Below are 66,020 nucleotides of genomic sequence, written 5' to 3' on the forward strand. Positions count from 1 at the left end.
GGGCACAATAAATACTGAATGAGTAAATAATGTATAAAGGAATATGAAAATAAACAAATGTAAAGCAAAGAAATATTTGCTTTTCTCTCTTTTCTCTGATTCAGGCTCTGAAAATTCTAGCTAGATCTCTTTGAGAAACCACAATTGGTTTTTTTTTTTTTCTTTTTTTTCTTCATAATAATATTTTTATTATATTATGTTATTCACCATACAGTACATCCCTGGTTTTTGATGTAAAGTTTGATGACTCATTAGTTGCATAAACACCCAGTGCACCATGTAGTACATGCCCTCCTTACTACCCATCACCAGCCTATTCCATTCCCCCACCTTCCTCCCCTCTGAAGCCCTCAGTTTGGTTTTCAGAGTCCATAGCCTCTCATGCTTCATTCCACCCCTGATTACCTCCCCTTTCTTTATCCCTCTCTTCTCCTACCGATCTTCCTAGTTCTTATGTTCCATAGATGAGAGACACCATATGATAATTGTCTTTCTCTGCTTGACTTATTTCACTTAGCATTATCTCCTCCAGTGCTGTCCATGTTGCAGTAAATGTTGAGAAATTCTTTTTGATAGCTGAGTAATATTCCATTGTATATATGGACCACATTTTCTTAATCCAGTCATCTGTTGAAGGGCATCTCGGCTCCTTCCATGATTTAGCTATTGTGGACAATGCTGCTATAAACACAATTTGTTTTAACGTCTTCTTACACTGTATCATGAGAAAGAAATTGAAACTGGGAATCTTAGTGAAGGGGCAGACAGCTTGCCTTGACACTCTCCCTGCTCTCAGCAAGATTTTGTCATCTTATGAATGTGAGCTGTTCAAGCCATTTTTCTGTATTAATTAGTTTACTTCTTGGTAACACTCCATTATGAAAAGCTGTTTTAAAAAATATATATGGCCCCATCTACAAACAAAACAACTTCAGGATAAATATATTCCATTTGTTTATATTTGATAATATATCCCTCATTCATTAATCAATTGAAATTTCTTGACCTAAGAAATGTATCAGACACTTGATGGTTGTTGGGCTTTGAGTGATGAATAGAGCAGAAGCAGAGTTATCTTCAGAGAGCTTCAGACCCACTGAGAGACACCCAGAGGACAGCAGAAAATGACAAGACCATGCTGTAAATGGGAAGGTAGTGGCAGCCCAGGGTGCTGAGAAAGCATATTTGAGGGACACACAACAAAGACCAGGAGGGTCATGGATGAAAACACATCAATAACGGGACACAAAGAAGAAAGGGAATCATCAGAGTGAATAGGCATGTGTTGGGCTGAGAGGATTCTTAGGAGAGGATGCATAACAAAGGCCAGTGGGGAAAAAGACTATGCAGAAAACCTAATCATTTCAATCGCATTGTGCTATTGGCTCATCTATTCATTCAATAATTAATTATTGAGCCCCTACTGTGTGTTGGGTTATAAGCTGGACACTGAGCTTCTAAACACTAATTAGTAAGATATTGATGGGGTTTTGGAATATAGGTGAGGTTCAGTGGGGTGGAGTCCAGAGATGGTGACCAAGAAATAATTCATGAGATGTCTTTGGTGAAAAATGGTCCTTTATTAAAGCATAGGGACACGACCCATGGGAAGAAAGAGCTGCTATCCCTGGGTTGTGAGGGATGGCTGATTATATAGTATGGGGTTGGATGTAAGGGGAAAAAGGGAGGTTTCCAAAAAACTTTCAAAGGTTAAAGAAGACTCAAGGGAAACCTGAGGGCTTGCCATTGTGAAGTTAAGGTTGTTTACCCCTCTAATAAGGCATTAACACTAAGATAGTTGGGAGCTCCCTGGAACACATCACACTTTGCCTGTTTCAAGTATCTGTCAATGGGCTGCAGATTATAAAGACATTTAATTGTATTTACATTCTCTTCCAGAAGCTAGACCATTGATAGAAATGCTTTGTTCTTAAAATTTTTTTTTTATAATTTTTATTTTGTTATATTAGTCACCATACAGTACATCCCCAGTTTTTGATGCAATGTTCCATGATTCATTATTTGCGTATAACACCCAGTTCACGATGCAATATGTGCCCTCCTTAATAACCATCACCAGCCTATCCCAATCCCCCACCCTACTCGCATCTGAAGCCCTCAGTTTGTTTCCCAGAGTCCACAGTCTCTCATGGTTCATTCCCCCTTCTGTTTACCCCCCTTCATTCTTTCCTTCCTTTTCCTACCGATCTATTTCTTATGTTCCATAAATGACTGAAACCATATGATAATTGTCTTTCTCTGCTTGACTTATTTCACTTAGCATAATCTCCTCCAGTCCTGTCCAAGTTGCTGCAAATGTTGTGTAGTTGTTCTTTCTGATGGCTGAGTAATATTCCATTGTATATATGGACCACATCTTCTTAATTCATTCGTCTGTGGAAGGGCATCTTGGCTCCTTCCACAATCGAGCTATTGTGGGTAATGCTGCTATGAACATTGGGGTGCGTATGGCCCTTCGCTTCACTACATCTGTATCTTTGGGGTAAATCCCCAGTAGTGCAATTGCTGAATCATAGGGTAGCTCAATTTTTAACTTTTTAAGGGACCTCCACACTGTTTTCCAAAGTGACTGTACAAACTTGCATTCCCACCAACACTGTAACAGGTATCCCCTTTCTCCACATCCTCTCCAACATTTGTTGTTTCCTGCCTTGTCAATTTTTGCTATTCTAACTGGTGTTAGGTGGTATCTCAAAGTGGTTTTGATTTGAATTTCCCTGATGGCTAATGATTTTGAACATTTTTTCATGTGTGTTAGCCATTTGTATGTCTTCATTGGAAAAGTGTCTGTTCATATATTCTGCCCATTTTTTAGTTGATTATTTGTTTCATGTGTATTGAGTTTGAGAAGTACTTTGTAGATCTTGGATAATAGTCTTTTATCTGTTGTCATTTGCAAATATCTTCTCCCATTCCGTGTTCTTGTAAATTGCTAAGACATTTGAAACCTGAGGAAAACTCAAGTGTTGCAGGATTGTGAGCTCTGTAAGTTAACTATTTGTTTTTCCTTTAGGGCAGCCAGGAGTGCATGAGGAATGTCACATATATCCCAAGGGAGGGGGGGTGTGGGGTGTCAGCTTCTGCTTTGTCCTCAGCTTGCCTTCTGTCTCCTTATCAATATGAAACTGGAAAGTTAGTGACAGGGAAGATCAAGAAGAGTCTCCTAATTGTGTTAGAGCTGAATGCCAAGTACCATGGGGAACACATTGAACGGGTCTTCCATAACTGTTCATGGCCTGTAACTCATTTCTCTTGGCTCTGATTTATACTCCATTGTCTGATGTTGCAGCTGATCTATCCTAACCTACTGAAGGATGTCTTGGCTGCTTCCAATTGTTTGGATAATTATGAATAAAGCTGCTTTTAAACAACCGTGTGCATGTTTGTATGTGGACATAAGCTTTTGATTCCTTTGGGTAAAGGCCAAGGAGTGGGATTGCTGCATTGTACAGTAAGAATATGGTTAGGTTGGTAAGAAACTGACAAACTTTCTTCCCAAATGGCTGCACAATTTGCTTTCTCACCAACAATAAATGAGAGTTCCCATTCTCCACATCCTCACCAGCATTAATTCTTGATGGTGTCCTATATTTTGGCCATCCTAATAGATGCGTTGTAATAATACCACCTTTGAGTCATTGGTTTATCCAAAATGTGTAGATTAATTAATTCAAGAAGGCTCATGGTCCAAACCTCATAATTAAAATATGACAGGTTCAGAATATATGTATGTTTGACCTGACATAAACATATTGACTCACATCCATCAGTGCAACCTCTAAGATCAAAAAAGTGTGCTTCGGTCAACTCATGTTAAATTCTACATACAACACTGTTTTAACTAAAGTAAGATTTTATTCCAAAGGCAATGGGCCATTACCCACTGTTTCTGAGGGTGAACAATGGGATCAGAATTATCTGTTAGAATGCTGTCTCCTTCATTCTTCAGGTCTAAGGACTCACATTTTACAAGTAGACCCTTTACAGTTAGAGAAAAATGTGACTGCCAGATTTCTGGGTGGGAAGGAGTGACGTAGCAGACACGTGCTCCCACATGATAAGGTAGCAAAGATGCAAAACAGAGAAAAGTCTCTGAAGAGACTGGACTAAGGGAAGAAGAAGTAGAAGCAATGGGATTAAAAATGGCGGGTAAACTCAGCCGAGGTCAGCAGCAACAACTACATTTACCGTGAGAATTGTCATTTCTGGGTACAGGATGGAACTGAGGATCCAAGTTTTACACACACTGACAGCTACTGCGGGGACATAAAGGAATCCGCAGAGCTTTGGTCAGAGATCTAGGGAATCTCAAGGACACATCCATTTTTCCCTTGATTCATTTGTGAAACCACATAGCATAACCAGGAGAGAAACAGACTTTTTAAAACAATACTTTTAAAAGACAATATCATCTTCTTCCTTTACCAGACTGTTTGAGAGGTTTATCACATTGTATTATTGGTAGTTTGTTCCTCTTTAGTAAGAATAGTATTGCACAGTACGGCTCTACCACATCTTGTATACTTCTTCACTAGCTGATGGACCTTTGAATTGTGTCCATGTAAGGGCCAGAGTGAATGATGCTGCTGTGAACATTCATGGACCAGCCTTTGTGTGGACACAGATTATCATTTCTCTTGGGTGATTACCTAAGAGTGGAATTGCTGAGTTATATGTTACGTGTATGTTAGCATTTTAAGAAACTGCCAAAGTGTTTTCAAAAGTGGTGGTGCTATGTTACATTCCCACCAGCAATGAGTGAGAGTTCCCATTTCCCCACAAACTCACCAACACTTGGCATTGTCAGTCTTTTTAATTTAAGATAGAATGTTCAAAATATTCTCTTATGACTCATATTTTATGTAGGGTGCATAGAAAAAGTATTCTATTCATTGTTAATAAAACCCTTATTACTTTCTTTTTGTTTGTTTGTTTTTCTTATTGAGTTGGCTAGAACCTTCAGTATAATAATGAATAACGTTAATTTATTTATTTTTTTCAAGATTTTATTTATTTATTTGAGAGAGTGAGAGGGTGAGAGAGAGAGAAAGAGATGAGCAGGGGCAGAGGGAGAGGGAGAGGAAGCCTCCTGGCCTGAGGCCTGAAGTGGGGCTAGATCCCAGGACACTAGGATTATGACCTGAGCAGAAGACAGATGCTTAACTGATAGAGCCACCCAGGCGCCCCAAATAATGTTAATTTAAATTGATGATACTAAGTGTCACTTCTTCCGCCTGATTCCAAAGGAATAACTTTATTTTACAATTCAAGATGTTGTTTGTTCGAAAATACATAATTATAGGTAAAATTTTGGATATTGTTACAATTATGGTTTTTTTTTTAATTCCAGTTAGCATAGAGTGTAATATTAGTTTCAAGTGTAGAATTTATGTTTTTCTGTTTATTTATTTGTTTATTTGTGTGTGTTTCAAATTTTTATTTAAATTCCAGTTAGTAAACATGCAGTGTAATGTTAATTTCAGGTGTAGAATTTAGTGACCCAACACTGACATTCAACACCCAGTGCTTTGTCTAACATCAATGTAGTTACGATTAGGTGGTAACAAATCACCCTTTGATGTAATCATGTATTTCGTGTTTTTACACATGCTAGGGATTACCTCTAAGCATTGATATACTTTTTTGATGAGCAGCATTTTATTAATTTTATTTGTAATTATTCTCCAGTTGCTATTACAATTTATTTTCACTTACTTTTTATTGAAATTGTTTCTAAATTGCCATAAATTTGAGATTGAAAATTACCCTTTTATTATTTTTTCCTACTTTAAATGAATTGTCATTAAATTAGTTGCTCTGATTTGTTCAGATAATTTGACACTTTTTGAGAATAAATCTGTGGCATAAGAGGGGATGAATTCTTTTAAATAATTCATATTCACACAAAAGCTGATGAGTGTAGTTTTTTATATACCCATAGTTTGCTACTTATTTTTTTGTATCGAATCCTCTCTACATTGTATATGCACGCGCATTCAGATTTGTGAATGTTTCCATGTTGCAAATTCTATAGATATTGAATGATTTTAAGAATTGATAATGGCTCTTGCCTTAAATTCTGTTGTTTAATACACGTATAATGATCACAGAAAATATTAAATATATATAAATATAAATATATATCACTGCTTCAAATATTACTGCATTTGGGGCTCCTGGTTGGCTCAACTGATTCAGCATTTGTCTTCAGCTCAGGTCATAATCCCAGAGTCCAGGGATCCAAGCCCAGTCCTGCTCCCTGCTCTCTGGGGAGCCTGCTTCTCCCTTTCCCTCTGCCTACTGCTCCCCCTGCTTGTGCTCTCTCTGTCTCTCTGGCAAACCAGTAAGTAAGTAAGTAAATAAATAAATAAATAAATCTATCTTTAAAAAATAAAAAGGAAATACTACTGCATTTTGAATGCTCCATGCTTTTTATGCTTTAATTTTTTTGTTTTTAATTTTTTCATACCCTAGGAGTTAGGTACATCATTTATAAAAGGCACCTAAAAATAGATGATGTATAGTCAACAAAATGCATATTTCAAAATATTCAAAGCAACTCTACTCATAATATCCTTGAATACGAAAGCCCGAATATCTAGCAACAAGAGAATGGATCGATTGTCCCATATCCATGCAGTGAGATACCCCACATCAATGAAAATAATCAGGAAATAGATAAAACATAAAGAATGAATCTCACGAACATACCGATGAGAAGAACAGACATGTGAGAGTATAATCTGCATGACTGATTTTCTACAGATTCAAACACTAGGGATATTTCATCATTTTTATAGACGAGGATAGTGATTACTTTCCGAAGGAGGTGACTTTAAGAAAGTAGGAAGAGGACTTCAGGAGTGCTGGTGATTTGTGACTTTTACTCTGATTGCCGATTACATGATATTGCTCGTTTTATTGATGTACCCTTCCTACGCATGAAGATGATCTCTCTTCTAGTACCAAAGTTGGTCATTTTAAGCACATGCCCTTTCAGTCTTTAGACTGAGAAGTGCTTTATGATGTTTCTTCAAAAGATGAATTCAAATCTTGCAACAGATTTGCTTCTTTATTAGTAGCTGCTGAGAAGGTATTTTGTCCAATTTCTCTTTGCTATAAAACCGCTACTTAATGTTTTCTCCCTCATCATGTTTCCTGCTATCCATGCTTCTTTGCACAGTGCCCCCAGAATGCCTGTAGCTCCTGCATCGCATGGGTATAATCTAAAACTCCTGCAGGGGCACCTGCGGTTCAGTCCCTTAAACCCCTGCCTCCAGCTCAGGTCATAATCCGTGGGATCTGGGATCAAGCCCAGTGTCTGGCTCCCTGCTCAAGGGAGAGTCTGCTAGTCCCCCACTCCCTCTGCACCCCTCCCTGTGGGTGCTCTCTGGGTGCTCTCTCTCTCAAATAATAAATACAATCATAAATAAATAAATAAAACTATTTCAGTATTGTAACTCTCTTCCTTCTCATCAAATCCCACTATCCAGTGCCTTCTCTGTCATAATTGTTGTGTTTCTTAAGAATTCTTATTTTACATGCTATGAAGCATGACCAAAGGCCTTCCATTAAAGTTGAAAAGTTTTAAGGTTTTCACTAGAAAATCTTTCTTCAGAAGACTCTTTATTTAGTTACAAGAGGGCTTCTTTTAGGTATTGTGCTGCAATGCATTTTGTGATTAATAAACTTTGTTTTTTTAGAGTGGGTTTACTTTTACCATAAAATAGAACAGAAGCTACAGAGATCCCATAAACCCCCTGTCCCCCTCGCTGGGACAACCTCTCCCTCCAGAGTGCTCCCTGCGTCACAATCAAATGAACCTACAGGGACACATCATGGTCACCTAAAACTCAGTTTACATCAGGGCTCACCCTTGGTGTTGTACCTTCTGTGGATTCTGACATGTATGAGAACACTCTCCAACATCCAGGGACATACAGAACAGATTCCGGACCCTAAAATCCTCTGTGCTCCACCTCTTCCTCCCTCCCCTCCCTAATCTTTGGCATCCACGGACATTTCATTTTGCTGGGTCCATAGTTTTGCCATTTCTAAAATGTCATATGTATAGATGGCCCTCAACGTACAATGGTTTGACTTGTACTTTTCCAACTTTACAATGGTGGAAAAGTGATACAGATGCTGTAGGAAGCGTACTTTGAATTTTGAATTCGGGTCTCTCCCAGGCTACTGATAAGCAGTACAATCCTCTCTTGTGATGCTGGGCAGGGGCGGCGAGGTGAGGCTTCCAGTCAGACAAGCGATCACAAGCGTCAATGGTCAACACACTTACAACCGACTGTACCCATATAGCAATTCTGTTTTTTCACCTGCATTAAAGTATTTAATAAATTACATGAGATATTTAATGCTTTATTACAAAATTGTTCAGTGACCTGCCCAAAGTAAACTAAATAATGTGTGTGTTCTGAGCACAGTTAAGGTAAGCTAGGCTAAGCTATGAGGTTTGGTGGGTTGGGAGTATTTTATGCATTTTGACTTCAGATATTTTCAACTTATGTTGGGTTTATTAGGACATAACTCCCCTGTGCGTCGAGGAAGACCTGTAGTTGAAATCACGCAAAAGGGAGCCCTTCACATTGGTGTCTTTCACTCGGAAATATGCATCTAAGTTTCCTGCATATATTTTCTTACCTTAGAAGCTCAATCTTTTTAGTGCTGAATAATAGTCCATTCTCCAGATGTACAATAGTTTATTTATTTATTCACCTACTGGAAAATATCTTGGTTGCTTCCAACAATTGTTGATTATTATTAAAGCTTCCATAAACATCCATGTGCAACAAAAACGCATTAGTGTTTTCATTTACTTTGTGGTTCAATCACATCTTATTTCTCTTTTGCCAGTTTTCTCTCTCTCTCTCTCTCTCTCTTTCTGTTTGTGCCATTGTAGTACGAAAAGTCTTTGGTTGTAGATCCTATGACTAACCATTGGTTATCAATTTTAGGCAGGAAGGGGTGAGCAACACATACAATTTAATTTTAATATATAGTTCCTTATGGAAATGATACTAAACTCTGGCCAATAGGTGGGATGCCATGAAGCATGTTTCAGCTTTCTGGATTGTAGATTCTCACTCTGCCGTTACTAATTCTTATTAATGATTTTAATCTGACATCAGGAGAAAAGACTTCCCAGGAGCCATATTTTTTTTTTTTTTTTTAGGATTTTATTTATTTATTTATTTATTTGACCGAGAGAGACAACCAGTGAGAGAGGGGGAGTGGGAGAGGAAGAAGCAGGCTCCCAGCAGAGGAGCCTGATGTGGGGCTTGATAATGCCGGAATCATGCCCTGAGCCGAAGGCAGACCCTTAATGACTGCACCCCCAAGGCAGCCCCCCAGGAGCCATAATAAAGCAGGTTTCACTTGGGGCACCAGGGTGGCTCAGTCAGTTAAGAGATTGCCTTTGGCTCAGGTTGTGATACCAGGGTCCTGGGATGGAGCCCTGCATCAGGCTCCCTGCTCAGTTGGGCATCTGCTATTCCCTCTCCCTCTGCCCCAGCACCACCCCTGACTCGTGCTGCTTCTGCTCGCTCAGGCACGTTCTGTCTCTCTCAAATAAATACATAAAATCTTTTTAAAAAATTAATAAATGAAACAGAATCAACTCGAAATATTTATTTGTTTGCCAAGCAGGTTTCTGTATGAACTAAAGGATATAGATAGATGATAGATAGATAGATAGATAGATAGATAGATAGATAGATAGATAGATAGATATTCTCTCAGAAATTTAAATTAATTCATTCAATTTCATATTATAGGGTTGTTTTGTTTTGTATTGTACAACTTCTGAACTACCAAAGAATATCTGTCATTGAGTGGTCTGGCCTCTAAATCCAATGTTTAATAAAAGTGTGATTAAAATATTTTTTTAATAATTCACTAATCACTGTTACATTGGTTTACTTTCATTCGCTCATTTGTTTTTCATGAAGGTTCCCCTAACTATACCATCTTTATAACCCACAAAATTAACTTAGTTTGCAATTAATTTGCTTTGCAAGAATCAGTACTTGTTCAATGTTACTTTGAACAGGTAGTGCTATTGTTTCCATTCACTTCCCTCAGGACAGTGATGGTCCACAAACCCCATGAGATAGTTCCTGCCTTTTTCATTCACATTCCCCCTTTTCTTTCTCAGAGTTGGTTAGGCAATAAACTTCTTTAAATTAACTCTGTGCTTCTTTGAAAATAGTAAGGGGCACCAAAACGTCCTCATAGCTTTTTTCATCTCTGAATTTCTCAGAGTATAGATTAGGGGATTGAACATTGGAGAAATGATGGTGTAAAATAAAGCAAGTATTTTGTCTTCAGGAAAAGTAGTAGGCGGTCTAAGGTAGATAAAAATTGCAGGCCCAAAAAATAAGACAACCACAGTGATATGAGACCAACAGGTGGAGAGGGCTTTGCGTCTTCCCTCAGCTGAGAGATTTCTCAAAGTGAACAGTATTATTCCATAAGAAACAAATAAGATAATAAAGGTCACTAAGCCAAAAATACCTGAAAAGGCAATCACAAGGACACCAGTGATGTAGGTATCCGTACAGGCCACCTTTAGCAAAGGAAAAATATCACAAAAGTAGTGATCGATTTCATTAGGACCACAGAAGGGCAAACCGATTGCAGTAGAAAATAGAGGTAAGGCATGGATGGCTGCACCAGCCCAAGCCGCTAAGACTAGGAGATGACACCTTGTCCTGTTCATGATAATCACATAGTGGAGAGGTCTGCAGATGGCAGCATAGCGATCAAAGGCCATGGCGGTAATAATGAAGATCTCAGTGCCTCCAAAGAAGTGCATTGTAAACACCTGTAACATGCAGTTACTGTAGGAGATGGTTTTTCTTTCCACCAGCAGGTCAGCAATTAACTTGGGCGTAACCGTAGAGGTGTAGCAGATGTCCATGGAGGATAAGTGGCTGAGGAAGTAGTACATGGGTTGGTGATAAAGAGGGCTGCACCAAATGGAGACAAGGATCAGAAGGTTTCCTGCCAAAAGGGCAATGTAACAGAATAAGAAAAGCACAAAACAAAATATTTGAACATTCTGGTCATACGAAAGACCTAGAAGTACGAATTCTGAGATGTTTCTCTGGATTTTCATATATTTGGTGTTGGTATACGCTTCCAAAAGAACTTATGTTTCTGAAAGAAAGAAAACATAATTCTAGGTGAAAATTAATTTTATGAACGCAATAATATAAAATATATTAAAATGCATATTGACATAGTTAAGAATAATTATTCTTGATTTATTGAATTAAGCTGCTTTTTTAATTCTATCTTTTATAAATCTATAATAATTTTATAATTATATATTTTATTAAATAATACTAGTAATTAAAGTATTTAAATATAATTTTAAAAATATATTTATTACTATTAATTATATATTCAGATAACAACCTGCTAATTATATTATTTAATCTAAAACAACAACTAAAAGATTTTTTCCATAATTCCCGGTTCTTATAAGTTACACATAAAATCAGCTTTCCTTCTTTTAAAATTATCTGAGAAAATTCCCTTAATCTGCTGGAAATGAATCTGAAGAAATGCACATTTGTTCAAACTACTGAAATATAATTTATATAGAGCATACTATATTTTCCTACATGGTCAAACATTGTCATTGAGTCATGTTAAATCAATGGAATTACTCTTACATTAAGGAGCAAAGAGTCATTGATAACACTACAGCAAAAGAAAGAATATCAATAAATGACTGAAATTTTGAAAAGTACTCAGGAAACCCATTCATTTGTTGTATTTATATTTTATGAGTTAAATACAATTTTAAAAATATATGTTGTCATTGATGTTTGTGATAGCAGTTGATAGAGGAAAGATAAGATTGTTGAATTGCCCAAGCATGTAGGAATTATGCTTATGTTATCAATTTTACTGGAAGTTTTATATTTTAGATACAATCTAAAGATCGAATGCCAGTAAAAGGAGATAATGCAGAAAGTATCTTGAAGAAAAACTTTGTGGGGAGTTTGCACTCAATATTTGTTGCATAAATGAATAAATGAAATATCCAGGAAGTCACATTTTTGTATCTAATGTATCATTGGGTTTTTTAAAGATTTTATTTATTTATTTGTTAGAGAGAGCACAAGTAGAGGAAGTATCAGGCACAGGAGAAGCAGGCTCCCTGCTGAGCAAAGAGCCTTATGCAGGACTGGATCCCAGCACCCTGGGATCATGACCTGAGCTGAAGGCAGATGCTTATTCAACTGAGCCACCCAGGCATCCCTCTGATGTATATGTTGAGACATCATTTAATAAGTGCAAAACGAGTATAGGGTAAAGAGAAAGCACTTCGAAGAGATACTTTACCCACTAAAGAGGAAATGTCTGATTCTAGTGGGTTTGCAAAAACTAGCAAACCTTCTACATTAGTCTGTATCTCAAGTGACAGACATTATCTGGGCCCCCAGATGTCTACTTATATAATACAAAATGCTGTTTTAAAATAGTATTTAGCAACCATCATCTGTAGAGACACAAATTGAATATCTATGTTATCGACAATCTTCAAGAAGATTTCAGATGACAAATAGTTCACAGCTATGGCATTTTTAGGTTGGTCTGCACCATAAGACATCAATTCTATTTTAAATTACTATTCAAAATTCTAACCTAATAAAATTAAAATTTTCAATATGTTCACTTTGATTTCTGTATCGCTAACAAGGCTCCCTATCCTCCTTACATAACAAAATAAAATAATTATGTCACAGAGTGCTCAGCAGTTAACAGTTACTAATGGGTCCTGAAAAGCCATAGGACTGTGAGGATCATTGACCTCTCTTCTACTTACTGCAACTGACACTAATCTTTGTTTACGAGACAGAAACAATCTTAATTTTTCATATATACATAATTACTAAAACAAATTAATTTACAGGCAACTTTTATCTAAGTAGAATATGAATTACAGAAATGTGGAAATCACTGGGCCAATTCAAATCTGATTCTAAACAGAAGACGCATATCAAGAAATCTAAGGAATTTCTTAGGATTGAAAAGCAATACACTGTAAACGTTAAAAGACAGAAATCCTGTTTCTTCCTCGATCCGGGGCTGTCTTTCATGGGAGAGACCTGAGAGGGATGTCATGAAGGACAGTCTGCAAAAAACTGTTTTGATTCCTCCTCTGAGCAGAAAAGAATATTCAAGACGATGGGTTATAAGATACCCTGTCTGTCTTTTGTATTTACATAAGTAAAGAGGTACAAAATATTTAATATACACAAGTATTCTAAAATTTGCTGTTTGTAAAACATTTGAAATACTTTGCCTCCAGTTTTTCAAAAATGCAAATCCCTCATCAGGATTCCTGCTTATTTTCTAGATCATTGGAATTTCATCTCCAATAGCTCAAATCCCCAGCCTGTATTTGGAGGAAACTTTCTCTATGATCAGAGCTGTTGGTAAAAGGGAAGAGGGAACAGTCAGTTGAGGAGATTTACTCTCATCAAAAAATACAGCGATACCGAGGACCCTTCCCATGGAAAAACTGAAGTCACAACTGGGAAATAAAGAACTTCAGGCAACCAGTGGACAAGTGGTTGAAACAGTAGCAACACAGAAAGGGGGAGAAACCCTGAGGCATCTCAAATCACCTGAGCAGTGTGATCCTTGAGCAAACGGCTTTGTCTCTTTAGGCCCCTTTTTCTCCTTTCACAACTAAGATATCATTACAAAATTCAGACTTTTAATGAGGAATACACGAGGTCACATGAAATAGCCAGTGACAGGTATAGTTCAAAACTGTCATTTTTCTATTATAGTCTTTCCTCTCTGAGTGATTCGTTTAGGACCACAGATTGCCATGGGCACACACACAATCAATTGAAAATAAAGGAAATAAAAAAGAACATTCATAACATGGATTTAGCAAGTATGATCACGGAAACTCCATCATCAACAAACTGTTACTGAAACTCTATTAATGTCATTATCAATCGGTTATCTTAGCTTGTTTCTTAACACTGATCACTAGTCTAATAATGTCTTCTCTACAAGAGGTACTCAAACGATTACTTATTTTTTGCTGTTATTGAACAAAATCATGTGTATCTTTTGGATGATGCATTCATAAAGGAAAGAAGCTCTTACATGTAAATAAAAGTTTCTACCACAATTTCAAACTTGTAGTGTAACAAACTCATAGTGTATCAGAAAGTAAAAACTCCGTGTGACCAAACGTAGGAGGCTATACACTTACCTCAGCTGTATCAGAGTAAACTAGTCTATCTTAGGAAGGCAGGTGTCTGGAAATATAAGAAAATTTTTGTTACTGAACATATTCATGCATAAACTGATTTGTTTCTTTTAGGAATATGGAGGAATGCCTGTATTCAAGAGTTGGAGAAACAACAAATTCACTGCCAACTTAGATATGCTTTATCTAACTCTACTATTTTCTCCCGCCAAATGAGAATTTTGCTTATAAATTAGGTGCCGTTAAAACCTAAGTATGCTAAGACATTTTTTATACTAATCAAATTGTCATATGTTGCAAGAGAAGTTATATGTTTTAGAATGAATTATATAGAATAAATAAAAAGAAGACACAATTAGTCCAGCACATGTGTGGTGGGACTCTTCCCAAACCAAGGCGACAAGGGTAACTCACTAACCATAAGATCCGAGGGGCTGTCTCTTTAGTTTTGGGGCCGCATCAGAAAGCATTTCCTCCTCAGATACTCACTCTGCCAGTTTGTCGCTAGTACCAAGCCTGGAATCAAATGCAGAGAATTCGAAACCTGCAATTCAAATACATCCAGATGAATTCTCTGCAAATATTCTGTTATTTTCAACACATCTTAAGCTCTCTACACTTTGCAAGGGAAGTCCCCTTCCAATATTCAGTAAGACTCAGGTGATGCAAGAAGTGGACTTCATCTGTCAGGAAAGCAGCCTGGGAATTTTGAAAGCTGATTTAACTCCTTAGTAAAGATCAGAAGGAAAAATAGCAAAATGATTTTATATTCCTGCAGAAGCTAACACAAGTATTTAGGTCGTAGGAAACCTCCATTTATTTTATGCCTTTGACAACACAATTTGGTTCAGAGGAACAGAATAAAATTTAAGTGGTCATAACAGGAATTAATAGGTCTTTGAAATCTTTATGTAATTATATTCCTAAAGGCATTTCTAGACAGGTCTTGGCCCAAGTGTTGCAAAGCCACCATCCACAGTAATGTGCTTAGTGCTCTTGGGTATAAACTTTTGACATTTGGTAAACTGGAAAAAAAATTGGCCCTTTTTCCCTGAAGTCCCAAAAGGCTATGGTCTGACTGCCCTGTGCTCTTGTAACTTTCTGAAGAATAGGAGGGAAATTGTAGCCTCTAATAGCATCAGATTAGCTTTCCGGAAATCTGAGATGAGGTGGGACGAGGAGAACCAATGACAGCCACATAGCGTCCTTTTTTGGAAATTATCAGGATCTTTGGTGTTCAGGGTAGGTAGATAAATAAAATCAATGACTTGTGAGACCATAATTAGAATGAAGTTATCATTGACGGATGAGCTGTTGGAAAATGGGAGACAAGAAAAGAATGGAATAAAGAACTCTCCCCCATAACTTGGGAGGAAGGAAAACCAAAAATGTTATGGAAAAGTCAAAGGAAGGAAGCAAAGTACTGCAAAGCCTTTATTTTATTTTATAATTTTTTAATGGTTTTTCTAAGTTTAAAAAGTGCAATTTATTCAAGAACTTAAAGAATGTAATTGGTGTATTTGGTTGCTTAAAAACAATCATTGATTTTATCATACAGAAGCATATGGTCAACATTTAGTGTTTTTCAGAGAGGTTGATATTCTGGTTTTATTTTTGTCTCCATAATATAATTGACAATGTAATGAAACATGTATTGTTGTTTACAGTGGTTTACCCTCAAACAGTAATTTTCAGACTATTTTCTTTACTTTAAATTCAACTAGCCATGGTATAGTACATCATTAGTTCCTAATATAATGCTCAATGGTTCATTAGTTGCAAGTAACACCCAGTGCTCATCACATCACGAGCCCTCTTAATGTGTCTCCCATCTGGTTCTGTCTCTGCTCACTGACTAGTCACAGGTTGTTTAGACTCAGTCTCATCTGCATGCACTGAAGCCAGGCAGTCTCTCTCTACCATATGCCAATCCATGCATGTAAAGTTTTCTCATGCAAGAACTGTCCGGAAATCAAATTTTGTAATATTTAATCTCTTTCAGATCAACCTACCTAGCAAAGAATAACAAAAATTTACTGAGAGATTGATGTGTGGGTTAAGTCCACCCTATTATTCAGTGTTCATAATAACGCATTTTGACACAAACACTGTTACCTTTAAAATGTAGATAAAAACCAGAAGGTTCTAGAGTTTAAATAGCTAACTCAAATACCCAGTAAGGAATTGAAGCAAGAAAATGCGTTATTCTAGTTTAGTGCTTCCTTCAGAACCTTAAATGCTTAATAACCCTGAGGAAACGAAGGATTCTAGTCCTTCACCTTAAAGGCCGTTATAACCCAAAGATTTAGAGCGCGTCTACATGACCATTATGCCCAGTGTTGAGCAAGCTGTGCCCAAGAGCTGGCCTGTACCAATCTACAGCAGGAGACAGCGGGTCATGTCTCTCAGCTTCTCCCTGTGCACACACTTGGACAACCCTTAGAGAAGGACACAAGGTGCATTCACATCCTCAACTGTTCAATTCATTCCTCTTTATATACTAGTCCTGCTGCATAGTTTTAACTTTGGTGAAGTGCAAATCATCATTTTTTATGGACACTTTATTTAGATATATTTATTCACTTTAGAGGGCAAAAGAGAGAGAGAGATGGAGAGCACGATTTAGGGGCAGAAAGAGAGGGAGAGAAAGTCTCAAACAGACTCCTCGCAGAGTGCTAAGCCCTGCAAGGGAAATCAATCTTAAGACCCTTAGATCACTCCCTAAGCCGAAACCAAGAGTCGGACGCTTAAGCAAACTCGCCACCCAAAGTCCCCTATGTTGAAAATGTTTCTGGCTTGGGTTGATCCAGGGTCCTGTTAAGAAGAAAATAGTGTTTGTCACTTCCTTGCGCTTCTCTTTGGGGACGTTGTTCAGTCACTTTCTGATTATGACTACTATCAAGACCAGCCGGGCACCCCAGAGCCCAATGTACTTCTTCCTTTTCCACCTATCCTTACCTGACACATGCTTCTGCACTTCCATAGCCCCTAGAATGATTGTGGATGCCCTTTTGAAGAAGAACACTATCTCTTTCAGTGAGTGCATGAGACAAGGCTTTTCATTCCATTTCTTTCACTGCCTGGGATTCCTCATCCTTATCCTCCTGACCATTGATAGCTATGTGGCCATCTGTAAGCCCCTGCACTACACAACCATCATGAGTCCACAGATCTGTGATGTGCTGGTGGCTGTGGCCTGGGTGGGGTCCGGTGTGCACTCTGTAGCTCAGATGTCTCCAGCCTTGAGTTTACCTTTCTGTGGTCCCAATGTGAGCGATCACTATTTTTGTGACTTGCAGCCCTTGCTGAAACTTGACTGAGCAGATCCCTATGTGATCAACCTACTCCTGGTGTCCAAAAGTGGGGCCATTTGCACACTGAGTTTGTCCTGCTTATGTGCTCCTATGTTATCATCTTGCATTCTCTGAACACCACGGTGCTCAAGGGAGGAGAAAAGCCCTCCCCCGCATCATTGTGCTCATCCTGTTCCTTGGTCCTTGCATATTTATATACACACATCCTGCAACCACCTTCCCCATGGATAAGACGATAGCTGTGTTTTATACACTTGGAACAGCTTTGCTCAACCCTCTGATGACACTCCGAGGAATGCAGAAGTGAAAGTACCATAGGAAATTATGCACCAAGATGTGCATTTCAGATGATCAAAGATGAAAGGACGTTTCAATTTTTTCTTCAGAGCTTGGATTTACCTACAAGTCCATAAGGAATATCATCTTCTCAATGTGGAGCTAATACAATCCTGTCTTTGGACATGAGCACTACTTCCTTCAGGAAAATAAGCTGTATGAACACACACACTGGTTGGTCTTAAGTCGGTTTTATGTAGAGGAATCGACAGCAAAAGGTACAAACAGGCACATAAGGTCTATAGCCTTAGAGGTCCTTCACCATTCTGTCTCTGCCTATCTTGCCTGCCCAGTCACTTGTGGCTTTGATCTAGCGCTTGCCCTGTCCCTCTTCATGTGTACTCCTGGTGTCCTCTGCTGCTCCACTGCTCTGTCCCACCTGTATGTTTGCATCCACAGACTGGAGGCTTTCCCTCCTCCAGTTTCCTTTATTAGGCACTTCCCTGTCATCATCGCTCACCATGAACCTTCAATTTAGTTGTTCTTCCTGACTTGATAGATAGTATCAGATTCAAATAATTATAGGAGCTTCATGTTGTAAAGGACGCAATGTAATCTAGTAATCTCCCTTCTAATTATTGGGGCTATATTCTGAAATCCCTTCTTTTAAGATTTATTTATTAATTTATTTTAGAGAGAGAAAGAGAAAAAGAGAGAGACAGATAGATAGACAGAGATCACATGGGTGTGAGGGGCAGAGGGAAAATCTTAAGCCGACCCCCACTGATCATGGAGCCGGAGATGGAGATCACATGACCCTGAAATCATGACCTGAGCTGAAATCAAGTGTCACTCAACTGACTGAGACACCCAGGCACTCCTATAATCTGAAATCTTGTGGTACGTTTACCTGCATCCTTCTAGAACAATAATGCAACTTGGTGAGAAAATTCATATTTCTGAGGTAATTCTTTGATATTTAAACGATTTTAGTGGTTGGGTTTATTTGCCTGTTAGAATTCTTTGGTAAAATCTACATTATGCTCTTGTATTGATTCCTTCTAATTTTGGAGGTGTTAGGTTTCTCTTGAATCATACCAATTACAGTGATATGTTTATAATATTTATTATTATAATTATAGCATGGATGACCCAAATTAAGGATCATATATTTATGTCACAGAAGTAAGGAGTGTAAGCAGTAAATAACAGTGAATTTTAAAATATTAATTACTAAAACAATAAATGAGATAATCTAAAAGTGGATATTTATGCTTTAAACAGAAATATTTACATCACAGGTATGAATTAGGAATTCCTTTCTGGATAAGGAAAAACTGGTCATAAAAAATTCACTGGTTGGCAGAGACTCAGGGATCAAGGAGAAGGGGTGAAGAGGCGGAACATGGCACATTTTTAGAGAAGGGAATCTATTCTGTATGATACTGTAATGGTGGCTACATGACATAATGCCTATGTCAAAATCCATAAAACTCGACAACACCAAGAGTAAATCCTAGGGTAAGCTACGGCCCTTAGAAATATGGTACCAATATTGGTTCACCAGTGGTAACAATTGACCCCACTGCAAGATCCCAGAAAACAGAAATTGTGAGCAGCCGAGCGTGTATATGGGAAATCACTGTACTTTTTGTATAATGTTTCTGCAAACCTAAATCTTCTTTAAAAATAAATTCTATTTTAAAACATATTCATAAGAATGTGCCATTTTGCCATTACAGTGCTTAAAAACATTTTATTTGAATTTTTATACAAATTTATTATATAAGTACACCTTTTAATCCATATTTTGATTCCCCAAAATCCTTTATAGTTCATACTGGTATGCTATACTAATCTCATAAATGAATAGAAAATATTATGTTTTCTGTGTGTAACTTTTCAAATATTGAGGTATTCTAAAGTGGAAGCGTGAAGTTGAATGCTGTTATGTCTCGTGGAGGATTTGCAGCAAAAAGCATTAGCTACATTTCACAGGATAGTGTTTAATACTTTTAAATTCATTAGTTTTTCTTTTTTTCTTCTCCATTTATGTTTTCTTTTTTTTTTTTTTTTAAGATTTTATTTATTTATTAGACAGAGAGAGACAGCCAGCGAGAGAGGGAACAGAAGTACGGGGAGTGGGAGAGGAAGAAGCAGGCTCCCAGCAGAGGAGCCTGATGTGGGGCTTGATCCCAGAGCACCGGGATCATGCCCTGAGCCGAAGGCAGACGCTTAAGGACTGCACCACCCAGGCACCCCTCCATTTATGTTTTCCTTCTGATAACATGCAACCTTTGTCAACATTTAGACATCAATAAAAACAGAAGTGGACATTAATTTTTTAAATACTTTAAGTCTCAAATAATAGCAAAATATGCTTGGGTTTCCTATAAAAAATCTAGATGTGTCTTAGATTGTATTATGGAGTGATTCTAGAATCTACATTTTCAAATCCTCAGGCAGGATTTTGTCTAATAAAATTAATGAGAATGTTTGGCATCTAAAAAGTTCTTGTCACAAGAAAAAATTTGTAAGTACGTGTGGTGATGATGTTAGCTAGACTCATTGAAGTGACCATTTCTCAATACATTATGTTGCATACAAGAAACTAATATAATTTGGTTATACATCACTTATATCTCCATTAACAAAGAAGACAATGTTCTCAACGTATTAAACGTGAGAGCCATTGTAATCAGTCTGAAGTCATTTCTGTGAAAGTTGTTGCTTTGCTAGAATGCTAAAGTCTCGTTAATTTGAAATGTGTGTCTACATTTGTAGCAGAAAATGTCATTAGCCCTAGGGCAATATTGCTTGCAAGTAATTATGTTGATAAATTTGATCACTGATAATGTTCTAAAAGAGAAATTTACATTATTAAGAAAGCATGATAATGAAAACAAATAATATCCACTATATAAAAGAGTCCTTTAAAATGAATCTGTTGTTTAATTATCTGAACTTCTATTTCATTTTTAGACACAGTTTTCTTTTGGTCCAGTTAAGTAATTAAACATTATAGAACATGCCTAGGAGAAAAGTTTTAATCTGGCAACAGTGTTGTTTCTTTGTGAATAACCACTGAGACAATCTGTCCACTTCCTCTCTGCTGTAACAGCTCTGGTTAATTTCACCTTCCTCATTATTCTTTCTGCTCTTTATACCTGTTTGTATGGTGCCTCCAGGCTGATTGTAACTCTTGCATTCTACTTACATGTTCTAAAATGCTCTCTGTATTTTTACCTTCTTCCTTTTAATAAAATCCTGTTATCTGGCATCTTCTCTATAATGATATATGCTATTTTTTAAGTGACTTTTATTTAAATCCTATCAAGCATGCAAAATGGTCTTTCTTTAATTATTTTTCTGTAGAAATTCTTTTTCAGAGCCTCTTCTTCATTGCACTTGCAAGTTTTGATATATCTATCATGCCATAGTGTATATTTTTAATTAATAAACTTTATTTTTTAAAGCAGCTTTAGGTTCACAGAAAAACTGAGCAGAAATTACAAAGATTTCCAGTAATGCCCCTGTCCCCACACACAGACAGCCTCTCCCACCAGAGTGATAGATCTGCTACAGTCAGAGGAACCTACGCTCACACATCATTATCTCCCCAAATATACTTTTCGTTAGGCTTCACTCTTGATGTAGTACATTTTATGGGTTTTGACATGTATAATGACATGTATCCACAACGGTAATAACATGCAGAAGTGCTTCCTGCTCTAAAAATCCCCTGTGCTCTGCCTAATCGTTCTACCCTCCACACTGACCCTTGTCAAACACTGATGTTGTCAATGTGTCCATTCTTTTGCCTTTTCCAGGATTCATAGAGTTTCGATCACATGACAGGTAGCTTTTTCAGATGGTCTTCTTTCACTTAGTAATATATATTTAAGTTTCCTGCATGTCATCTTGTGGCTTGATAGCTCATTTCTTTTTAGTGCTGAGTAATAGTCCATTGTCCATATAAATCACAATTTATTTATCTATTCACATAAAGGGACATTTTGGTTGCTTCTGAGGTTTGGCAAATATGAATAAAACAGGTATAAGCATCCACATGGAGCCAAAATGTGATTGGAAAATATAATTTGGTTTCTTTTTGGTGTTAGACCATGTCTTAAAATGTCTTTTCCTAGGCTTTTATTTATTTATTTATTTATTTATTTATTTATTTATCTCTTTTTATCAAACAAGGTCCTTGGTTCTGGATCCAATAACTTCCCACTTATCAATTTTTACTTTATCAATTTTGTTGTTCACTCCTCTAGGTTTTATGGAAAATTTTTATATTTTGGCCAATTGCTGCAATAACAAGTAATTATATTTTTAGCATCCAGAGGTATTGATTCTTAATCTGTGATAACCTGGTATTACTATTATATTTAATATCGATGCAGGAGAATTGATCACCAGGAGCCGCTTTAAAACAGGTTCTACTGTATGGATTTTGTGTTGAACACGTGATTTCTGAATTTCACTAGAGAATGTGTAAGTGAATGTTCTGTCATAACAATATTCATGATGCTATAAAGTCATGATTTTAATTTTAGATTTCAACTTGGTCACTAGTGCAGAATGCGTATCAGTATGAGGACTAGCATATAAGCCCAGGATTTTTAATAGAACTATTATTAAACAATTATTAAAATTGTTTGCCATTATAATTCACTGACTGAATAGTGTTGCCTTGTTTGCTTTGGCCCAGACAGTTTCTTCTGCAGATATCCCTATGACATCTCCTTAGTATTCCATAAAATTAAGTTTGCAATTAATTCTGGTATGTGGGAATTAGGGTTCATTTAGCTATTCCCTTAAATCTCTCTCTAATTCCTCTATTCCATAGTGATGGAATATAAAGTCCATGAAATATTTCTTAGCTCCTTTAGTCACATCAAGACCATTTTTTTATAAAGTTGCTTAGCTATACATTTCCTCAAATTAACTGTGTGCTGACTTTGAAAATAATGTTTGACACCAAACTCTTCTCATGGCATTTTTCATCTCTGTATTTCTCAGGGTATAAACTAAGGGATTGAACATAGGAGCAATGATGGTGTAAAATAGAGCAAAGACTTTGTCCTCTGGGAAAGTGGTTGGAGGTCGAGGGTAGGCAAAGATTGGCGGCCCAAAAAGTAAGACGACCACAGTGATATGAGACCCACAGGTGGAGAGGGCTTTGTGTCTTCCCTCAGCTGAGTGATGTCTTAGACTAAACAATATAATGACATAAGAAACAAGCAAGACAACAAAGGTAACCAAGGTGATGATACCTGAATCAGCAACCACAAGGACCCCAGTGATATAGGTATCAGTGCAGGCAACTTTCAGCAAAGGGAAGATATCACAAAAGTAATGATCAAGTTCATTAGGACCACAAAACGGCAATTGGATTATCATCAATAATTGAGGAAAAGAATGGAGAGCACCGCCAGCCCAAGCAGCTAAGACTTGAAGATTGCACCTTATCCTGTTCATGATAAGCATGTAGTGGAGAGGTCTACAAATAGCAAAGTAGTGATCAAAGGCCATGAGTGTAAGGATAAAGACCTCAGTACACCCAAAGAAGTGCATGGCAAAGAGCTGTAACATGCAATTATCATAGGAGATGGTTTTCCTTTCCACTAACAGGTCAGCAATTAACTTGGGCGTAACCGTAGAGGTGTAGCAGATGTCCATGGAGGATAAGTGGATGAGGAAGTAGTACATGGGTTGGTGAAAAAGAGGGCTGCATCGAGTGGAGACAAAGATCACAAGGTTTCCTGCCAACAGGGCAACATAAGAGAATAAGAAGAGCACAAAGCAAAATATTTGAACGTTCTGGTCATATGAAAGTCCTAGAAGTATGAATTCTGAGATGTTTCTCTGCCTCTCCATATACTTGAGTTTGCTGTATGTTATACACGAATGAGTATGTATCTGAAGGATATAAACAGAAATTTGGTGAAAACTAACAGTATGAACGCAATGATATAAATTTTATTCATTGACAAGAATATCATAATAATTATTCTTGATTTCTTAAATTATGCTGTTTATCCTTTTTATTGTCTTTTATTCTATAAAAGTATCATGGCATAATTTTATAATGGGAATAATTGGAATGATTATGTATGTTACTTAACTACTCGTAATGATTTTTAAATATTTAACTGATGTTTTGAAAATAAAAACTATTCATTATTATTAATTATATTTTTTAGATAAGAAAGAAGATTTTTAAAAAAATTCTCCCAAATCAAAGAATGCCCTTTTGTATATATCTTAAATGTGTGTGACTTATATATGAGGTCAAGTTTCCTATTTTCAACATTTTCTGGTCAAATTCCATGAATTATCTAGGATTGAATCCTCAGGAAATGCAAATGTACCAGCCTGAACTGCTAATGGTTAATTTGTGGAAAGCACACTCTTTTTTTGCTATGTGACCCCACATTGTCAATGGGTCATACTCAACCAATGGAATCGCTGTTATTTAAAAAAGCAAAGAATGGTGAAAAAGTACACAGCAAAATAAAGGATATCAATTCTTGACTGAAATTGTGAAAATAAATTAGCAATTTCATTCATTTCTCCTATTGCCATTTCATGTGTTAAAGAGAATTTTTAAAATGTAAATACTTTCATTGAAGATTATAATGACAATCCTTAAAGGAGAGTAAGATCCTTAAATTCCTCAAGTATGTTTGAATCTTGCATATGACATGGCTCTTGCCAAAACTTTCATGTGTTTTATATATAATATAAGTAACGAAAGTCAATGAAAGGGGATGATACAGAGGGTAACATCAGTCAGACTTACGTGGTCAGGCAGTGGTCAGGCAGCACTCAGTGATATTTGTTGAAACAAAATAAATGAAATATTCATGTATTTGCATCTTTTGTATCTGAAGTGTAATTTTAAGACATTATTTAATCAGTACAAAATGAGTTAAGAATAGAGAGAATGCACTTCAAGGAATTGTTTCTGCATTGACGAGGAATTATCTGTCTCCAGTGAGTTTGAACAGCTAGTATACTTTCTATATTTCTCTGGATCTGATGGGACAATCAAATCTAGGCCCCCAGATGCTTATTGTTAATAAAAAACAGAATGCTTTTGTAGCAATGTATTTAGAAACAATTCAACTGTACTCAAAATTAACATCTATAACGTCCTAGAGACTACTATATATAAATACATACATGCATACAAACACATGTAGTATATATCTTTCTCTATTATATATATATATATGTGTGTGTGTGTGTGTGTGTGTGCATATGTATATACACACTATCTCCTTCTCTCTCTCTCTCTCTATATATATATATATAGAGAGAGAGAGTTACCTGAGAGGCATTAGGAAATGATCCATACTGTAGGACAACAATTCTGCTTTAAATTATTATTCAGAATTCTAACTTCGCAAAGGAGTAATTTTTAGTGTGTTCCTACTTTTTCTGAAAATGATCATGAGTTACAGAGTATTCAGGAATTCACCTGAACTAAAGGGTATTGAAAAGTTTTAGGGACATAGAGCTCATTGACCTATTTTCTACTCATGACAAGTGATGCTGATTCTTTGTTAATGAATCATATGTTAACATATTTTTATTAACAATCTGCTCACTTTTACACACCAGGATTGATAACTTTTTGCCTATAAAATTACGGTATATAACGACTATGGGGTTATAGAAGCAAAGAGCCATTCAACCTCTGAGGGGTAACAAAGATTACCCAAGTTTCCAAATTTCCTAGTAGACTTCAGAGTCCGGTTGTATTTGTCACATCACCCATCATAGTCTGCTAACCCATCAGAAAAGGTGATGACTCAAAATAAATGAACATCTTATTATTTGAGAGGAATTTCTATTAATAAAGTCACACTAAATAGATTACTTGACTACATGTTAAAAAGAGTTACTACAAGGCTGCATTATGTCTGGTACCCAGTCAATATTGAGTGAGTGAATAATGATATAAAGGAAGATGGATATTCAAGAAAATGTAGAGCAAAGAAATAGTACTGGAGATAGGGGATTTTTTCCTACTTTTCTCTGAGTCAGACTCAAATTCTAGCCAGATCTCTTTGAGCAAGCACAATTTGACTCCTGCTTAAACTATGTAATACGAAAGAAATTTAATCTGAGATTATCTATGAAGTAGCAAAGAGCTTCAATTTTTTTAAAATGTTTTTTGAAAAAGATTTTAGGTATTTTGTTGACAGAAAGAGAGAGGGAGAGAGAAAGCACAAGAAGGGGGGGGGGGCAGCAGGCAGAAGGAGAGGGAAAAGCAGGCTCCCCACCTAACAGGGAGCCTGAGGCAGGGCTGGATCTGAGGCACGACCTGAGGCAAAGGCAGATGTTTGGCCCCCTGAGCCACCAACATGCCCTGCAAATAGTTTGGTATTTCTCTGCTCTCAGCAAGATTTCATCATTTTATGAATGTGAGCTGTTCATGCCATTTTTCTCTGTTAGTTAGTTTACATCTTGGTAACATTTCATTATGAAAAGGTGTTTTAAAAAAATATGTGGATCCATCTACATACAGAACAACCTCAGGATAAATATAGTCCATTTGCCATCCAACCCTCACTCATTAATCTATAGAAATTTCTAGAGCCCAAAAAATATATCAGATGCATTGATGGTTGCTGGGACTTCCGTGTTGAAGAGAGACAAATCTGGGTCTTGCCTTCAGAGAGTTTCCTATCCACTGAGAGACACCCAGAGGGGAGCAGAATATGATAAGACCATATTATAAATGAGAAGGTTGTGGCAGCACGGGGTGTTATGAAAACATTTTTGAGGGAAACACAACAAAGCCCCTGGGGGTCAGGAAGACTTTCTAGATAAAAACACATCCATAATGGAACACAAAGGATGAAAGGGAATCATCAGAGTGAATAGACACTTGTTGGGATGAGAGGATTCCTAGTAGAGGATGCATATAACAAAGGCCAGAGGGTGAAAAAAAGTATGCAGTAAACCTAATCGTTTCAGTATGTTGTGGCTGGTGGCTCATGTATTCATTCAATCATGAATTATTGAGCCCCTACTGTGTGTAGGGTTATAAGCTGGACACTGAGCTCCTAAAAGTCTAATTACTAAGATATGAAACTGGAAAGTTAGTGACAGGGAAGATCAAGAAAAGTCTCATAATTGTGTTACAGCTGAATGTCAGGTACCATGGGGAACACATTGAAAGGGTCTTCCGTATCTTTTCATGGCCTGCAGCTCATTTCCCTCGGCACTGATTTATACTCGACTGTTTATCTATCCTAACCTACTGGAGGACATATTGGCTGTTTCCAATTGTTTGGACATTATGAATACAGATGCTGTTTAACATTCCTGTGCAGGGTGTTAAGTGGACATAAGCTTTTGATTCCTTTAGGGAAAATCCAAGGAGTGAGATTGCTGGATTGTACAGTAAGAATATGTTTAATTTTGTAACAAAGTGATAAACTGTCTTCCCAAATGCTGCACCATTTTGCTTTTGCACCAGCAATAAATGAGAGCCCTGTTCCTCAAATCCTCACCAGCATTTGTTGGTGATGGTGTCCTATATTTTGGCCGTCCTATAGATGCATGGTAGTCAAACCACCCTGAGTCATTGGCTTATCCAAAATGTGCAGAATAATTAATTCAAGAAGGCTCATGGACTTGAAGCCAATTGGTCCAAACCTCACAATTAAATATGACAGGTTCAGAATATATGTATGTTTGAGTTGATGTAAACATAATTGAGTCACGTTCATATTTGTGAATTCTAAAAAAAAAAGTGTGCTTTGGTCAACTCATGTTGAATTCTACATACAACACTTTTCTTACCTAAAGTTAGATTTTATTCCAAGGTCAATGGTTCATTACCCACTGTTTCTGAGGAGTGAACAATGAAATCAGAATTATCTGTTAGAATGCTGTTTCCTTCATTCTTCAGGCATAAGGACTCACATTTTACAAGTAGACCCTTTACAGTTCGAGAAAAATGTGACTGCCAGATTTCTGGGTGGGAAGGAGTGACATAGCAGACACGTGCTCCCACATGATAAGGTAGCAAGGATGCAAAACAGAGAATCATTTCTGAAGAGACTGGACTAAGGGAAGAAGAAGTAGAAGCAATGGGATTAAAAATGACAGGTAAACTCAGCCGAGGTCAGCAGCAACTACATTTACCATGAGAATTGTCATTTCTGGGTACAGGATGGAACTAAGGATCCAAGTTTTACACACACTGGCAGCTACTGCTGGGACATAAAGGAATCTGCAGAGCTTTGGTCAGAGATCTAGGGAATCTCGAGGACACATCCGTTTTCCCCTTGATTCATTTGTGAAACCACATAGCAGAATCAGGAGAGAAACAGACTTTTTAAAACAATACTTTTAAAAGACAATATCATCTTCTTCCTTTACCAGACTGTTTGAGAGGTTTATCACATTGTATTATTGGTAGTTTATTCCTCTTTAGTAAGAATAATATTGCACAGTATGACTCTACCACATCTTGTATGCTTATTCCCTAGCTGATGGACCTTTGAATTGTGTCCATGTAAGGGCCAGAGTGAATGATGCTGCTGTGAACATTCATGGACAAGCCTTCGTGTGGACACAGATGATCATTTCTCTTGGGTGGATACCTAAGAGTACAATTGCTGAGTTATATGTTACGTGTATGTTAGCATTTTAAGAAACTGCCAGTGTGTTTTCAAAAGTGGTGATGCTATGTTACATTCCCACCAGCAATGAATGAGCGTTCCCGTTTCCCCATAACCTCACCAACATTTGGCATCACCAGTCTTTTTAAATTTAGGATAGAGTTGTTCAAAATATTCTCTTATGACTCATACTCTCTGTAGTGTGTTTAGAAAAAGTATTGTATTCATTGTTGATACCATGCTTATCACCTTTTGTTTGTTTGTTTGTCTTATTGACTTGGCTAGAAACTTTGTCCAATTGTATGCTAATTAATTTAAGTGTTCTGAGCACAGTTAAGGTAGGCTAGGCTAAGCAATGAGGTTTGGTAGGTTGGGAGTAATTTATGCATTTTTTACTTAAGACATTTTCAACTTGTGATGGGTTTATTGGAAAATAACTCACTTGTAAGTTGAAGAAGACCTGTGGTTGAAATCATACAAAAGGGAACCTCTTCAAAATGCTTCTTTCCCTCTGAAATATGCATCTAAGTTTCGAACATATATTTTCTTACCTTAATAGCTCAGTTCTTTTTAGTGATGAATAATATTCCATTCTCCCAATATACAATAATTTATTTTTTTATTCACCTACTGTAGGGCTTCTTGGTTGCTTCCAAGGCTTGGTAATTATGAATAAAGCTGCCATAAATATCCATGTGCAAACAAAATGCATAATTTTTTTTTTCATTTTCTTTGTGGTTAAATCACACCTTATTTCTCTTTTGTTAGTTCTTTGTCTCTCTCTCTCTCTCTCTCTCTCTCTCTCCCTGTCTCCCTCTCTGTCATTGCAGTAGGAAAACACTCTGGTTGTGGATCAAATGAATAACCATTTGTTTATTAATATTAGGCAGGAAGGGGTGAGCAACACATATATTTTAATATCTGGTTCTTTAACTTTATGGAAACTGATACTAAACTCTGTCCAGTAGGTGGAATGCCAGGAAGTGTGTTTCAGCTTTGAATTATAAATTCTCACTCTGTCTTCACTACTTATTATGATTGACTTCAATGGGACATCAGGAGAGGTGACCCCCAGGAACCAGCTCAAAATAGATTCTACTTGGGGCACCAGGGTGGCTCAGTCAGCTTAGCATCTGCCTCAGCTCAGGCTGTGATGCCAGGGTCCTGGGATGGAGTCTTGCATCAGGCTCCCTACTCAGCGGGGAGTCTGCTTCTCCCTCTCCATCTGCCCCTTGCCACCACTCCAGGCTCCTGCTCATTCATATACACACACTCTCTCTCAAATAAATCAGTAAATCTTTAACAAAAGAAAAATAAATGAAAGAGAATCTACTCTAAATATTTATTTGTTTCCACAGCTGATTTCTTTATAAACTACAGGGTATATATATCAAGATATATATCAATGTCTCAGAAATTTAAAATAACGCTTTGAGATTTAGATTATAGCGTCTTTTTTTCTTTTCTTTTCTTCTCTCTCTCTCTCTTTTTTTTTTCTTTAGATTACAGTCTCTGAGCTACCAAACGATGTCTGTCATTGTGTGGTCTGGCCTCTAAATCCAATCGTTTAATAAAATTGTCATTAAAATATTTTCCTTTATAATTCACAAAATAATGTGCAATGGTTTTTGTTGTTGTTGTTTTGTTCTGGCTCAGTTGTTTTTCATGAAGATTCCCCTACCTATACTATTTTAATACCTCACAAAATTAATTTAGTTTCCAATTAATTTTGGATTGCAAGAATCAGCACTTGCTCATAGTTACTTTAAACCTGTAGTCCTATTGCTTCCATTCAATCCCTCAGGACAGTGATGGTCCACAAACCCCATGAGATAGTTCCTCCCGTTTTCATTCACATCTCCCTCTTTTCTTTCTCAGAGTTGCTTAGCCAATAAAATTCTTCAAATTAACTCTGTGCTTCCTTTGGAAATAATGATGGGCTCCAAACCTTTCTCATGGCTTTTTTCATCTCTGAATTTCTCAGAGTATAGATTAGGGGATTCAACATAGGAGCAATGATGGTATAAAATAGAGCAAATATTTTGTCCTCAGAAAAAGTAATAGGTGGTCTAAGGTAGATAAAGATTACAGGCCCAAAACATAAGATGACCACAGTGATATGAGACCAACAGGTGGAGAGGGCTTTGCGTCTTCCCTCAGCTGACAGATTTCTTAAAGTGAACAGTATTATCCCATAAGAAACAAATAAGACAATAAAGACTCCTAAAGCAACCATACCTGAAAAGGCAATCACAAGGACACCAGTGATGTAGGTATCCGTACAGGCCACCTTTAGCAAAGGAAAAATATCACAAAAGTAGTGATCGATTTCATTAGGACCACAGAAGGGCAAACTGACTGCAGTAGAAAATAGAGGAAAGGCATGGACTGCCGCACCAGCCCAAGCAGCTAGGACTAGGAGATGGCACCTTGTCCTGTTCATGATAACCACATAATGGAGAGGTTTGCAGATGGCAGCATAGCGATCAAAGGCCATGGCGGTAAGAATGAAGATCTCAACTCCTCCAAAGAAGTGCATTGTAAAGAGCTGTAACATGCAGTTACTATAGGAGATGGTTTTTCTTTCCACCAGCAGGTCAGCAATTAACTTGGGCGTAACCGTAGAGGTGTAGCAAATGTCCATAGTGGATAAGTGGCTGAGGAAGTAGTACATGGGTTGGTGAATAAGAGGACTGAGTCGGATGGAGACAAGGATCAGAAGGTTTCCTGCCAACAGGGCAACATAACAATATAAGAAAAGGGAAAAACAAAATATTTGTATGCTCTGGTTAAATGAAAGTCCTAGAAGTATGAATTCTGAGATATTTCTCTGGCTTTTCATATAATTGGCCTTGGTGTACGTTTCCATAAGGACTTATGTTTCTGAAAGAGAGAAAATGTAACTCCAGGTGAAAATTAAATTTAGGAACACAATAATATAAACTTTATTAAAATACATATTGACATAGGGTTGAGATAATTATTCTTGGTTCATTGAATGAAGCTATTTTTTCTTTTAGTGCTTCCTTTTTTAAATCTATCATGAAATGGTTTTATAATGGCAATAATGGGAATAATTACATATTTGCTCAATATCACTGGTAATATTTTAAAAATTTTAATTTTATTTTAAAAATATATTTTATTACTCTTAATTATATATTTAGATAAAAGACTGCTAATTATATTATTTAGTCTAAAACAAAGGAAGTGTTTTTTCCATATTTCCCAATTCTTCTAACTTAAACATAAAATCAACCTTCCTTCTTTTAAAATTATCTGAGAAAATTCCCTAATGAATGAATCCTGAAGAAATGCACATTGTTTGAACTACTGAAGTATAATTTGTGTAGAGCATACTATATTTTTCTACATTGTCAAACATTGTCAATGAGTCATGTCAAACCAACGGAATTTCTCTTACATTAAAAAAACAAAGAGTGGTTAAAAATAATACATCAAAAGAAAGAATATCAATTAATGACTGAAATCTTGAAAAATATTCAGGAAATCCATTCTTTTGTTGTATATATTTTTCATGAGTTAAATAAAATTTAAAAAATATATGCTGTCATTTAAGATTGTGATAGCAATTTGATAAAGGAAAGACAAGAATGTTGAATGGCCCAAGTATATTTGAATTATGCATACGGCAGGCTTTGGCTGAAATTTCACATTTTAGATACAATCTAAAGATCAAATGCCAATAAAAGGAGATAATACCAAAGTAACTTGAAAACAAACTCTGTGGGGACTCAGAACTCAATGATATTTTTTGCAATAATGAATAAATGAAATATTCAGGAATTTACATCTTTGTATCTAATGGATATCTTCAGATATCATTTAATCAGTGCACAATGAGTGTAGAATAAAGAGAAAGACAGCCAAGAGCTATTTTACACACTAATGAGGACATACCTGATTCTAGTGGGTTTGTAAAAACTAGCACACCTTCTACCTTAGGCTGGATCTCAAGTGACAGACATATCTGGGCCCCCGGATGTCTATTTAAAAAATACAAAATGCTTTTTTGCAACATTATTTAGCAACCATCATCTGTAGCGACTCACAAAGTTAATGTCTGTGCTGTCGATAGTCTTCAACAAGATTTTACATGGCAAATAGATGACAGCTGAGGCATGTTTAGAATGGTCTGTACTATAAGACATCAATTCTACTTTCAAATACTATTCAAAATTCTAAACTAATAAAATTAAAATTTTCAATGTTTACTTTGATTTCTGTATCGCTAACAAGGCTCCGTATCCTCCTCACATAACAAAATAAAATAATGATGTCACGGAGTGCTCAGCAGTTAACAGTTACTAAGGGGTCCTGAAAAGCCATAGGACTGTGAGGATCATTGACCTCTCTTCTACTTACTGCAACTGACAATAATCTTTGTTTACGAGGTAGAAACGATCTTAATTTTTCAGATATACCTACTTACTAAAACAAGTTGATTTACAGGCAACTTTTATCTAAGTAGAGTACGAGGAATAGAAATGTGGAAATCACTGGACCAATTCAAATCTGATTCTAAACAGAAGACCCATATCAAGAAATGGAAGGAATTTCTCAGGATTGAAAAGCAGTACACTGTAAATGTTACAAGACAAAAATCCTGTTCCTTCCTCAATCTAGGGCTGTCTTTCATGGGAGAGATACGAGAGGGATGTCATGAAGGACAGTATGAAAAATCTGTTTTGATTCCTCTTCTGAGCAGAAAATAATATTCAAGACGATGGGTTAACAGATACCCTGTCTGGTTTTTTTGAGTATTTATGAAAATAAAAAGATACAGAATATTTAATAGACACATGTAATCTAGAATTTGCTGATTCTAACTCTACCGTTTTTCTCTCCCAAAATGGGAATTTTGCTTATACCTAATGTGTCTTTAAGTCTAAAGTATGCTAGGGGCGCCTGGGTGGCACAGCGGTTAAGTGTCTGCCTTCGGCTCAGGGCGTGATCCCGGCGTTATGGGATCGAGCCCCACATCAGGCTCCTCCACTATGAGCCTGCTTCTTCCTCTCCCACTCCCCCTGCTTGTGTTCCCTCTCTCGCTGGCTGTCTCTCTGTCAAATAAATAAATAAAATCTTTAAAAAATAAAAATAAAGTATGCTAAAACATTTCTATATTAATAAAATTGTCATATGCTGCAAGGGAAGTTATATGCTTTAGAATGAAACTACACAGAATAGATATAAAGAACACACACTTAGCCCAGCAGGTGTGGTGGGACCCTTCCCAAACCAAGGTGACAAGGGTAATTCACTAACCATAAGATCTGAGTGGCCGTCTGGTTAGTTTTGGGGCTGCATCAGGAAGCATTCCCTCCTCAGATACTCACTCTGCTAGTTTGTCCCAGTACCAAAACCTGGAAGCAGATGCAGAGAATTACAAACCCAGAATGAAACACATCCTGATGAATTCTCTGAGAATATTTTGACAATTTCAACGTGTCTTAAACTTTCTACAGTTTGCAAAGGAAGTGGCCTTCCAATAATCTCTAAGAGTCAGTGATGCAAGAAGTGGATCTTCATCCCTCAGGAAAGGAGCCTGGCAATTTCAAAAGCTAATTTAGCTTCTTCATAACAGCTCAGAAGGAAAAAGAGCAAAATGATTTTATATTCCTGCAAAAGCTAACACAGTATTTACATCCTAGGAATCATCCATTTCTTTTATGCCTATGCCTGAAGACAATTTGTTTCAGGGGCACAGAATAAAACTTAAGTAGCAATGTGAGAATAAACAGATCTTTGAAATCTTTATGTAATTATATTCCCAAAGGCATTTCTAGACAGGTCTTGGCCCAAGTGTTGCAAAGCCCCCATCCACAGTAATGTGCTTGGTGCTCTTGGGTATAAACTTTTCACATTTGCCTATGTGGAAAACAATTGGCCCTTTTCCCCTGAAGTCCCAAAAAGGCTATGGTGTGACTGCCCTGTGCTCCTCCAGTTTTCTGAAGAATAGGAGGGAAACTGTAGCCTATAATAATATCAGGTTTGCTTTCAGGAAATCTGAAATGAGGTAAGATAAGGAGAACCAAAGATAGCCACATAGGGTCCTTTTTTTTTTTTTTTTTTTTTTTTTTTTTTTAATTATCAAGATATTTGGTGTGCAGGGTAGGTACATAAATAAAATAAATGACTTGTGATATTATAATTGGTATGAAATTACCATTGATGGATGAGCTATTGGAAACTAGTTACAAAAAAAAAAAAGAAAGGAAGGAATAAACAGCTCTTCCCTATAACTTGTTAATGAGGGAAAGCAAATTAGATATGGAAAAATCAGAGAACAGAAGCAAAATACAGCCAAGCCTTTAATGTATTTCCCATTGGGTTCTGACTCTGCTCACTGACTCGTCACAGGTCGTTTAGACTCAGTCTCACCTGCATGGACTGAAGCCAGGCAGTCTCTCTCTACCATACGCCAATCCATGCATGTAATGTTTTCTCATGCAAGAACTGTCCGGAAATCAAATTTTATAATATTTAATCTATTTCAGATCAATCTACTTAGGCAAAGAATAACAAAAATCTACTGAGAGATTGTTGGGTGGATTAAGTTAATCATATTAGTTAATGCTCATAATAATGCACATTTTGAAACAAATTTTATTAGCTTTGCTATGTTGATAAAAACCAGAAGGTTCTAGAGGTTAACCAACTAGCTCAAATAGCCAGTAAGCAATGAAGCAAGAAAATGTGTTATTCTAGTTTAGCGCTTCCTTGGAACTTCAAATGCTTAAAAGCTCTGAGGAATTGAAGGATTCTATCACTTCACCTTAAAGGACAGTATAACCCAGGGATTTAGAGCTTGTCTACATGACCGTTATGCCCCATGTTGACCAAGCTGCGCTCATGAGTTAGCCTGTACCGATCTACAGCAGGAGACGGCGGGTCACGCTTCTCCCTTCTCCCTGTACACACACTGTATTTGTTAGAAACCTGTTTCCTTCATTTTTCAGGTTGAAGGACTGACATTTTACAAGGAGACCCTTTACAGTTCAGAGAAAAATGTGAGTGCCAGATTTCTGGGTGGGAAGGAGTGACATAGCAGACACGTGCTCCCACATGATAAGGTAGCAAAGATGGAAAACAGAGAATCATTTCTGAAGAGACTGGACAGCTACTAAGGGAAGAAGAAGTAGAAGCAATGGGATTAAAAATGGCAGGTAAACTCAGCCGAGGTCAGCAGCAACAACTACATTTACTGTATTTCTGGGTACAGCATGGAACTGAGGATCCAAGTTTTACACACACTGACAGCTACTGCGGGGACATAAAGGAATCCGCAGAGCTTTGGTCAGAGATCTAGGGAATCTCGAGGACACATCCATTTTTCCTTTGATTCATTTGTGAAGACACATAGCATAACCAGGAGAGAAACAGACTTTTTAAAATAATACCTTTAAAAGACAATATCATCTTCTTCCTTTACCAGACTGTTTGAGAGGTTTATCACACTGTATTATTTGTAGTTTGTTCCTCTTTAGTAAGAATAGTATTGCACAGTATGGCTCTACCACATCTTGTATGCTTATTCCCTAGCTGATGGACATTTGAATTGTGTCCATGTAAGGGCCAGAGTGAATGATGCTGCTGTGAACATTCATGGACCAGCCTTCGTGTGGACACAGATTATCATTTCTCTTGGGTGGATACCTAAGAGTGGAATTGCTGAGTTATATGTTACGTGTATGTTAGCATTTTAAGAAACTGCCAATGTGTTTTCAAAAGTGGTGATCCTGTGTTACATTCCCACCGGCAATGTATGAGAGTTTCCATTTCCCCACAAGCTCACCAACACTTGGAATTCTTGGTCTTTTTAAATTTAGCATAGAGATGCTAAAAATATTCTCTTATGACTCATTCTGTAGGGTCCTTAGGAAGAGTATTATAATTTTAAATTGTTCTAAATTATAAATTATATTGCAAAGCATATAATCTAAAGTATACATATTTACATATATATATATTTTAATAAAATTGAGTACTGATTCCCTCCTGTGTGGTCAGTATTCTTCCTTCCATTTTGAAATGAGGAAACAGTGTCAGAGACTTAGGTTGATGGTAATATTAACAGTAACAATATTTATAAAAAATGAATATTTAGTGGCTCTGAGTGTTTCTGCTCACATTTGCTGATTTAATACCCACTGCAAATCTGTAGGATAATTCCTGCCATTGTCTTTATAAATATTTTATATATTATGTGGTAGAAACATGGAGAAGTTAAAGATCCTGCCAAGATCAAGATGCCAATTAAGGGCAGAGCCAAGATTAGTTCAGATTCTACTAGTTCGTGATTCCCTCCAATTTCTTACCCATGCGCTATATTGCTCTACTTAACAACACTGAACTAGTGATCTCTTTTTGATACGACCATAATAATCATAATCACTTTGTTACTACTTTGGGGGCAAATGTATATAACACTATTACATTAGCACACACACACACACACACACAGATACTTTGTACTTTTACACAGGCAATCATTTCACTGTGAGTATAATTTTATTTCTCCTACAAGCCTTTGTGTGGACATAGATTACCCACACAAGTTTAGTAAGATTGCAAGATATAACATCAATCTTTAAAATTCAATTGCGTAGCTTGTACTTGTAACTAAGAAATACATACTGGATTTTAAAAATCCCATTTATAGTGTCTTAAAATTACAAAATAATTAAGAATAAATGTAGCAAGATATGAGGAAAACATGTACTCTGAAAGTAAAATATTTAAGGGAATATAAACACTTTAATAAATAGAAAAAAAAATCCTGTGTTCATAGATACATGACTCAACATTATTGAGAGGTGAATTCTCCCCAAAGCAATCTCCAGATTCAAGCCTTCTCAAACAAAATTACAGTCACATTTTTAAAATTTTTCCAAACTGATTAAACTTGGAAATATGAGGCCCCTAAATTAGGTCCCACAACTTTAAAAAAGGACAAAGTTGGAGAATTTACACAATCTGATTTCCAGCAATGTTACAAAACTGCTGTGTCCAAAATGATGTGGTATTTTCATAAAGCTATCCCAGAAGACCAACAAAGCAGCCTAGAGAGCCCAGTAGGAGACCTGCACATACACGGTCAACTAATCTCAGCAAAAGTCTGCAGACAATTCAGTGGTGAGAAAGTAGTCTTTGTGAGAAATGATAGTGGAAATATTATGCATCTATATCTACTGCACAAAACAAACAAAAAAGGCAAAAAAACCTTTTATCTGTACATCACATCTGTACAGATTTATTTAAAATGGATCTTAAAGCTATATGTGAAATGTAAAAGTTAAAAAAAAAACAAAAAACATTTGTTGTAAAATGCAGGAGAAGATCTTCATGACTGGATTACAAGAAAAAATTCATAAATGTGTGTGAAGGAGAGTGTATCCAAATAGGGGTACCTGGGTGGCAAAGTTTGTTAAGCATCTGACCCCTGGTTTTGGCTCAGGTGGTGATATTAGGGTCCAGAGATCAAGCCCTCCGCAGGGCTCAGCACTCAGCATGGAGTCTGCTTGACACTTTCTCTCCCTTTCCCCTTCCACCCTTTGTTCATGTCTTCTCTTACTCTCTCTCTCTCTCTCTGCCTCTAAAATAAACAAATATATGTAAAAAAAAAAAAAGTGTCCATAAAAAATAATGATTTACACTTTACCAAAATTAAAACTATGCAGCAGAACTAGTATATAAAGAGGGATGAATTAAACAGTTGAGGATGTGAATGCAACTTGTGTCCTTCTCTAAGCGTTGTCCAAGTGTGTGCACAGGGAGAAGGGAGAGACATGACCCACTGTCTCCTGCTGTAGATTGGTACAGGCCAGCTCTTGGGCACAGCTTGCTCAACACTGGGCATAACACTGATGTAGACAAGCTCTAAATCCCTGGGTTATACTGTCCTTCAAGCTGAAGTGCTAGAATCCCTCATTTTCTGAGTTATTAAAGCCCTGAAGGAAGCACTACAATAGAATAATGCATTTTCTCGCTTCAATTGCTTACTGGGTATTTGAGCTAGTTATTTAACCCCTAGAACCTTCTGGTTTTTATCTACATGTAAAGCTAATAATATGTGTGTCAGAATGCATTATTATGAGCATTGAATAATAGGATGGACTTAATCCACCCAACAATCTCTCAGTAAATTTTTGTTAATCTCTGGCTAAGTAGAATGATCTGAAAAAGAATAAATATTATAAAATTTGATTTCTGGACACTTCTTGCATAAGAAAACTTTACATGCATGGATTGGCGTATGGTAGAGAGAGACTGCCTGACTTCAGTCCATGCAGGTGAGACTGAGTCTAAACGACTTGTGAATAGTCAGTGAGCAGACAGAACTGGATGGGAAACACATTAAAGGTTTTGCTGTAGTTTGCTTCCTTTCTCAGATTTTTTAATATCTTTTTTGCTTTTCTTCATTAACAAGTTATGGGGAAGAGCTGTTTATTCCTTTCTTCTTCTTCTTCTTTTTTTTTTTTTTGTAACTAGTTTCCAACAGCTCATCCATCAATGGTAATTTCATACCAATTATAATATCACAAGTCATTGATTTTATTTATGTACCTACCCTGCATACCAAATACCTTGAGAATTTAAAAAAAAAAAAAAAAAAAAAGGACCCTATGTGGCTGTCTTTGGTTCTCCTTGTCTTACCTCATTTCAGATTTCCTGAAAGCAAACCTGATACTATTATAGGCTAAAATTTCCATCCTAGAAAGCTGGAGGAGCACAGGGCAGTCACACTATAGCCTTTAGGGCCTTCAAGGAAAAAGGGCCAATTTTTTTCCGGATGGGCAAATGTGGAAACTTTATACCCAAGAGCACCACCAAGCACATTACTGTGGATGGGGGCTTTGCACACTTGGGCCAAGACCTGTCTAGAAATGCCTTTGGGAATATAATTACATAAAGATTTCAAAGATCTATTTATTCTTGCATTGCTACTTAAGTTTTATTCTGTGCCTCTGAACCTAATTGTGTTCCAGCATAGGCATAAAATAAATGGATGATTCCTGGGTCCTAAATACTATGCTAGCTTTTGCAGGAATATAAAATCATTTTGCTCCTTTTCCTTCTGAGCTGTTATTAAGAAGCTAAATTAACTTTCGAAATTGCCAGGCTGCTTTCCTGAGGGATGAAGATCCACTTCTTGCATCACTGACTCTTAGTGAATATTGGAAGCCACTTCCCTTGTAAACTTTAGAAAGTGTAAGACACGTTGAAAGTGTCAAAATATTTGCAGAGAATTCATCTGGATGTATTTGATTCTGGGTTTGTAACTCTCTGCTTTTAATTCCAGGTTTTGCTACTAGAGACAAACTAACAGAGTGAGTATCTGAGGAGGAAATGCTTCCTGATGCAGCCCCCAAACTAACGAGACGGCCACTCAGATCTTATGGTTAGTGAGTTACCCTTGTCGCCTTGGTTTGGGAAGCGTCCCACCACACATGTGCTGGGCTAAATGTGTGTTCTTTATATCTATTCTATGTAATTTCATTCTAAAGCATATAACTTCTCTTGCAACATATGACAATTAGATTATTATAAAAATGTTTCAACCTACTTTAGTTTTCATGGCACATTAGCTATAATCAAAATTCCCCTTTTTGGGGAGCAAAACAGTAGATTTAGATAAAGCACATTCAAGGTGGCATTGAATTTCATTGTTTCCCCAGCTCTTGAATAGGGCAGTCCTCCTTATTCCGAATAAGAAACAGACAAGTGTATGCATGATATGTTCAATAACAAAGGCTTTCTTATATTTCAAGATATCTGCCATCTAAAATAGAGTAGTTTCATCTGATTCTACTATGGTAAGTTTAAGCATCCTACACTCTTTTGCACTAAGAGAAAGTCTGCATGTGTGGTAGAAAAGTTTATTTACACATAAGACCTTCAATTCCTTCATAAACAGCCTAAACCAAAAGGTACACATAATTTTTATTCAATAATACCAAAAAAATAAAGTAATAATTTTGATATCTTTTTGTAGAGGAAAAAAAAATAGACTAGTGATCAGTGTTAAGAAACAGCCTAAGATAACCAATTGATGATGACATTAACAGTTTCAGTAACAGATTGTTTGGTTTTGAGTTTCCCGTGATCAAATTTGCTAAATCCCTGTTATGAATGTTCCTTTTAATTTCTTTTATTTTCCCACTGATTATCTGTGTGTATGCCCATGACAATCTGTGCTCCTAAAGGAATCACTCAGAGAGGAAACACCGTAACAGAAAAATGACAGTTTTGAACCACACATGTCACTGGCTATTTCATGTTTCCTCGTGTATTCCTCATTAAAAGTCTGAATTTTGTAATGATATCTTAGTTGTGAAAGGAGAAAGCTAAAGACGAAGCCATTTGCTCAAGGATCACACTGATCAGGTGATTTGAGATGCCTCAGGGTTTCTCCCCCTTTCTGTGTTGCTACTGTTTCAACCACTTGTCCACTGGTTGCCTGATTCTTTATTTCCCAGTTGTGACTTCAGTTTTTCCATGGGAGGGGTCCTCGGTATCGCTGTATTTTTTGATGAGAGTAAATCTCCTCAACTGACTTTTCCCTCTTCCCTTTTACCAACAGCACTGATCATAGAGAAGTTTCCTCCAAATACAGGCTGGGGATTTAAGCTACTGCAGATAAAATTCCAACGATGATCTGGAAAAAAAACAGGATACCTGATGAGGGATTTGTATTTTTGTAAAACTGAAAGCAAATTATTTCAAATGTTTTAGAATCAGCGAATTCTAGATTACATGTGTATATTTAATATTCTGTAATTCTTCACTTACATAAATACTCAAAAAGGCAGGGATTCAGTTATGCCATCATCTTGCATTTTCTTTTCTGTTCAGAGGAGGAATCAAAATAATTTTTCATACTGTCCTTCATGACATCCCTCTCAGTTCTCTCCATGAAAGACAGCCCCACATTGAGATAAAACAGGATTTCTGTTTTGTAACATTTACAGTGTGTTACTTTTAATTTCTGAGAAATGCCTTAGATTTCTTAATGTATCTCTTCTCTGTAGAATCAGAGATTTGAATTGGTGCAGTGATTTCCACATTTCTATTGTTCACACTCTACTTAGATAAAAGTTGCCTCTAAATCAATTTGTTTTAGTAATTATGTATATCTGAAAAATTAACATTGTTTCTGTCTCGTAAACAAAGATTAGTGTCAGTTGCGGTAAGTCGAAGAGAGGTCAATGATCCGCACACTCCTACGGCTTTTCAGGACCCCTTAGTAACTGTTCACTGCTGAGCACTCTGGGACATCATTATATTATTTTGTTATGAGAGGAGGATAGGGAGCCTTGTTAGCAATACAGAAGCCAAAGTAAACACTGAAAATTTTAATTTTATTAGTTTAGAATTTTGAATAGTATTTGAAAGTAGAATTGATGTCTTATAGTACAGACCATTCTAAAAATGCCTCAGCTGTCACCTATTTGCCATGTAAAATCTTGTTGAAGACTACCGACAGCACAGACATTAACTTTGTGAGTCGCTACAGATGATGGTTGCTAAATAATGTTGCAAAAAAGCATTTTGTATTTTTTAAATAGACATCCGGGGGCCCAGATATGTCTGTCACTTGAGATCCAGCCTAAGGTAGAAGGTGTGCTAGTTTTTATAAACCCACTAGAATCAGATATGTCCTCATTAGTGGGTAAAATAGCCTTGGCTGTCTTTCTTTTTTTTTCTACACTCATTGTGCACTGATTAAATGATATCTTGAGATATCCATTAGATACAAAGATGTAAATTCCTGAATATTTCATTTATTCATTATTGCAACAAATAGCATTGAGTTCTGAGTCCCCACAGAGTTTGTTTTCAAGTTACTTTGGTATTATCTCCTTTTATTGGCATTTGATCTTTAGATTGTGTCTAAAATGTGAAATTTTAGCCAAAGCCTGCCATATGCATAATTCAAATATACTTGGGTCATTCAACAATCTTATCTTTCCTTTATCAATTGCTATCACAATCTTAAATGACAGCATATATTTTTTAAATTTTATTTAACTCATGAAAAATATATACGACAAAAGAATGGATTTCCTGAATATTTTTCAAGATTTCAGTCATTAATTGATATTTTTTCTTTTGATGTATTATTTTTTTTCACCACTCTTTGCTTTTTAATGTAAGACAAATACCATTGGTTTGACATGACTTACTGACAATGTATGGCACTGTAGAAAAATACAGTATGCTCTACACAAATTATACTTCATTAGTTCAAACAATGTGCATTTCTTCAAGATTCATTTGCAGAAAATTAAGGGAATTTTCTCAGATAATTTGAAAAGAAGGAAAGTTGATTTTATGTGTAAGTTATAAGAATTGAGAAATATGGAAGAAAACCTTTCCTTTTTTTAGACTAAATAATATAATTAGCAGTCCTTTATCTTAATATATAATTAATAGTGATAAAATATGTTTTCAAAATTATATTTAACTATTTTAAATTTTTTCTGTGAACTTTTTTTTTAACTTAATGCTAGTCTCAATACAGTTCATCATAGGTTTTTGATGTAGTGTTCCGTGATTCATTATTTGTGTATAACATCCAGTGCTCAGTACAACCTGTGCTCTCCTTAAATATTGTAAATAATTACTCGTAATATTGAGTAAAATACGTAATTAGTCTCAATTTGCATTATAAAATTATTTCATGAAGATTTAGTAAAGACAGCATAAAAAGAATAAGCAGCTTAATTCAATAAATCAAGAATAACTATTCTTAACTCTATGTCAATTTGCTCTATTTTGATTCACATTTAATAAGTTTTATATATATTGTTAATACAGTTAATTTTCAACTAGAATTATGTTTTCTTTCTTTCTTTCAGTTGTGTAAGTCTTTATGGAAACATACACCAACGCCCAATATATGAAAAGCCAGAGAAACATCTCAGAATTCATACTTCTAGGACTTTCTTATGACCAGAACATACAAATATTTTGCTTTGTGCTCTTCTTATTCTGTTATATTGCCCTGTTGGCAGGAAACCTGCTGATCCTTGTCTCCATTCGATGCAGCCCTCTTTATCACCAACCCATGTACTACTTCCTCAGCCACTTATCCTCCATGGACATCTGCTACACCTCTACGGTTACGCCCAAGTTAATTGCTGACCTGCTGGTGGAAAGAAAAACCATCTCCTACAGTAACTGCATGTTACAGCTCTTTACAATGCACTTCTTTGGAGGAGTTGAGATCTTCATTCTTACCGCCATGGCCTTTGATCGCTATGCTGCCATCTGCAAACCTCTCCAGTATGTGGTTATCATGAACAGGACAAGGTGCCATCTCCTAGTCCTAGCTGCTTGGGCTGGTGGGGCCGTCCATGCCTTTCCTCTATTTTCTACCACAATTAGTTTGCCTTTCTGTGGTCCTAATGAAATCGATCACTACTTTTGTGATATTTTTCCTTTGCTAAAGGTGGCCTGTACGGATACCTACATCACTGGTGTCCTTGTGGTTGCCTTTTCAGGTATGATTTCCTTAGTGACCTTTATTGTCTTATTTGTTTCTTATGGGATAATACTATTCACTTTGAGAAATCTCTCAGCTGAGGGAAGACGCAAAGCCCTCTCCACCTGTTGGTCTCATATCACTGTGGTTGTCTTATTTTTTGGGCCTGTAATCTTCATCTACCTTAGACCACCTACTACTTTTCCTGAGGACAAAATATTTGCTCTATTTTACACCATTGTTGCTCCTATGTTCAATCCTCTAATCTACACTCTGAGAAATTCAGAGATGAAAAAAGCCATGAGAAAGGTTTGGTGCCCATCATTATTTCCAAAGGAAGCACACAGTTAATTTGAAGAAGTTTATTGGCTAAGCAACTCTGAGAAAGAAAGGAGGGAGATGTGAATGAAAAAGGCAGAGACTATCTCATGAGGTTTGTGGACCATCACTGTCCTGAGGGGAGTGAATGGAAGCAATAGGACTAAGGTGTAAAGTAACATTGAGCAAGTACTGATTCTTGCAAACCAAAATTAATTGCAAACTAAGTTAATTTTGTTTGGTATTAAAATGGTGTAGATAGGGGAACCTTCATGCAAAATAATTGAGCCAAAGAAAGTAAGCCAATATTACAATGATGAACGAATTATTAAGGGAAATATTTTAATCACACTTTTATTAAACATTGGACTTAGAAGCAAGACCACTCAATGACAGATTTTCTTTGGTAGTTCAGAAGTTGTACAAAACAAAACAAAACAAAACAAAAACCCTATAATATAAAACTGAATGAATTAATTTAAATTTCTGAGAGAATATCTATCTATCATCTATCATCTATCTAACTATCTATCTATCTATCATCTATCATCTATCTGACTATCTATCTATCTATCTACTCTAGTTCATACAGAAACCAATTGTGCAAACAAATAAATATTTAGAGTTGATTTGGTTTTATTTATTTATCTTTTAAAAAGATTTTATGTATTTATTTGAGAGAGAGAGAATGTGCCTGAGGGAGCAGGAGAAGCAGCACGAGTCAGCGGTGGTGCTGGGGCAGAGGGAGAGGGAATAGCAGATGCCCAACTGAGCAGGGAGCCTGATGCAGGGCTCCATCACAGGACCCTGGTATCACAACCTGAGCCAAAGGCAATCTCTTAACTGAGCCACCTTGATGCCCCAAGTGAAATCTATTTTAATATGGCTCCTGGGAGTCATTTCTCCTGATGTTGGATTGAAATCATTAATAAGAAATATAAAGACAGAGTGAGACTCTACAGTTCAGAAAGCTGAAACACACTTTTGGCATTCCACCACTTGGCCAGACTTTATATCATTTCCCATAAAGTTAAAGATCTTTATATTAAAATGTATGTGTTACTCACCCCTACCTGCCTAAAATTGATGAGCAAATGATTAGTCAGGGATCCACAACCAAAGACTTTTCCTACTACAATGGCACACACAGAAAGAGAGAGCTAGAGTGAGAAAACTGGCAAAAGAGAAATAAGAGGTGATTGAACCACAAAGTAAATGAAAACACTAAAGCATTTTTGTTGTATATGGATGTGTATGGAAGCTGTATTAATAATCAACAATTGTTGGAAGCAACCAAGATATTTTCCAGTAGGTGAATAAATAAATAAACTATTGTACATCTGGAGAATGGACTATTATTCAGCACTAAAAAGATTGAGCTTCTAAGGTAAGAAAATATATGCAGGAAACTTAGATGCATATTTCCGAGTGAAAGACACCAATGTGAAGGGCTCCCTTTTGCATGATTTCAACTACAGGTCTTCCTCGACGCACAGGGGAGTTATGTCCTAATAAACCCAACATAAGTTGAAAATATCTGAAGTCAAAATGCATAAAATACTCCCAACCCACCAAACCTCATAGCTTAGCCTAGCTTACCTTAACTGTGCTCAGAACACATACATTACTTAGTTTACTTTGGGCAGGTCACCAAATACAATTTTGTAATAAAGCATTAAATATCTCATGTAATTTATTAAATACTTTAATGCAGGTGAAAAAACAGAATTGCTATATGGGTACAGACGGTTGTAAGTGTGCTGACCATTGACGCTTGTGGTCTCTTGTCTGACTGGAAGCCTCACCTCGCCGCCCCTGCCCAGCATCACAAGAGAGGATTGTACTGCTTATCAGTAGCCGGGAGAGACCCGAATTCAAAATTCAAAGTACGCTTCCTACAGCATTTGTATCACTTTACCACCATTGTAAAGTTGGAAAAGTACAAGTCAAACCATTGTACGTTGAGGGCCATCTATACATATGACATTTTAGAAATGGCAAACTATGGACCCAGCAAAATGAAATGTCCGTGGATGCCAAGATTAGGGAGAGGAAGGAGGAAGAGGTGGAGCACAGAGGATTTTAGGGTCGGGAATCTGTTCTGTCTGTCCCTGGATGTTGGAGAGTGTTCTCATACATGTCAGAATCCACAGAAGGTACAACACCAAGGGTGAGCCCTGATGTAAACTGAGTTTTAGGTGACCATGATGTGTCCCTATAGGCTCATTTGATTGTGATGCAGGGAGCACTCTGGAGGGAGAGGTTGTCCCAGTGAGAGGGACAGGGGGTTTATGGGATCTCTGTAGCTTCTGCTCTATTTTATGGTAAAAGTAAACCCACTCTAAAAAAACAAAGTATATTAATCACAAAATGCATTGCAGCACAATACCTAAAAGAAGCCCTCTTGTAACTAAATGAAGAGTCTTCTGAAGAAAGATTTTCTAGTGAAAACCTTAAAATTTTTCAACTTTAATGGAAGGCCTTTGGTCATGCTTCATAGCATGTAAAATAAGAATTCTTAAGAAACACAACAATTATGACAGAGAAGGCACTGGATAGTGGGATTTGATGAGAAGGAAGAGAGTTACAATACTGAAATAGTTTTATTTATTTATTTATTTATTTATTTATTTATTTATGATTGTATTTATTATTTGAGAGAGAGAGCACCCACAGGGAGGGGTGCAGAGGGAGTGGGGGACTAGCAGACTCTCCCTTGAGCAGGGAGCCAGACACTGGGCTTGATCCCAGATCCCACGGATTATGACCTGAGCTGGAGGCAGGGGTTTAAGGGACTGAACCGCCCAGGTGACCCTGCAGGAGTTTTAGATTATACCTATGTGATGCAGGAGCTACAGGCATTCCAGGGAGCACTGTGCAAAGAAGCATGGATAGCAGGAAACATGATGAGGGAGAAAACATTAAGTAGCGTTTTTATAGCAAAGAGAAATTGGACAAAATACCTTCTCAGCAGCTACTAATAAAGAAGCAAATCTGTTGCAAGATTTGAATTCATCTTTTGAAGAAACATCATAAAGCACTTCTCAGTCTAAAGACCGAAAGGGCATGTGCTTAAAATGACCAACTTTGGTACTAGAAGAGAGATCATCTTCATGCGTAGGAAGGGTACATCAATAAAATGAGCAATATCATGTAATCGGCAATCAGAGTAAAAGTCACAAATCACCAGCACACCTGAAGTCCTCTTCCTACTTCCTTAAAGTCACCTCCTTCAGAAAGTAATCACTATCCTCATCTATAAAACTGGTGAAATATCCCTAGTGTTTGAATCTGTAGAAAATCAGTCACGCAGATTATACTCTTCAGTGTCGTTTTTCTCATTAGTATGTTCATGAGATTCATTCTTTATGTTTTCTCTATTTCCTGATTATTTTCATTGATCTGGGGTATCTCACTGCATGGATATGGGACAATCGATCCATTCTCTTGTTGCTAGATATTTGGGCTTTCGTATTCAAGGATATTATGAGTAGAGTTGCTTTGAATATTTTGAAATACGCATTTTGTTGACTATACAACATCTATTTTTAGATGCCTTTTATAAAAGATGTACCTAACTCCTAGGGTATGAAAAAATTAAAAACAAAAAAATTAAAGCATAAAAAGCATGGAGCATTCAAAATGCAGTAGTATTTCCTTTTTATTTTATTTTTTAAAGATAGATTTATTTATTTATTTATTTACTTACTTACTTACTTATTTGCCAGAGAGACAGAGAGAGCACAAGCAGGGGGAGCAGTAGGCAGAGGGAAAGGGAGAAGCAGGCTCCCCAGAGCAGGGAGCAGGACTGGGCTTGGATCCCTGGACTCTGGGATTATGACCTGAGCTGAAGACAAATGCTGAATCAGTTGAGCCAACCAGGAGCCCCAAATGCAGTAATATTTGAAGCAGTGATACATATTTATATTTATATATATTTAATATTTTCTGTGATCATTATACGTGTATTAAAAAACAGAATTTAAGGCAAGAACCATTATCAATTCTTAAAATCATTCAATATCTATAGAATTTGCAACACGGAAACATTCACAAATCTGAATGCGTGTGCATATACAATGTAGAGAGGATTCGATACAAAAAATAAGTAGCAAACTATGGGTATATAAAAAAACTACACTCATCAGCTGTTGTGTGAATATGAATTATTTAAAAGAATTCATCCCCTCTTATGCCACAAATTTATTCTCAAAAAGTGTCAAATTATCTGAACAAATCAGAGCAACTAATTTAGTGACAATTCATTTAAAGTAGGAAAAAATAATAAAAGGGTAACTTTCAATCTCAAATATATGGCAATTTAGAAACGATTTCAATAAAAAGTAAGTGAAAATAAATTGTAATAGCAACTGGAGAATAATTACAAATAAAATTAATAAAATGGTACTCATCAAAAAAGTATATCAATAATTAGAGGTAATCCCTAGCATGTATAAAAACACAAAATACATGATTACATCAAAGGGTGATTTGTTACCACCTAATTGTAACTACATTGATGTTAGACAAAGCACTGAGTGTTGAATGTCAGTGTTGGGTCATTAAATTCTACACCTGAAACTAACATTACACTGCATGTTAACTAACTGGAATTTAAATAAAAATTTGAAACACACACAAATAAACAAATAAATAAACAGAAAAACATAAATTCTACACTTGAAACTAATATTACACTCTATGCTAACTGGAATTTTCAAAAAAAAAAAAAAAAACACCAAAACCCTAATTGTAACAGTGCCCAAAATATTACCTGTAATTATGTATTTTCAAACAAACAAAATATTGAATTGTAAAATACTAAAGTTATTCCTTTGGAATCAGTCAGAAGAAGTGACACTTAGTATCACCAATTTAAATTAACATTATTTGGGGCTTCTGGGTGGCTCTGGCAGTTAAGCATCTGTCCTCTGCTCAGGTCATAATCCCAGGGTCCTGGCATCTAGCCCCACTTCAGGCCACAGGCCTGGAGGCTTCCTCTCTCTCTCCCTCTGCTGCTTCTCATGCTCTTAGTCTCTCTCTCACTCTCTCTCTCAAATAAATAAATAAAATCTTGAAAAAAACAAAAATAAATAAATTAACGTTATTCATTATTATACTGAAGGTTCCAGCCAACTCAATAAGAAAAACAAACAAACAAGCAAACAAACAAAAAGAAACTAATAAGAGTTTTATCAACAATGAATAGAATACTTTTTCTATACAAACTACAGGAAGTATGAGTCATAAGAGGATATGTTGAACAACTCTATGCGAAATTAAAAAGGCTGACAATGCCAAGATTTGGTGCGGTTATGGGGAAATGGGAACTCTCATACATTGCTGGTGGGAATGTAACACAGCATCACCACTTTTGAAAACTCACTGGCAGTTTCTTAAAATGCTAACATACATGTAACATATAACTCAGCAAACACTCTTAGGTATCCACCCAAGAGAAATGATCATCTGTGTCCACACGAAGGCTGGTCCATGAATGTTCACAGCAGCATCATTCACTCTGGCCCTTACATGGACACAATTCAAAGGTCCATCAGCTAGTGAAGAAGTATACAAGATGTGGTAGAGCCGTACTGTGCAATACTATTCTTTCTAAAGAGAAACAAACTACTGATAATACAATGTGATAAACCTCTCAACAGTATGGTAAAGGAAGAAGATGATATTGTTTTTTAAAAGTATTGTTTTAAAAAGTCTGTTTCTCTCCTGGTTCTGCTATGTGGCTTCACAAATGAATCAAGGGAAAAACGGATGTGTCCTCGAGATTCCCTAGATCTCTGACCAAAGCTCTGCAGATTCCTTTATGTCCCAGCAGTAGCTGTCAGTGTGTGTAAAACTGGATCCTCAGATCCATCCCAAACCCTGAAATGACAATTCTCATGGTAAATAGAGTTGTTGCCGCTCACCTCGGCTGAGTTAATACACCGTTATTAATCTTATTCCTTCTACTTCTTCTTCCCTTAGTCCAGTCTCTTCAGAGACGATTCTCTGTTTTGCATCCTTGCTACCTTATCATGTGGGAGCACGTGTCTGCTATGTCACTCCTTCCCACCCAGAAATCTGGCAGTCACATTTTTCTCGAACTGTAAAGGGTCTACTTGTAAAATGTGAGTCCTTATGCCTGAAGAATGAAGGAAACAGCATTCTAACAGACAATTCTGATTCCATTGTTCACCTTCAGAAACAGTGGGTAATGGCCCATTGCCTTTGGAATAAAATCTTACTTTAGTTAAAACAGTGTTGTATGTAGAATTTAACATGAGTTGACTGAAGCACACTTTTTTGATCTTTGAGTTCACAATGATGGATGGGACTCAGTATGTTTATGTCAGGTCAAACATACATATATTCTGAACCTGTCATATTTAATTGTAAGGTTTGGACCAATTGGCTTCAAGTCCATGAACCTTCTTGAATTAATTAATCTACACATTTTGGATAAGCAAATGACTCAAAGGTGGTATTACTACAATGCATCTATTAGGACGGCCAAAATATGGTTCACCATCGCGAATTAATGCTGGTGAGGATGTGGAGAACAGGAACTCTCATTTATTGTTGGTGAGAAAGCAAATTGTGCAGCCATTTGTCAGTTTCTTACCAACCTAACCATATTCTTACTGTACAATGCAGCAATCCCACTCCTTGGCCTTTACCCAAAGGAATCAAAAGCTTATGTCCACATACAAACATGCACACGGTTGTTTAAAAGCAGCTTTATTCATAATTATCCAAACAATTGGAAGCAGCCAAGACATCCTTCAGTAGGTTAGGATAGATAAGCTGCAACATCAGACAATGGAGTATAAATCAGAGCCAAGAGAAATGAGTTACAGGCCATGAAAAGTTATGGAAGACCCGTTCAATGTGTTCCCCATGGTACTTGGCGTTCAGCTCTAACACAATTAGGAGACTCTTCTTGATCTTCCCCGTCACTAACTTTCCAGTTTCATATTGATAAGGAGACAGAAGGCAAGCTGAGGACAAAGCAGAAGCTGACACCCCACAACCCCCCTCCCTTGGGATATATGTGACACTCCTCAGGCACTCCTGGCTGCCCTAAAGGAAAAACAAATAGTTAACTTACAGAGCTCACAATCCTACAAGAGTTGAGTCTCCCTCAGATTTCAAATGTCTTAACAATTTACAAGAAGGAAGCATTTCTATCAATGGTCTAGCTTCTGGAAAGGAATGTAAATACAATGAAATGTCCTTATAATCTGCAGCCCATTGACAGATACTTGAAGCAGGCAAAATGTGATGTTTCCCAGGGAGCTGTCAACTATCATACAGTTAAGGCCTTAGTAGAGGGGTAAACAACATTAACTTGACAATGGCAAGCCCTAGGGTATCCCTTGAGTCTTCTTTAACATATGAAAGTTCTTTTGAAACCTCCCTTATCTCTTCCAACCCCATAGTACATAATCAGCCACCCCTCACAACCCAGGGATAGCAGCTCTTTCTGCCTATGGGTCCTGTCCCTATGCTTTAATAAAGGACTATTTTGCACCAAAGACATCTCAAGAATTCTTTCTTGGTCACCAGCTTTGGATTCCACCCCACTGAACCACACCTATATTCCAAAACCCCATCAATATCTTACTAATTAGTGTTTAGAAGCTCAGTGTCCAGCTTATAACCCAACACACAGTAGGGCTCAATAATTAATTATTGAATGAATAGATGAGCCAATAGCACAATGCGATTGAAATGATTAGGTTTTCTGCATAGTCTTTTTCCCCACTGGCCTTTGTTATGCATCCTCTCCTAAGAATCCTCTCAGCCCAACACATGCCTATTCACTCTGATGATTCCCTTTCTTCTTTGTGTCCCGTTATTGATGTGTTTTCATCCATGACCCTCCTGGTCTTTGTTGTGTGTCCCTCAAATATGCTTTCTCAGCACCCCGGGCTGCCACTACCTTCCCATTTACAGCATGGTCTTGTCATTTTCTGCTGTCCTCTGGGTGTCTCTCAGTGAATCTGAAGCTCTTTGAAGGCAAGTCTCTGGTTCTGCTGTATTCATCACTTAAAGTCCATCAACCATCAACTATCTGATACATTTCTTAGGTCAAGAAATTTCAATTAATTAATGAATGAGGTATGTATTGTCAAATATAAACAAATGGAATATATTTATCCTGAAGTTGTTTTGTTTGTAGATGGGGCCACATAATTTCTTAAAACAGCCTTTCATAATGAAATGTTACCAAGAAGTAAACTAATGAACACAGAAAAATGGCTTGAACAGCTCACATTCATAAGATGACGAAATCTTGCTGAGAGCAGGGAGAGTGTCAAGGCAAGCTGTCTGCCCCTTCACTGAGATTCCCAGTTTCAATTTCTTAGTCATTGCACAACGTAAGCAGAAGTAAACACAAGCTGTGGTTTCGCAAAGAGATCTAGCTAGAATTCTCAGAGCCTGAATCAGAGAAAAGTGGGGGGAAAGTCCATTGTTTCCAGTAATATTTCTTTGCTCTACATTTGCTTGATTATTTTCATCTTCCTTTATACATTAACACTCATTCAGTATTTCTCACCCCAGACATTGTGCTGCCTTGTAGAAACTGTTTTTAACTAGCAGTCAAGTATTCTATGGTTGTGACTATTCCTCTCAAATAAAAAGATGTTCACTTACTTGATCCATCATTCTTATAAGTGAGTAGCAGCCTAAGGTGGGGGACATAAGCAACTCAAAAGGACTCTAAAGTCTACAAGGAAATTTGCAAACTTGGGACAATCTTTGTTTCCCCTCAGAGGTAAAATGGCTCTTTGCTTTTATAACCCTAGAATCGTTATATACCATAATTATATAGGCAACATGTCATCATCTACCCTGGTGTATAAAAACGAGAATTGTCAATAAAATATGTTAGAATTTATTGATAGTGAATATATATAGTGAATATATATATATAGTTTGTAGCTTAGTGTGTGGTAAGGTTTTCTCTTTCTTCCACTCATTTCTCCTCCACTCTGTCATTCAGAGCAGTTTACTATTTTCTTTATCTGCCACATATTCCTTGCTGAGATCATGTGAAATGTCCTTTTGACCTTTGTTTCCATTGCATGAATGTTGAGCTTCCAGTATATTTATATCTCACCTGAAATAACTTTTTTACTACACAATTTCCTAATGGCATTTTTCATCTGATCATTTCTCAAGGTATAGATTAAGGGATTTAACATGGGTGTTATCATAGTGTAGAACATTGCAACTGCTTTATCAATAGATAAAGTAGTTGCAGGTCTCATGTACACAAATATACAGGGCACAAAGAATAGGACAACTGCTGTGATGTGGGAGACACAGGTGGAGAGGGCTTTGCGCCTCGACTCCAAGCTGTGGTTCCTTAGGGAACGCAGAATGACCACATAGGAGACCATCAAGAGGAAGAAGTTTAAGACACAGATCAAACCACTGTTGGCAGCAACGAAGAGCCCTAGAGTGTGGGTATCAGTGCAGGCAAGATTGAGCAAAGGGTTCAGATCACACATAAAGTGATCTATGACATTAGGGCCACAGAAGGGTAAAGGGATGATAAAGAGGATCTGTATGGTTGCATGAAGAAAGCCTCCCATCCACACCACTCCTATTAGCAGCCCACACACCTGCCGATTCATGATGGTCATGTAGTGCAATGGCTTGCAGATGGCCACATAGCGATCATAGGCCATCACAGTAAGGAGGATGACATCAGCACCTCCAAAGAAATGTTCCCCAAAAATTTGGGTCATACATGCATTGAATGTAGCGGTCTTCTTTTCACGGAGTGAATCTACGATCAGTTTAGGGGTATTGACAGAAGAATAGCAGGCATCAATGAGGGAGAGATAGGCCAGGAAATAGTACATGGGGGTCCCCAATAATGGGCTGGCAGTAATAGTGACTACGGTGAGTGTATTTCCTACCATAGAGACGATGTAAACCACCAAAAACACAACAAATATGATTTTCTGCATCTTTGGATTCTCTGTGAGCCCCAGTAGAACAAACTCTGTCACATTGTTCCTATTCTCCATTATTTCATTTTATGCTTAATTGCATTACCTGAAAAAAAAATCCATTTTGAATAATGTGACCTTGAATTTATTAAGATTATTCATCTAGTAAATAATAAATACCGAGATTCTATTGAGTTGTGGATTTTCATGAGGATTTTTGAGAGAGAAAATAAGTTGTATATCATTAAGACTATTTGACTTATCTCATGGTTGCAGTTTCTGTTGAGTTTGGACATTAGGAATTTGTAAACTCACAGGCAGGAGATCATCTGTGCACTCTTCATCATCCGAGGGGACTAAGCCCAACATGAAGTGGCAGATCCTATACATAGTTGCAGCTAAGAAAGAAAAGGCAATCGTTTATGATGCACAGGCTATGAAGACAAGGTTAAGAAATTTTCCCTCTATACTTAGGAAATGGGGAACGATGGGCAGATGTTGAGAATATAAGGTGGGAAAGTGAAGAGGAATTTGAGGATGGGGGAATAAGGGATATAATTTTAATGAAGATCTTCATGTACCTTGGATGAAGTGGGGTGAGGTTCAGTGAGAGATTGGAGACCAAAAATTCAAACCCTAGTCAAGAAATTATTTATAATAGTTTACATAGGAGTAACAAGGCATTGCTGGTGTGTATGTAATGAAAGTATGCAAAAGCTACTATAAATGTAATGCTTATTGTCTAAGTACAATAACATCATGATTGCTAATGATATATATACAGATATAGATAGAGACACATATATACACTTTATTAATTGATTGCTTTGTTCATGGCAGAGTAGCGTGTGATCTGAACACAAGGTCCCTGAATACTGATAACCTGTGTGCTTGGTATTATTTCATCCATTTGGAGATGAGGAAACAGTCTCAGGACTTAGGATGATGGTACTAATAACACTAATAATATTAACTGAAATTGATTATTTAGTGGCTCTGAGTGTTTTTGCAGACATTTGCAGATTTAATCCCCACCACAAACCTGTAAGATATTTCTTGCTATTGCTTTTATACCTCTTTTATACATTATGTGATAGAAACATGGAGAAGTTAAAGATCCTGCCAAGACCCAGATGCTAATTAAGGGCAGAGCCAAGATTAGTTCAGATTCTACTTAGTTCGTGTTTTTCCTCCAAATTCTTACCCATGCCCTATATTGTCATAATTAACAACATTGAGTTAGTAATCTCCTCTTTATTTGACCACGATAATTATAATTGCTTGGGGCACCTGAGTGGCTCAGTAGTGAAGCATCTGCCTCTGACTCAAGTCATGATCTCAGGGTCCAGGGATCTAGCCCAGCATCAGGCTCCCTGCTCAGTGGGGAGCCTGCTTCTCCCCATTCCTTTGCCCCTCACCCTCCTCCTGCTCTCTTCTCTCTCTTTCTATCTCTCAATTTGCACTCTCTCTCTCTCTCAATAAATACATAAAATATTTCAAAAAAATAATTATAATTGTTTTATTACTACTTTGGAGGCAAGTATATATAACACAATTTCATTAGGAGACACACACACACACACACACACACACACATACACACACACACACACACACATACTGGCATGCTTGAACACCCAGTTTTCAAATAAAACGTGGTACTGTATTCATTGAAAGATCTTTTCACCTTGACTTCTCCCTCAGACCTAGTTCTCCCTCCTACAATCCATCTCCAAAGCTAACCATCTGTTAGATGTTGAAAAGGATTTCCACTGCGGTTAAGTGTTTTGGTTTGGAAATCATAAAGACCAGGTTAGAATTCTGATGTTTCCAGTTGCATCTTCTTTTATCTGGAGTACCTTTCTAGCACATTACATCCTTATTTCCTCATCTCGAAAGCAAGATTAATAATATCCGTATCAAAGGCTTTTATGAGAGCTGTGTAAGGAAACCTATTTGAACGTATCACCACCGTGGTGTGCACACAGAGGACTTTCATCTATTCTGTAACTGTGTAGGCACCTAGGATACAGGAATTTTTGACGTTTTGAGTGAAAGTTAGGCAATAATTTAACTGTGAAAGAAGTTCAGGAAGAATCCTCTCCAATTTTACTTTGAAAGAAGGCATACAGACTCAATTATCTGTGGCCTTTGTTACCAGAAAGAATTCTCCATTCTTGCTTGGACTACACAGCTGAGGATATATGTCATTTATTATTCATAATTAAGTCTCTTCTATGTGAGAAGTGCATTTGCATTTTGTTTTCACTCTCATGAGTAGTCTACATTATTAAACTAGATGTCTCATTGCGAAAGCATGCTGTTTGGTGACAAAGAGCAGGGTCCTACAACTGGCTTCAATTCCTTGATTTTCAAATTGTTTATCTGTCAGCTTAGATGAATGATATTTACCAACTGTCCTTTATAGAGCTGAGGTGAGGATAGAATACTCTAATACTATATTTGAAGGGACTGAAACAATGATTAATGTATATGGGAAGGAACAATGTTTAAGATGCAACAGCAATAATAAAAACTTACCTTACAGACTTAGAAGATCTTAATGATGTTTGGGGGTGTTCAGAAATAAGCCCATCTTGAAACTGACCTCTTCTTAGATAAGTAACTTTCAATATGAAAGATAAGACACACTCAGTAAGAGACTATTCAAATAATTTGAAATCAAATCAAGTTTTTAAGGAAGTGTTTTTATCAATCAAAACCTTCCCTTCTACCTAAAATGTTGAAAACGTTTTTACACAACACTTGGGATTTGAATTTAGAATGGATTCTTTTGAAGCACTGTGGAGAAGTCACCTGCAGATGGCTCTGGTCCCATAGCCAAGAGGCAAGAAGTATGGAGTAAACACATGCAAATGGCTCATTCTAACCTTAATGAATCTTGCTCTGCAAATGTGATCAACAAAAATCATTTTCACCTTGCACTACATGGATATTTATGGTTTCCATAGAGGCTCAAGGATCTTGTCTTGGTGTGCTACTTTCTCTCCCAGGTATTAATTATCTCCTCTGACAGAAAGGCTTTGTCTTAGAAACCATGCCAAAGAGACAGGATTGACAAACATCCAGTTTTGAATAGGGAAATGCATTCCCTGTACTTGGAACCCAGATGTAAGCATCCCCTTTCTCTAAGTGAACCCTAAGAAAGCTGAATATCAAGTAAATATTAAAATTGCATAATTCCAGTGTGGGGACCTGTGATGTAGTGAACTTGTTGACTCACGTCACAGAGAGAACTTCTGCCTCCTTAGCAATAATAAAACTATTCTGGAACCTGCTACTTGCTTGAGAGCTAGAGCAGGGAGGGCATGAAATCAATGGCAGCTGTTTTAAAGTTCCTGACTGCAAAACTGTTTCTGTTTTTTGTTTTTACGTTTGTTCTTTTTTTCACATTCATCAGGAGGCAGGAAATAAATAGAAACACTGAAAGGCTCCAGTTGGTTATCTTTAGTATTCATGGTTTGGCCAGTATGGAATACTAAGCAACATTAAAATTGTGGACAGACATGAAAAAACAAGAAGAGTCTCACTTGTTCCACATCTTCATCACTTGGCACTCTTAGTCATTTCCTTCGAGTCCTTCTAGATGTGTGGTGATGTATTGTTGTGGTTTTAGTTTGCTTTCCTTGATAACTGATGGTGTTGAGATTTTTTTTTTCATCCTATTATTGCCCTTTTGTATACCTTCTTTTGTGTAGTTTTGTTCAAGTCCTTTGAATAACTTAAAATAAGGATTCTTGTTTCCTTATGACTAAGTTATAAATGTTCTTTACATATAATACAGATGATATAATACATATATATATATATATACACACTCACATACACAAACAATAATAAACATAAATACACACAACTTTGTGTATACATATATACAAAACTTCCACCTAGTCCATGGATTGCCTCTTCGTTTCTAAAAAATGGTGTTACCTGATATGCACTGAGTTTTAAAACTTTGACAAATTCCAATTTCTAATTTATTTAAGGTTCATGATTATTGTTTTGTATCTAATAAATATTGATCTACCCCAAGGTCAAAAAGATTTCTTCAAGAATTTTTATGGATTTAGCTTTAACATGTAGCTTTCTGACTTATTTTGAGTTAATTTTTGTGTATGGTATGAGGTGAGGTTGTGGTTTAGATTATTATTTTTTTCTCATTATGGATATCCAACTGATCCAGTGTAATTTGTGGAAAAGTCTATGATTTTCCCATTGAATTACTTGACATCTTTGTAAAAATTCATATAATTAGGCCTATGTCTGGGCATTTTATCGGTTTCAACATCTCAATGTTAATGCTGACAAATATGACAAAAAAATCCTGACAAAGGTTTGTCATATTTTTTTGCTGTAATATGACTTGGCATTTAGGCAATGCTGGCTTCCTATCATTAATTGTGTAATAGTCTCTCTATTTTCTGAAAGAGTTTGTGTAGAATTTGTATTCTTTTTGCTCAGGGTTCCATGCAGTGCCATATAAATTTTAAAACCAACTGTCCCTTTGACAAAAATGGCTATTGATATCTTCACAGGGATTACATGGAATCTGTAGATGACTTGAGGAATATTGCCATCTTAATTATGTTATAGTTCTCTAATCCATGAATATGAACTATGTTTCTATTTCATTAGGTCTTCTTTAATTTCTTTCAATAGTATTTTGTACTTTTTCATGTAAGAGTCTTTCAATCTTCCATTGCAGAATTATTTACAAAATCTAAGAAATGGAAAGCACCTTACTGTCCATAAATGGATAAAGAAAATATTCATTTACCATTCTGAAAATCCTGGGGCCTTTAGAAATTAGGCTAAATCTGCTCTGCTTATGTTCCATTAGTAGAACAACAAAGGCTGAATGACAGCACATCTGCTTACAACATGGTTTACTGAATATTTTAAACCCACTCTTGGGAAGTGACGTTTAGAAGGAAAAAAAAAGATGCCTTTCCAAATATGACTGCTCATTCACAATGCACCTGGGCACCCAAGAGCTCTGATGGACAGATCCAACGGTATTCACATTCTCATGCCTGCTGACATAGCATCCATTGTTCAGGCCCATGGATCAAGGAGTAGTTTTGGCTTTCAAGTCTTATTATTTAAGGAAAACATTTTGTAATACTATAGCTGCTATAGATAGGGATTCCTTTAATGGATCTGGGCAAAGTAAACTGAAAACCTTCTGAAAAGAATTCACCACCCCAGATGCCATTAAGAACATTTGTAATTCATGGCAACAGATTAAAATATCAACATTAATAGGACTTTGGAAAGAAGTTGATTCTAACTCTCATGAATGACTTTGAAGGGTCCAAGAGTTCAGTGTTGGAAGTCACTGCAGATGTGGTAGAAATAGCAAGAGAACGAAAATTAGAACCGGAGTCTGAGGATGTGACTAAATTGCCATCATTTCATGATCAAATTTTAATATATGAGAAGTTGCTTTTTATGGACAAGAAAAGAAAGCGGTTTCTTGAGATGAAATTGTTGAGGGAAAGGAAGGCAAGCTGAAGACAAAGCAGAAGCTGACACCCTGCAAACCACCCCCCCATGGAATGTATGTGACATTCCTCAGGCACTCCTGGCTGCCCTAAAGGACAAAGAAACAGTCCTTACTACCTACAGCCCATTGACAAGTCCTTGAAACAGGCATGGTGACATTCCCCTAGGAACTCAGCTGCCTCAATTTTAATACTTTGCTAAGGGCAAAAGGCAGCCTAGCCTAACCCCTTCCCCTCCACCAAGATCCTGTAAGTCTACTTTAACGTATAGAAATTCCTTTGGAAACTTCCTTTATCTCTAACCCCCCAAGATACGTATTGGCAATCATCCCCCAAGCATATGGCCCACCGATATACATCTGAAGGGTCTCATGACTCAAGTTTTATTAGACAGTAATAAATGACCTTTTCCCAACAACAGCTAGCCCCCTCAAGGTCCTGGAAACCTTGCTTCCAAAATTCCTAACCCCCTCCCAACTTGAGGGTATATAATGGGCCATTCCTCACACCCCCGGGCAGCAGCTCTTTCTTCCCATGTGTCCTGTCCCTGTGCTTTAATAAACCACCATTTTGCACCAAAGACACCTCAAGAATTCTTTCTTGGTAGTCGGCTCCAGACTCCACCCCACCGAACCTCACTTATATTCCCCAAGCTCATCAAAATCTACTCCTGGTGAAGATGTTGTGGAGATTGTTGAAATGACAACAAAGGATTTAGAATAGTGCATAAAATTGGTAGATAAAGTATAAGCAGGATTTGAGAATATTGACCCCAGTTTTGAAAGAAGGTCTGCTGTGGGTAAAGTGCTACCAAACAGAATCTCATGCTACAGAGAACCCATTGGTGAAAGGAAGACTCAATCAATGCAACAAAACTCATTGTTATTTTAAGAAAATGCACAGCCACCCCAACCTTCAGCAACCACCCCCCTCATCACCCAGCAGCCATTACCATCAAGGCAAGAACCCCCACCAGCAATGATATTACAACTTGCTGAAAGCTCAAATGATGGTTGGCAGTATTTAGAAACATAGTGTTTATATTTTAAAAACATTATTTTTTTTTGTCATCATGCTAATGCACACTTTAAAGACTGCAGTATAGTGTAAATATAACTTTGATATGCACTGGGAAACCAAATATTTGTTGCCTCACTTTATTGTGCTATGTGTTTTATTGCAGAGGTCTGAAACTGAATCGGCAATATCCGAGGTATGCCTGTACTTTGCCAGGTTATTTAAAACTCTGCCTTAGCCTTCACTTCCTGCTTTCATAGAGCCTAAAGTTCATTGAGTGGTGACCATTTTAGTGTCTTCTTGACCTTTTCTGAATATGTATCCAGCCCTGGGCATGTATGGATGGTCCTCTAGATTCCCTGGAATATACACAGGTGGTTCTCCTGGCCCTTGTTCTCACATGTATCTCAGTCCCAAGCCTCATTCTTTGCAGAGTTTTCAGTCTATTTGTCACTGTCCTGATCTTATACCTTGCATCAGGCAGTTTTGATGAGAATATTTGCTCAAATGATGTTGATAAAATCTACCCTGCTGGCCTCTCCAGCCCTGGGAAGTCTCTCAGGCAGATGAAAAAAATCAAGTCAGTGAGCCAATTCTTTGTGAAACCACCAAATGCAAGACATACCATCAGGATCCTTTGAGCTCAGGCTCTGTATTGTTCCCTCTGACACTAGCAAGCCCTCATGGCTGCCATTGACCTGGGAAATAGGAAATGGTGGGTAGGTTAGAATTCCACAATATTCTCTCCCCAAAATGTATCAGCTTCTTTCTTCATTAATCATTCCACTGGTTGTGTCACATTCCTCTTAGACTTAATAGTTCCTAAACTTTGGGAAATGGCTCAGCAGTAATTTAAATAGCTAAACAGACACCGAACATATGACCCAGACACTCCACTGGCATTTGTGCAACAGTAATAAAAGCATATGTACATACAAAGTTTTTACAAGAATGCTACTAACAGTTTTATTTGTAATAGCCAAAAATTATAAATCATCTCAGTTTGCTGGTAGGTAAATGAGTGAGCAAGTTGTGGCAGAGCCAAACAACAGAACACTATGCAGCAAATTAAAGAAAATCTTGGTTCCTTGATATTTCATTATCTAATACTAGTGTAAATTGTGTCTATTTTAATTACATAAATAATTGAATATTGTATATTATTCTCATGGTCAGGCACAATGCAGCTCTGTTATTTCGAATATCTATGGAATCTTTGGATTTTGTATGTGAATGATCATGTCATCTGCAAATAATACCAGCTTTATTTCCCCCTGTCCAATTCTTAGAGATTAGATTTTTGTCCCATTGTGCTGCATTACAGGGTTGTGTAGAAATGGCGATAGAAATGAGCCGTTTGTCTCATTCTTGATGTTAAAGAGAATGTATTTAATTTAATCCCTTTAGGATAACGTTTTAAGTAGGGGTTTTAAGAAATATATTTTTTGTAGTTAGCAAGTTTCTTTTTATTTTAATATCCTTTTGAGTTTGGGTATTGGTAAACATTTAGATGATGAACATATCAGTTTATCACATACGTTTTCTGCATATATTGAAATAATTATCTGCTTTTTTCGCTTTTAGTTTCCAGTTTGGTGGATATATTTATCAAGTTTCTAATAAACTGTTAAAGAATATCTTGGATAAAACTTGGTAATGGAATGTTAATTTTTATACAAAGTTAAAATAATTTAATATTTTATTAAGACGTTCTACAGTCAATTTCAGAGGGAAAAGGATCAGTGATTAACTCTATTTCCTTCTAACAATAGTCTTGCAAAATGAATTAATGCTACTTTGATTTTTAGCCATCTATGAGGAATTATAGAAGAGTGGGAAAGTCTATTTTTGAAAACTATGGTAAAATGTTATAAGTACTCAGGCACCTGGGTGGCGCAATTGATTAAGTGTCTGCCTTCAGCTTAGGTCATGATCCCAGGGTCCTGGGATCAAACCCCACATCTGGCTCCTTGCTCAGCAGGGAATCTGTTTCCCCCTCTCCTCCCACCCTTCCCCCAGCTTGTGCTTTTTTGTTCAGTCTCTCTTTCTAATAAATAAATAAATAAAATATTTTAAAAATTTTATAAATCCATTTGAGGATTTTTACAGGAATATTTTAAATTAATTATAATTTTACTAGTTATACACTAGCTGTCTTTCGTAACTTCTGGAGTCAGTTTTGATATAATATTTTGTAGAAACATCTTTTTCTGTTTATGCTTTCAAAATTATTGTCATTTAGCTGTTGATAATATTTTATATTTTTCCTTTCCCTTTTTATCAGCAGTTATATTATCCTTCATTAATATTATATGTTTACCTTTTTTTCTTTTATAATGATCCACATTGCTAAAATGGTAACTATTTTGAAAGGTTTTCTCAAAGATACAGTATGAAAATTTGTTGCCCTTTTTTTGTATTTTTTGTTTCTTTTTAATTTTCACTTTGATTTGCCTTATGTTTTTCATATTACTTTTTGTTGTGCTCCTGTCTGCTAAAGATAGCATCTTTTTCAGATTTTCTTTTTTTCTAAGGAAACTATTGAGGTTATAATTTGCATTAAAAGTACACTCTTCCTGTATCCTATAAACTTTGACAGGTAATATGTTCCTTCTATTTCAAGTATAGGTAGATTTTTAAATTTCCGGTGTGATTTATTTCTTAACAAATTAGCTATTTTGCAGAGTATAATTTTAATTTCCAATATTGTATCTGTGTGCTTATTTGTATTCACATCTACATATATCTAGATCTACATCTACTAATTAGACCTTTTATTGTGCTCAGAGTTTTGTATAATGTTACTTCCTTAAAATATGGTGTGACTTTTTAAAATGACCTAAATATTAATATTATGTATATTCTTTCTATGCATACTAAAACATATGCTCCTTGTTAGATGTATAATTTTTATACACCTCCATATGCATTTAAGTTCTGTTGGTCTGATCTTTTCTGCCCTCTGGACTTACTACCTTCTTTACTCAATAATTGAGAACGGAACATTGAAATCCTCCACTGTGAAGGTGGACTCATATTTTTCTACAGGTGGATTTATCTAAACCTGCCTTATGCATTTGGAGGCTTGATTACTAAGTGTATGCATGAGGCAGGGTCTTGCAAGCAAGAAGATAGAGTCCAATGCCATACTTTATGGATAGTATTGTAAGAGGTTATAGACAAGTTGTGGACAATTGTAGGAAAATCACAAGGAATGTGTAATATCCTGGGGTTAGTGGAGTTGAAGACAACCGTGTACAGTGGGTGCACAGTAGCGGGAACCAGAAGTGGAAACGTGCAATGCAGAAAAAAATATAAAGTAAAATTAGACTTAGATGGACCTAAAATGGACCCATGAGAATTGCTGCTATGAATCAAGGACTACAATTTAGTCAACCTGATTTACTCAAACAAAGTAAGACAAAAGCACACTAAAGTAAGGAAAATAACTAATTACGCATTGTGGCATTTTCCAAATTCTAACTGAGACCTTAATATTAGATAAAACCTAGTAACAGAAAACAATGTATATGACCTCTAAGTTTCTATTGGATATAATTACCCATTGAGAATTATTTCAACATCTTCATGCTAATGGCATTGACTGTATGTTGATGAGCAAAGTATTAATACTCTTCTATACTCTCTGTGCATATTTAACTCATTAGATGATGTGAACAATTAAAAATATATATGTACGTATAGTATATATCTCCAGTCTTTGAAGAAATTATTCTAGGAGAGGAGAGAGACAAAAATAGATATTCACATTACATCAGTGCTTTAACAACACAAAAGTATTGAGTCATTTGAGTAACAACCATGAAGAGATAGATTAAGGGATGCCTGTGTAGCTCAGTCAGTTAAGCATCCAAATCTGGATTTTAGCTCAGGTGCTGATATCTGGGTCCCTGGATCCAGCTGGAGTTGGGCTCAGTGCTCAGCAGGGAGTTTGCTTCATGATTCGCTCTCTCCTGCTGACCCTCTCTTTGTTCACACTCTCTCTCTCTCTCTCTTAAATAAATAGATAAAAAAATAAATAATAAATAAAGCTTATTTTTTTAAAAAGATATAAATCAAGTAAGCCTCAAGACCATCTATATGAGCAGTATAATAATATGGGCTTCATTTTCAAATTATAATCACACACACATTGGCTGATGTAAATACCTGTGGGAGTTTTCCCCTCAGGGCCCACTCATACTTTAATTCATGGTATTCCCGCCAATGTTATCCTGAAAGGTTCTTTAAATCGAAGATAAACAGGAGAGTAAGAGGCTCTCCATGTCTGTTTGCTATTATATAGTACAGATATAAAAAGTAAACGGAACCACTTGAAGGATCACCTTGACACACATATATATATATGTAAATTATATATATGTAATATTATATACAAAAATATATATCTATATAGACATAGGATAAAGAGAAAATAACTGTAATTTCCTCAAATCTTCATTTTATACAGAATTTGATCTTATAATTTAAATGTTTAAGTTCTTTTGTAATAATTTTACTGGTAGTGATTTTTCAGAGAAGGCACTCAGGAAAATCTGAGTGCAACTGATGAGGGTTTTAAGCCTTTATTTGTATTTGGGAGAAGACTTCTAAGCATAATTAAAAAAAAGTATGAGCTTCGAAATCATATGGTTTAAACCAATGATTTAGATGTAGACGTCACTCTTAGTACTTGTGCAACCTTAGATTCGGGTTTCCTTATTTGCAAAACAAGGACAATAATACAGTAGCCTTTATCCATGGTTCAAGTTCCCTGGATTCAGTTACCTGCTGTCAACCATGGTGCATGGAAACAGATGTTCCTCATTTGATGTGCTCTGAGGTCGATAGTAGCCTAACACTGCTTCACAATGCCCACCTCATTCACTTCATTTCATCTCATCCTACAAGCATCTTATCATCTCAAATCGTCACAAAAAGATGGGTGAGTACAATAAGGATGAGTACAGTATGACATTTTGAAAGAGAAGGGGAGAGAGAAAGAATAAAGGAAGGGAAAGAAAGGAAAGAGGCACGAGGGGGTTCTATGGATGATTCCCCCCCCCCCCCAGGGGATTACCAGCAGAAAGTTTATGGGAGCTGCTCTACAGGATCTTTTTCTATATTGATCTATATTTTCATTTCAAATGTGGTAGGTTGA

At 36.7% G+C, this 66,020-nt stretch overlaps 5 protein-coding genes and 1 pseudogene across 5 annotated transcripts; 2 read left to right on the forward strand and 4 right to left on the reverse strand.

Annotated features, from left to right (window-relative positions):
* Positions 1 to 10,198: 10,198 nt before the first annotated feature.
* Positions 10,199 to 11,155, reverse strand: LOC103666185 (olfactory receptor 4P4-like). Its single transcript, XM_008694208.1, has one exon. It carries the CDS (start codon positions 11,153 to 11,155, stop codon positions 10,199 to 10,201), a length of 957 nt encoding a protein of 318 aa, XP_008692430.1.
* A 5,930-nt stretch (positions 11,156 to 17,085) lies between these two features.
* On the forward strand, positions 17,086 to 17,905 carry LOC103666186 (annotated as a pseudogene).
* Positions 17,906 to 22,824: 4,919 nt separating this feature from the next.
* On the reverse strand, positions 22,825 to 23,760 carry LOC103666187 (olfactory receptor 4P4-like). Its single transcript, XM_008694209.1, has one exon. It carries the CDS (start codon positions 23,758 to 23,760, stop codon positions 22,825 to 22,827), a length of 936 nt encoding a protein of 311 aa, XP_008692431.1.
* Positions 23,761 to 30,432: 6,672 nt separating this feature from the next.
* On the reverse strand, positions 30,433 to 31,368 carry LOC103666189 (olfactory receptor 4P4-like). The gene has a single exon (XM_008694210.1). The coding sequence runs from the start codon at positions 31,366 to 31,368 to the stop codon at positions 30,433 to 30,435; it is 936 nt and encodes a 311-aa protein (XP_008692432.1).
* A 12,081-nt stretch (positions 31,369 to 43,449) lies between these two features.
* LOC103666190 (olfactory receptor 4P4-like) lies at positions 43,450 to 44,385 on the forward strand. Its single transcript, XM_008694211.2, has one exon. The coding sequence runs from the start codon at positions 43,450 to 43,452 to the stop codon at positions 44,383 to 44,385; it is 936 nt and encodes a 311-aa protein (XP_008692433.2).
* A 9,080-nt stretch (positions 44,386 to 53,465) lies between these two features.
* LOC103666031 (olfactory receptor 4C46-like) lies at positions 53,466 to 54,831 on the reverse strand. The gene has a single exon (XM_008694063.2). The coding sequence runs from the start codon at positions 54,393 to 54,395 to the stop codon at positions 53,466 to 53,468; it is 930 nt and encodes a 309-aa protein (XP_008692285.1). The 5' UTR covers positions 54,396 to 54,831.
* Between the last annotated feature and the right edge of the window lie 11,189 nt (positions 54,832 to 66,020).

This window comes from Ursus maritimus, unplaced genomic scaffold, assembly GCF_017311325.1.
Source record: "Ursus maritimus isolate PB19 unplaced genomic scaffold, ASM1731132v1 scaffold_23, whole genome shotgun sequence".
Taxonomy (NCBI): domain Eukaryota; kingdom Metazoa; phylum Chordata; class Mammalia; order Carnivora; family Ursidae; genus Ursus; species Ursus maritimus.

Bases quoted from the DNA above. Each gene is read 5' to 3' on its own strand.
- LOC103666189 (XM_008694210.1), bottom strand. From the start codon at position 31,368: ATGAAAAGCCAGAGAAATATCTCAGAATTCATACTTCTAGGACTTTCA.
- LOC103666187 (XM_008694209.1), bottom strand. From the start codon at position 23,760: ATGGAGAGGCAGAGAAACATCTCAGAATTCATACTTCTAGGACTTTCA.
- LOC103666031 (XM_008694063.2), bottom strand. From the start codon at position 54,395: ATGGAGAATAGGAACAATGTGACAGAGTTTGTTCTACTGGGGCTCACA.
- LOC103666185 (XM_008694208.1), bottom strand. From the start codon at position 11,155: ATGAAAATCCAGAGAAACATCTCAGAATTCGTACTTCTAGGTCTTTCG.
- LOC103666190 (XM_008694211.2), top strand. From the start codon at position 43,450: ATGAAAAGCCAGAGAAACATCTCAGAATTCATACTTCTAGGACTTTCT.